The sequence below is a fragment of the Bombina bombina genome, chromosome 2 (genome assembly GCF_027579735.1).
Source record: "Bombina bombina isolate aBomBom1 chromosome 2, aBomBom1.pri, whole genome shotgun sequence".
In the NCBI taxonomy this organism is placed as follows: Eukaryota; Metazoa; Chordata; class Amphibia; order Anura; family Bombinatoridae; genus Bombina; species Bombina bombina.
The window spans coordinates 1,219,172,062-1,219,244,150 of record NC_069500.1 but is presented as its reverse complement, the minus strand read 5'-3'; positions in this window follow the sequence as shown (position 1 = coordinate 1,219,244,150).

Genomic DNA, 72,089 nt, shown 5'->3' with positions numbered 1-72,089 from the left:
CCTAAAATTTCATCCCTACAACAAGAACGGTTAAATGCGGCAATCTCAATAGAAGAATTGAGAAAAACAATATCTGATTCAGAGGTAGGTAAAGGGTTGGGACCAGATGGGCTACCTATTAATTGGTATAACATTTTAGATTATTTGACTGAAATTCTGACAGAATTATTTAACACATATCTCTCAGGTGACATTCGACCCTCACAGGCTTTTTCGGCAGCTAATATCATAGTATTACCTAAAGCAGGCAAAGATCCAATAAAGATAGCATCATACAGGCCCATATCGCAAGATATTAACAAAATTTCTAGCTTATAGATTAAAGGAATATCTCCCAAGTCTAATTCACAAAGATCAAGCTGGATTTATTCAGGCAAGATCGCCAGTTAAAAATATGAGGAAAGTCTTACATATAGTTAACCATTTCTGGTATTTGAAAAATAATTCTAGATCAGAGGAGTTAAGGGAGAATGTGGCACTCCTAGCAATGGATGCCAAAAAGGCCTTTGATAGGGTCAAATGGTCTTTTCTATTTACATGTCTTGAGAAATATAATATTCAAGACTCTTTTTACTCTATAATAAAGAATATATATAGTAACCCAAATGCATATTTAACAATAAATGGTGATACATCGGCGTGGTTTAACTTGGAGAGAGGCACAAGACAAGGGTGTCCATTGTTGCCACTACTGTTCAACTTAATATTGAAACCCTTAGCTTTGAAATTAAAAGAGATTCCGTTTGAGATATGCATAAATGTGTCACGCTCGATCCGCTCATCGCCGTGTCACCGCGGCTCACGGATCTCTTCTGTGTATCACGTTACGTTGCCTAGCAACGTGACGCGGTTCTCTGTACACTCCTCCTTACATCGGCGTCTCTCTCTCTGCCTTCAAAAGACCGGCGGGAGATCTTCTTGGGGCCCGTTTGTCTTCCTGTCTCAGAAGCTATGTGAGTACTTTATCTAATCTGATTCCTGGATATTTGACCTTTGCCTGCCTGACCTTGTTATTTTCCTAAACCCTCAAACTGCCTACTGGATTTATTAATCCTTGTCTGCCTGACTATACAATTTCTTTATCAAACCTGCTGAAAGGATTATCTATCTGTTTGTTTGCTGACCTGCTTAAAGGGACATTTGCTTTGTCAAACCTGCTAAAAGGATTACCTCTCTGTTTGTTTGCTAACCTGCTTAAAGGGACATTTGCTTTGTCAAACCTGCTAAAAGGATTACCTCTCTGTTTGTTTGCTAACCTGCTTAAAGGGACATTTGCTTAATCAAACCTGCTAAAAGGATTACCTCTCTGTTTGTTTGCTAACCTGCTTAAAGAGACATTTGCTTTATTAAACCTGCTAAAAGGATTACCTCTCTGTTTGTTTGCTAACCTGCTTAAAGGGACATTTGCTTTATCAAACCTGCTAAAAGGATTACCTCTCTGTTTGTTTGCTAACCTGCTTAAAGGGACAATTGCTTATCCAAACCTGCTAAAAGGAATCCTCCCTGTTTGCTTTCTAACCTGCTTAAAGGGACATTTGCTTTAATCATTCCTGAGTGGGTCACGTCCTGGATATTTCTCAGTGTGCTAGCGTGTGTTTTACTTTTCACGCTAGCAGTTGGGTTGAATACTGGGCTGATCCTTTACGGCTGACAAAATGAAGTAAGACATAATTTGGCACTTTATGCAGATGATATGATGCTTTTTATACGTAAGCCTGAGTTTTATTTGGAGCCTATTAAGAATACCATTAACTCATTTGGCTAATTATCTTGATATAAGGTTAATAATAACAAGTCAGAGATACTGGGGGGTAGTTATCAACGTGTCAACTTTCCTGCCTTCGCCGGCCCAATAGCCAGCCTAAACTCGCCTCACATCGCCGCTGTGGACCTGAAAAATGTTGCCTAAGTTATCAAATAAAGCTGTCAAAAAGCCGCGCACCAAGTACGGGGCGATGAGCAGCGGACTGTGAGAGTTATCACTCATCCGATCTCGCTGCTCTTCGGCTTTTCTACAGCTTTATTGCTAGCCTGTCACTAAGCACCCACACTATCTACACTGTTCTACCCCCTATACCGGTGCCCCCGGAGCCCCCCGCAACTAAATAAAGTTATTAACCCCTAAACCGCCGCTCCTAGACCCAGCCGCAACTCTGATAAATGTATTAACCCCTAAACTGCCGCTCCTAGACCCTGCCGCAACTCTGATAAATGTATTAACCCCTAAACTGCCGCTCCTAGACCCTGCCGCAACTCTGATAAATGTATTAACCCCTATCCTGCCCCCCCTATACCGTCGCCCTCTATAATAACGTTATTAACCCCTATCCTGCTGATCCCGCACCTCGCCGCAAATAAATAAATAGTTTAACCCCTAAACCGCCGCTCCCTGAACCCGCCGCAACCTGTATTAAATTTATTAACCCCTAATCTGCCCCCCCTACACCGTCGCCACCTATAATAAATTTATTAACCCCTATCCTGCCCCCCACTACACCGCCGCCACTGTAATAGAATTATTAACCCCTAAACCTAAGTCTAACACTAACCCTAACACCCCCCTAACTTAAATATTAATTAAATAAATCTAAATAATATTTCTATTATGAACTAAATTAATCCTATTTAAAACTAAATACTTACCTTTAAAATAAACCCTAATATAGCTACAATATAAATAAAAATTATATTGTAGCTATCTTAGGATTTATTTTTATTTTACAGGTAACTTTCAATTTATTTTAACTAGGTACAATAGCTATTAAATAGTTATTAACTATTTAATAGCTTACCTAGCTAAAATAAAGAGAAATGTACCTGTAAACTAAAAACTAACCTAAGTTACAATTACACCTAACACTACACTATACTTAAATAAATTATTCATACTTAAAACTAAATACTTACCTGTAAAATAAACCCTAAGATAGCTGCAATGTAATTAATAATTACATTGTAGCTATCTTAGGATTTATATTTATTTTACAGGTAACTTTGTATTTATTTTAGCTAGTTAGAATAGTTATTAAATAGTTATTAACTATTTAATAACTACCTAGCTAAAAGAAATACAAAATTACCTGTAAAATAAATCCTAACCTAAGTTACAATTAAACATAACACTACACTATCATTACATTAATTAAATAAATTAACTACAAATAACTACAATTAAATACAATTACATAAACTAACTAAAGTACAAAAAATAAAAAAAGCTAAGTTAAAAAAAATAAGTTACAAACATTTTAAAAATATTACAACAATTTTAAGCTACTTACACCTAATCTAAGCCCCCTAATAAAATAACAAAGCACCCCAAAATAAAAAAATGCCCTACCCTATTCTAAATTAAAAAAGTTCAAAGCTCTTTTACCTTACCAGCCCTTAAAAGGACCTTTTGTGGGGCATGCCCCAAAGAATTCAGCTCTTTTGCCTGTAAAAGAAAAATACAACCCCCCCAACATTAAAACCCACCACCCACATACCCCTAATCTAACCCAAACCCCCCTTAAAATAACCTAACACTAATCCCCTGAAGATCATCCTACCTTGAGTCGTCTTCACTCAGCCGAGCAGCGATGGAACCCAAGAGGACATCCGGAGCGGCAGAAGTGATCATCCAAGGGGCGCTGAAGAAATCTTCCATCCGATGAAGTGATCCTCCAAGCGGCGCTGAAGAAGTCTTCCATCCGGGCGATGTCATCTTCCAAGAGGCGCTGAAGAAGTCTTCTATCCGGGCGATGTCATCTTCCAAGCCGGGTCTTCAATCTTCATCCCGCCGACGCGGAACATCCTTCTTTACCGACGGACTACCGAAGAATGAAGGCTCCTTTAAGGGACGTCATCCAAGATGGCGTCACTTCAATTCCGATTGGCTGATAGGATTCTATCAGCCAATCGGAATTAAGGTAGGAAAAATCTGATTGGCTGATTGAATCAGCCAATCAGATTCAAGTTCAATTCGATTGGCTAATCCAATCAGCCAATCAGATTGAGCTTGCATTCTATTGGCTGTTCCGATCAGCCAATAGAATGCGAGCTCAATCTGATTGGCTGATTGGATCAGCCAATCGGATTGAATTCGCATTCTATTGGCTGTTCGGAATTAAGGTAGGAAAAATCTGATTGGCTGATCGGAACAGCCAATAGAATGCGAATTCAATCCGATTGGCTGATCCAATCAGCCAATCAGATTGAGCTTGCATTCTATTGGCTGATCGGAACAGCCAATAGAATGCAAGCTCAATCTGATTGGCTGATTGGATCAGCCAATCGAATTGAACTTGAATCTGATTGGCTGATTCAATCAGCCAATCAGATTTTTCCTACCTTAATTCCGATTGGCTGATAGAATCCTATCAGCCAATCGGAATTGAAGGGACGCCATCTTGAATGACGTCCCTTAAAGGAGCCTTCATTCGTCGGTAGTCCGTCGGTAAAGAAGGATGTTCCGCGTCGGCGGGATGAAGATTGAAGACCCGGCTTGGAAGATGACATCGCCCGGATAGAAGACTTCTTCAGCGCCTCTTGGAAGATGACATCGCCCGGATGGAAGACTTCTTCAGCGCCGCTTGGAGGATCACTTCATCGGATGGAAGATTTCTTCAGCGCCCCTTGGATGATCACTTCTGCCGCTCCGGATGTCCTCTTGGGTTCCATCGCTGCTCGGCTGAGTGAAGACGACTCAAGGTAGGATGATCTTCAGGGGATTAGTGTTAGGTTATTTTAAGGGGGGTTTGGGTTAGATTAGGGGTATGTGGGTGGTGGGTTTTAATGTTGGGGGGGTTGTATTTTTCTTTTACAGGCAAAAGAGCTGAATTCTTTGGGGCATTCCCCACAAAAGGTCCTTTTAAGGGCTGGTAAGGTAAAAGAGCTTTGAACTTTTTTAATTTAGAATAGGGTAGGGCATTTTTTTTGTTTTGGGGGGCTTTGTTATTTTATTAGGGGGCTTAGATTAGGTGTAAGTAGCTTAAAATCATTGTAATATTTTTAAAATGTTTGTAACTTTTTTTTTTATTTTTTGTAACTTAGCTTTTTTTATTTTTTGTACTTTAGTTAGTTTATGTAATTGTATTTAATTGTAGTTATTTGTAGTTAATTTATTTAATTAATGTAATGATAGTGTAGTGTTAGGTTTAATTGTAACTTAGGTTAGGATTTATTTTACAGGTAATTTTGTATTTCTTTTAGCTAGGTAGTTATTAAATAGTTAATAACTATTTAATAACTATTCTAACTAGCTAAAATAAATACAAAGTTACCTGTAAAATAAATATAAATCCTAAGATAGCTGCAATGTAATTATTATATTTATTGTAGCTATATTAGGGTTTATTTTAAAGGTAAGTATTTAGTTTTAAATAGGAATAATTTATTTAAGTATAGTGTAGTGTTAGGTGTAATTGTAACTTAGGTTAGTTTTTTATTTTACAGGTAAATTACTCTTTATTTTAGCTAGGTAAGCTATTAAATCGTTAATAACTATTTAATAGCTATTGTACCTAGTTAAAATAAATTGAAATTTACCTGTAAAATAAAAATAAATCCTAAGATAGCTACAATATAATTATATATTGTAGCTATATTAGGGTTTATTTTAAAGGTAAGTATTTAGTTTTAAATAGGATTAACTTAGCTAATAAGAGAAATATTATTTAGATTTATTTAATTAATATTTAAGTTAGGGGGTGTTAGGGTTAGTGTTAGACTTAGGTTTAGAGGTTAATAAATTTATTACAGTGGCGGCGGTGTAGTGGGGGGCAGGATAGGGGTTAATAAATGTATTATAGGTGGCGATGGTGTAGGGGGGGCAGATTAGGGGTTAATAAATTTAATATAGGTTGCGGCAGGGTCCGGGAACGGCGGTTTAGGGGTTAAACTATTTATTTAGTTGCGGCGAGGTGCGGGATCGGCAGGATAGGGGTTAATAACTTTATTATAGGGGGGCAGGATAGGGGTTACTAGGTATAATGTAGGTGGCGGTGGGCTCCGGGAGCGGCGGTTTAGGGGTTAATACATATATTATAGTTGCGGTGGGCTCCAGGAGCGGCGGTTTAGGGGTTAATATGTATAGAGTAGCTTGCGGTGGGCTCCGGGAGTGGCGGTTTAGGGGGTAATAACTTTATTTAGTTGCGGCGGTGTAGGGGGGGCCAGATAAGTGGTGTTTAGACTCGGGGTACATGTTAGGGTGTTAGGTGTAGACATCTCCCATAGGAATCAATGGGATGTCTGGCAGCATCGAACTTTCGCTATGGTCAGACTCCCATTGATTCCTATGGGATCCGCCGCCTCCAGGGTGGCGGTTTGAAAACCAGGTACGCTGGGCCGTAAAAGTGCAGAGCGTACCTGCTAGTTTTTTGATAACTAGCAAAAGTAGTCAGATTGTGCCGTACTTGTGTGCGGAACATCTGGAGTGACGTAAGAATCGATCTGTGTCGGACTGAGTCCGGCGGATCGAAGTTTACGTCACAAAATTCTACTTTTGCCGGTCTCTAGCCTTTGATAACTAAGGCGAATCAGCCTCGCCACAAATACGCTGTGGAATTCCAGCGTATTTGAGGTTGACGGCTTGATAACTAGGCCCCACTGTGTCTTAATAGAAATAAGGAGCAAGGTCTAACTAACATACCATTTATTAAAGTTAAAAATTACCGAAATTACTTAGGAATCAAATTATCAAGTAATCCAAGGGACTGGTACAGAATTAACTTTTCACAAATGTTGGATTATATTGAACAAAACCTTAAACACTGGAAGTCTCTGCCCATTTCATTAATGGGAAAAGCCCATGTGATAAAAGTGATGATCTTCCCTAAACTTCTCTACCCCATGAGCATGCTTCCCCTCTTAATCCCTAAAAAAATTATATTGAAAGAATTTATAAATCATTTAATTCCTTTCTGTGGGGAGGAAGAAAGATCCATATTAGTCTAAAAAAGACTACAGATGACCCAGGGAAGGGAGGGTTGCGTGTCCCGATGGCCCCAGTGAAGGGAGGGTTGGGTGTCCCAGATATCCACAGCTATAACCTAGCAGCTCTTTCAAAGGTGGCTATTGATTGGCTATTAGACACAGAAATCTTTTAAGAAAATTCAGTGGAGAATCAGTCATTGGGAGGCTTCTCTAAAATATTTTTTACTTCATCAAGCTTGGAAGGACATTCCCCAGATAGTCAAGAATAATATTATGTTTATAGATACAGTTAGAACATGGATTAAGATGCATAAAATATTGGGGACATCACATCTGTTTACAATTTATCTACCTATTGGTGGAAATCCGGACTTTCTAAAGACCGCTGCTCCATAACTTGTCTGCCTGCTCTGAGGTGGCAGACAGAAATCAACCCGAACAAATACGATCGGGTTGATCGACACCCGATGCTAGCGGCCGATTGGCCACGAATCTGCAGGGGGTGGTATTGCACCAGCAGTTCACAAGAACTGCTGGTGCAATGATAAATGCCAACAGTGTATGCTGTTGGCATTTATCGATGTGCGGCGGACATGATACGCTACATCGTATCATGTCCATCCGCACTATAATAAATATACCCAATGATGTTTGGTTATGAAATTGTTTTGTATGTTTTTTCCTTTAATCTGTGTGGGGTTTTTTTGTATTTGTACATAGATTATGATTCAATAAAAAAATTATAAAAAAAAAAAAAAAAAAAAGAAGACTCAGACTATGGTAAGGAATAGATAAGGAGTTCTCGGCTGCTGATGGTCATGAAGAGGCTGAAGAAAAATGATTTTTCTGTTATTATTTGGATATACAGCCTAAATTCAAATCTTTTTTTTCTCCACAAATGAGTTTCCAATGCTGCTGAAACAAAGTCACTGAACACAATAGTACATTTGTAAGCAATATTTCTGAACATCATTGTTCTAAGAAATACATGACTATTAAAGCAATCCAGCAATATCATTAAAGGACTATAGTCAAGTCAAAATTAAACAATCATGATTTATATAGAGCACACAATTTTAAACAACAATTCATTTTTATTATATAAATGTGCACAGTTGTTTTATATGTACCCTTTCTGAGGCACCAGCGCCTACTGAGAATGTTAAAAAATCACAGGATATACATATATGCATTTTTGGTTGGCTGATGGCTGTCACATGACATATATGCATTTTGTGGTTGGCTGATGGCTGTCACATGATGCATTAGGATGGAAAATTTAACTAACTGACATAAAAAAATACTACTCGTGAAATTCAAACTAAGTGCTTCTGTGTTGTCTTTTTACTATGCATTTATTAATTATGCTTTTCTACTGTGTTTAGTGGTCATTTAACAACTGGTGAAGTTTATTCATCCTGTTAACTACAGCTTTGCCTCTCCCACTACTTATGATGGAATCTCCACATCACAACAATAGAAAAATCAAGGGTGGCCAAAAGCAGACCCAAAGATATACCAAGTCTTAGTTTTAGGATTTTATTACATGGACAGAGACTCCTATTTTGCATTTTCCTTTACTGCTCAACAGCCATTCAAAGTAACAATAAACACTTTAAATATTTAACATAGAAGACACAGAAATGAATATGGTAACCAATGAAAAACAACCCTGGATTGTGTGATCTAATTCAGACTAATCAGAAAAGTTCATTTTCTGATTGGTCTGATTGGTCTGAAACTGCCTCTTTTCACTTTGCTGCTCTCAAAGATAAGTATTTTGCAGTGTTTCAAAATATCTTTATTTAAATTTGTTTTGAATAAAAAAAAATATTCCCTTGAGTTTCATTTTATTTTATTATATTTATTGTACGTTTTATTCCTTATTTTATTTTAACTTCTTTTGGTTTTCATTTTACTTTTATTTTACTCTTATTATTTTTTTCTTTTATTTCTTTTTATGCAGTTTTCTTACCGTTATTGCTTTATTATAGTTTATTTTGAGATTGTTTTCTTGTTATAGTAATGCTTTGTATTTTGTTATCCTGGTTTTGTTTATTTTCTTTTTCCGCTTTATTATAACTTTTACTTTCGTTTTTATATAGTTATATACCTTCTTGTGTTTTCCGGTTTTTGTTCCTCTTCTTACTGTTAGGTTAGAGCTTTTATTACTCCTCCATATCTATCCTTTGCTCCTTGACAGCTCCACTGCTGTATTCCGGTCCAGGCATCCATTTTCTTTCCTGTTCCGTCTTAGACACTCCCCTCTTGTGATGCATCCATCTTCTCTCTGAACCGTCGTCTGTTTTCCCGCCTCTGACTGATGGTCCGTCCTTACCTCACTGAATTGTTGCGATATCTGGAGACTTTGCTATTAGTTTTCAGATATTTAGCAACTTTGAAATGCATACAGATGAGTCTAATTCCTTAGCTTATGTTTATTAAAGACTGTAGAAGTCATTTTAAGACAGAATCAAAATCTGACAATGAGAATGCTTATTCTCCTAGAAAGGTTAAGCAAAAAAGAAAGCAATTATCCAAAAGATATAAAAATATTTTATTGAAAAAGAAATTTAAGAAAGGATCTTTTAGTCTGACCTTCTAAGAGAGTTGCAAAATTTTTAGACCACTATTTAAGAAAATCACTTTCAGTAAAAGCCAGGTCTACTTTAAGAGATGAATGTCCTAGACCAGACTTTCCCCATAAAACTTCTGTCATGCCAGAAGTAGACGCAAATATTGTTAAATTTGTAAGTTCAAAGATTTTTAATATCAGAAGAGGACCTGATACATTTTTTAAAGCTTTTCAGGATAAATACCTGGACACATTATGTCCTATTACAAAAATGTTTGAGTTGACTGAAGAAGCTATAGTTAACAAATCTATGCTAGATCCTTATGTAATGAGACAGATTCAAAGATCTATTTATCTAATGGGTGACGCCAATCCGGCCTTGTCTACTCAATGTAGACTAATTATTTTGCATAAGATTGACCCTAAAATCTCCGACTTTGCTCCTACTAAGATGGGTCCCCATGCTGAGGGTCTCTTGTTTGGTGACCTAGGTTTAAAATAATTAAATTCTTATGTAAATAACTTCAACTCTTTAAATAAAGTTAAGACCACTTCTAAAAAGATTTTTTGCCCTACACCTAACCATGTTTTTGACTGTGCCGGGAAAGGAAGAGGCCGTTTTCCCGGTCATCCATACTTCTCCAATAGGCCTCAATATCAATCCTTTCCTCCACCAAGTCAGTTTCTCACAAACTTCTTCCCTTCAAGATCCTGTCCTTGGAATCCAAGATTTTCCAGAGCAAGATCTCGTCCAAGACCTTTCTCAGTAAGCTCTTTTTCTCCACTCAACACAAATTGTTTCTCTCACAGAGTTGGAGGAAGATTATTCCTTTTTATAAAAAATTGTCTCTTTTAGACCAGGAAATAAAAAATCTTCTTTTAAAACAAGCTATAGAAATAGCTTCAAACAACAACAACATTTTTCTCAGCAACATGTTTTTTGTGAGAAAGAAAAAAGGATCTCTACGTCCAGTGATAAATCTAAGGAATCTGAATACCTTCCTATCTTACAATCATTTCAAGATGGAGGGAATTTATTTTCTGAGAGATTGCCTTATGGACAAAGACTGGTTAGTAAGACCTGGATTTAACAGAAGCTTGTCTGACGGTTCATATTCATCCTTCCCATCGCAATTTTCTTCGTTTTATCTGGATAAATCAGACTTGGCAGTTTACTTGTCTCCCTTTTGGTCTTTCTTCAGCTCCTTGGGTTTTCACAAAATTCTAAAACCCGTAGTAGCTTGGTTAAGACTCAGAGGAATTCGCCTAATTATTTATTTGGACGACATTCTTCTTATGATTCAAGATCCTTCTCTTCTTATTTCTCATTTGGAATTAACTCTGAATATCTTAAAGAACCTAGTTTTTTTTATCAATTACAAAAAATTTATTATTCTTCCTTCCCAGAAACTGATTTTTCTAGGTTTTTTAATAGATACATCTTTATCTACATTGAATCTTCCCTTGGAAAAAGTAAAGAAAATAAAATTGGAAATTTCTCATTTACTAAAGAAAAAGTTTTTTCCAATCAGGTCTCTTGCAAGAATTGTAGGTCTTCTTTCGGCTTTAACAAAAGCAATTTTTCCAGCTCAATTACATTACAGAGCATTGAAGAGATTAAAAATATTTTATTTAAGGAGGGGTTTCTCTTATTCACACAGGATCACTTTGTCAGAAGAAGCCATGATTGAATTGATCTGGTGGCTTTCCAATATAGAATGCTTGGAATGGCAAAGCTATATTCGGAAAAGCTCCAGATGTTATCATAGAATCGGATGCAAGTAATTCAGGTTGGGGTGCCAGATGCGGTTCTAAAATAACAAGAGGCAAATGGTCAATATCGGAACGCAAATTGCATATAAATTATCTATCATCAATGTCTCCAAAACAACTTATCGATTTGAGCAGAATATGTTCTGGGTCTCTCCAATACAGCTGCAGATTGGGGTTCTCGGTATATATCAGACTCAAGTGATTGGCGATTGCATCCAGATATTTTTAAAACTTTACAATTTATCAGAGGTTCTTTCTCGATAGATTTATTTGCATCTCGTCTGAATTACCAGATTCTTCCTTTCTTCAGTTGGTGTCCGGATCCAGAAGCGTTAGCAGTAGATGCTTTTCTTCAAACATGGCCCCTTTAGGGAGCATATACATTTCCTCCGTTTTCAATGATTCCTCGAGTTTTGAATGTCATCAGGAGGAACAAAATTTTGCTTGTGCTGATTTCCCCATTTTGGCCAACCCAATCCTGGTACCCATCTTTTCTGGAAATGCCCTTTTACTTCCCAGTTTTTCTTCCTCTCGTTCCACATCTTCTGTTAGATCCAAACGGAGATTTTAATGACCTAGTACTTCAAGGTTCTCTTCAACTTATTGCTTGGACAATTTCAGGGGATCTTGGGCTTCCGAAGGACTTTCTTCTTCAACTAAATCATTATTACAAGACACTTGGGCCCCAGGAACTATAAAATGTTATTTATCATCTTGGTCCAAATGGTCTAGCTGGTGCAGTCAAAAACATTTGGATCCATTTTCAGCTCCTTTAAGTGAAATTCTAAACTTTTTAACTTCTTTATTTGATGCAGATTTAGCTTATAGATCTATTAATGTTTATAGATCAGCTATATCGGCGGGTCATGAACTTATTAATTTCATGCCTATTGGTCAACATATTTCAATTTCCAGACTTATGAAATCTATTAAAATTAAAAGACCTCCTTCGGCTAAATATTCTTCCTTTTGGGACATTAATTTACATTTTTCTCTGTTTCAATCTTGGCCTTCTAATGAGTCCCTTTCTCTTAAACAACTTTCTTGCAAACTCACAACTCTTCTCTCTTTTATCTTGTAGAAGAGTTTCTGACGTCAAAGCCATTGATTTTACTTCTAAGATGTTTTCTCCTCAAGGAGTCATCTTTAATATTTCTAGAAGAACTAAGTCCATGTCCTCTTCTATTTTTTATCCTTATTTATCAGAATGTCCTTTTTTGTGTGTTGTTCTTTGCCTCAAAGAATATGAGAAACATACCTTGTCCTTTAGAAATACTCTCTCTTCTAATCAACTTCTGATTTCATTTTCTCCTCCTCACTTTCCTGTTTCTTCTACTTCCATTAGTAGATGGATCAAATGGATAATGAGTGAAGCAGGTATTTCTTCCCATTCTATAAAGGGAACTGCTGCGGCCTCTAAAGCTTTTTCTAAATCAGCTTCTTTCCAGGAAATTTTAAATGCTGCTGACTGGTCCTCTGATTCAATTTTTAGACAGTTTTATTTTAAACCCATCAATTCTTTACCTCAATGTTTATTAGATTAAGTTTTATTTTGTTTAGCTTTAAACTTGCAAAATAGGAGTCTCTGTCCTTGTAATAAAATTCAGAAGAGGATCTTCAGATTCAAGTTTCATATGAAGAGTTTTCAACAAGTTCTACAAGATTTCATCCTCGTTGTCAAATTCCTTGGGATGAACTATGTTTCAAATTTTTTCTTATTTTTTTCTGGTTTTTACTTATGTTTTTTTGTATTAGTTTATGGACTTATTTGTGAAGACTTCAATAATATTTTCTCCTCAAGCATCAAAGTTCAAAGAGGCAGTTGGGATACTATTTGGACAGTTTATAGCAAAATAAACTTTTCTGATTGGTCTGAATTAGATCATACCATCCAGGGTTGTTTTTCATTGGTTACCATATTGATTTCTGTGTTTTCTATGTTAAATATTTAAAGTATTTATTGTTACTTTGCATGGCTGTTGAGCAGTAAAGGAAAAGGCAAAATACTCGTCTGTGTCTCTTTAATAAAATCTATATTATTCCTTCACAAAACTTATTAAATTATATCTGCCAAAAAAGAAGGAAGACAGACTCTGCATAATCTTGTGTTGAATATATTTGCTTTTTCTTCTCAGACTTAATGTCCCTATTAGTAATATTATGCTCCCCTGTATTATACTGTCTTGCCTGCCTATCTGTTTATTATACCACCTGCGTGTATTATACTGTCTTGCCTTCCTGTATTTATGTAATATTATGCTGCCTGTCTGAATTATACTGTCTTGCCTTCCTGTATTTATGTAATATTATGCTGCCTGTCTGTATTATACTGTCTTGCCTTCCAGTATTTATGTAATATTATACTGCCTGCCTGTATTATACTGTCTTGTCTGCCTATCTGTTTATTATACTGCCTGCTTGTATTATACTGTCTTGCCTGCCTATCTGTAATATTATATTGCCTGCTTGTATTATACTGTCTTGCCTGCCTATCTGTAATAATATACTGCCTGCTTGCATTATACTGTCCTGCCTGCCTATCTGTTTATTATAGCACGAGACTGCCTGCATTATACTTTCTTGCCTTCCTATCTGCGTTATTATACTCCCTGCCTGCATTATACTGTCTTGTCTGCCTGTCTGTAATATTACACTGCCTGTCTGCCTGCTTTATACTGCCTTGCCTGCCTATCTGTATTACTATAGCACCTGCCTGCATATTGTATTAAACTGCCTTCTTAACTACCTGCTTTATATTGTCTTGCCTGCCTATCTGTTTATTATACTGCCCGCTTGTATTATACTGTCTTGCCTATCTATCTGTAATATTATATTGCCTGCTTGTATTATACTGTCTTGCCTGCCTATCTGTAACAATATACTGCCTGCTTGTATTATACTGTCCTGCCTGCCTATCTGTTTATTATAGCACGTGACTGCCTGCATTATACTTTCTTGCCTTCCTATATGCATTATTATACTCCCTGTCTGCATTATACTGTCTTGTCTGTCTGTAATATTACACTGCCTGTCTGCCTGCTTTATACAGCCTTACCTGCCTATATGTATTATTATAGCACCTGCCTGCATATTGTATTATGCTGCCTTCTTACCTACCTGTTTTATATTGTCTTGCTTGCCTATCTGTTTATTATACTGCCTGCCTGCATTATACTGTCTTGCCTGCCTATATGTTTAGTATACTGTCTTGCCTGTCTGTCTGTAATAATATTACCGGCCTATCTGTTTATTATAGCATGTGACTGCCTGCTTTATACTTTCTTGCTTTCCTATCTGCATTATTATACTGACTTCTTGCATTATACTGTGTTGCCTGCCTGCCTGTCTGTAATATTACACTGCCTGTCTGCCTGCTTTATACTGCCTTACCTGCCTATATGTATTATTATAGCACCTGCCTGCATATTGTATTAAGCGGCCTTCTTGCCTACCTGCTTTATATTGTCTTGCCTGACTATCTGTATTATAGTGCCTTCCTGCCTAGCTATGTTATACTGCCTTGCCTACCTACCTGACTATCTGTATTATTATAGTGCCTGCCTGCCTGCCTGCCTACATACATATATATATACAGGGAGTGCAGAATTATTAGGCAAATGAGTATTTTGACCACATCATCCTCTTTATGCATGTTGTCTTACTCCAAGCTGTATAGGCTCGAAAGCCTACTACCAATTAAGCATATTAGGTGATGTGCATCTCTGTAATGAGAAGGGGTGTGGTCTAATGACATCAACACCCTATATCAGGTGTGCATAATTATTAGGCAACTTCCTTTCCTTTGGCAAAATGGGTCAAAAGAAGGACTTGACAGGCTCAGAAAAGTCAAAAATAGTGAGATATCTTGCAGAGGGATGCAGCACTCTTAAAATTGCAAAGCTTCTGAAGCGTGATCATCGAACAATCAAGCGTTTCATTCAAAATAGTCAACAGGGTCGCAAGAAGCGTGTGGAAAAACCAAGGCGCAAAATAACTGCCCATGAACTGAGAAAAGTCAAGCGTGCAGCTGCCAAGATGCCACTTGCCACCAGTTTGGCCATATTTCAGAGCTGCAACATCACTGGAGTGCCCAAAAGCACAAGGTGTGCAATACTCAGAGACATGGCCAAGGTAAGAAAGGCTGAAAGACGACCACCACTGAACAAGACACACAAGCTGAAACGTCAAGACTGGGCCAAGAAATATCTCAAGACTGATTTTTCTAAGGTTTTATGGACTGATGAAATGAGAGTGAGTCTTGATGGGCCAGATGGATGGGCCCGTGGCTGGATTGGTAAAGGGCAGAGAGCTCCAGTCCGACTCAGACGCCAGCAAGGTGGAGGTGGAGTACTGGTTTGGGCTGGTATCATCAAAGATGAGCTTGTGAGGCCTTTTCGGGTTGAGGATGGAGTCAAGCTCAACTCCCAGTCCTACTGCCAGTTTCTGGAAGACACCTTCTTCAAGCAGTGGTACAGGAAGAAGTCTGCATCCTTCAAGAAAAACATGATTTTCATGCAGGACAATGCTCCATCACACGCGTCCAAGTACTCCACAGCGTGGCTGGCAAGAAAGGGTATAAAAGAAGAAAATCTAATGACATGGCCTCCTTGTTCACCTGATCTGAACCCCATTGAGAACCTGTGGTCCATCATCAAATGTGAGATTTACAAGGAGGGAAAACAGTACACCTCTCTGAACAGTGTCTGGGAGGCTGTGGTTGCTGCTGCACGCAATGTTGATGGTGAACAGATCAAAACACTGACAGAATCCATGGATGGCAGGCTTTTGAGTGTCCTTGCAAAGAAAGGTGGCTATATTGGTCACTGATTTGTTTTTGTTTTGTTTTTGAATGTCAGAAATGTATATTTGTGAATGTTGAGATGTTATATTGGTTTCACTGGTAAAAATAAATAATTGAAATGGGTATATATTTGTTTTTTGTTAAGTTGCCTAATAATTATGCACAGTAATAGTCACCTGCATACACAGATATCCTACTAAAATAGCTAAAACTAAAAACAAACTAAAAACTACTTCCAAAAATATTCAGCTTTGATATTAATGAGTTTTTTGGGTTCATTGAGAACATAGTTGTTGTTCAATAATAAAATTAATCCTCAAAAATACAACTTGCCTAATAATTCTGCACTCCCTGTATATATATATATATATATATCTTAACAAAATCAGCCAGATAACAGAATTGCCAGAGGATACTATACTTGTGACAATGGATGTTGAATCCCTGTACAGCAATATTCCACATAAAGATGGTATTGATGCCTGCTTAAACTTTCTTTCCTCCAACAGCCCTAACCAGACATATAGTGCTTCTACAGTCAGTAAACTTACAGAATTTATACTTTCTCACAATTATTTCATCTTCAACCACTCCATCTACTTACAAACCATGGAAACAGCCATGGGCACCAAAATGGCACCACAGTACGCAAACCTCTTCATGGCTGACTTAGAGCAGAGATTTCTAGCCACTGACCCTCACAAACCCTTCAAATACTTTCGCTACATCGATGATATTTTCATCATATGGACAGAAGGAGAAAAAAACCTTGAACATTTTCATAAATCATTTAATCTATTTCATGCATCAATCAAGCTTAACATGAACTTTTCTAGAGACTGTGTCAGCTTCCTGGATACAACAATATCCATCACAAATGGCAAACTGCACTCATCTGTATACAGGAAACCAACAGATAGATGCAGCTACCTCCACAGCTCCAGCTCCCACCCCAATCACATAAAAAAATCCATAATCTACAGTCAGGCTACAAGATACCACAGAATTTGCTCAGATACCAAGGACCGTGACAAACACCTCATCACACTGTCCCAATCATTCAGAGAAAAAGGTTACAAAACAAGGATTATAAATAAAAAAATTAACTCTGCCCTCAATACTCCACGTGAACACTTACTACAATACAGGGAGAAGAAAAACATATCACGTATCCCACTAGTAGTCAAATACAACCCTGCTGTGGAAGGGATACGAAAAATCATAAAAGACTTACAGCCACTACTCTTAGAGGATCCCACACTCAAAAAAATCTTTCCAAAACCCCCAATCCTGGCATACAGACAACCACCTAACCTAAAACAGAAATTGGTACATAGGAAGCTACCCCTTGAGAAAAAGAACACTCAGAATGGAACCAAGTGCTGCTATAAAGCACTCTGCAAACTGTGTCAACACGTTTGTGAAAGCAGCACAGCAAACCACAATAATACATCTTATAACATTAAAGGGGCATATTCATGTATATCTGCAAATGTGGTATACATGATACATTGCACTGCATGTGAAATGGGATGCTATATTGGAGAAACAAGCCAAAAACTGCACCTTCGGATGAACTTATACAGACACTCAATCAAAAACCACTGTGAAACAAAATACTGCACCCCTGTTGGTCACCATTTCACCCAACCTGACCACTCCATCCAAAACCTCAAAATCAAAATTCTCAGAGGCAACTTCAAAAACACCATGGAAAGAAAAACCTTTGAAATGAAAATGATAATGCACTTCAACCTGTTTAATTCTGGACTAAATGTGGACTCTGGATTCTTAACAGATTATCAAAATTATTTGTAATATACTTTCATTTAGTCAGTTACATTGTATATTCCACATTCTTTATACATAGGTACACAGGTAAGCCTATGTCCACACTTTTGTCTTTTTTTTAACTTTTGTACTCCCCCTGTATATACAATTTCACATCTTTATAGATATTGATTCAATGTTGATATATAACTTTATGTCAGTATATGCTCTATGTATAGCTATATATTTCCCCTGTCTGTTCTCCTACACTGGACACTGTCTGCCTGTTACCTAAGCCCCCCTCATGATTTTTACGACACCTCCTCCTCTCCCTGCACTTTCTATCTCCTTAGCTATTCTGTGTTTTAAGATATAATCTGTAAATTCCATTGAATTGGTCAGTATTGCTTCAGACTTGATAAAGGAAGGAACTCTTCCAAAAGCTTGTCAACTTATAAATGTATAGTTAGTCCAATAAAAAAAGTATCATTGCTCAATGAAATACTCTTGTTATTTTGATATATATATATATATATATATATATATATATATATATATATATATATATATATATATATATATATATATATATATATATATATATATGTCTTTTTCCATTGTATACCTATAGTATACTGCCCTGCCTGCCTACCTGCTTTATACTGCCTTTTTTGCCTATTGGCCCGATGATCTAAAGGTCTCTGGGCCAGTGAGTGCTTGCCAGTACTTCTATTTCCGTAGTGGAAATATTTTTACCCTGAAAACATGGTGTCTCGCTAAGAGGTGTATACAGGATTTTTTAGTATGAGGAGGAGATGCATACACTGCTTTGCCATGTCCCTTTTCTTTGAAAATCTCAACAGGCAGTTTCTCGTTGATCTGTCAATGTTTTGAACATAGTGTGTTACCATTAGCTTCTTTGAAAATAGGTGCATAAGATAGTGAGCGTTGAAAGAGAACAATTTTTTTTGTAAATTTCAATAAAGTTGTGTTATGCACACAAACCCTTGCTCTTTAAAAAGTACATGAAGAAAACATTAAATGATAAAAAAAATATATTCCCTTAAAAAGGGGCATAGCATGACATAAATATGCTCTCCAAAATATAGGCATAAGATAGTGACCATTGAAATTGTATGAAGCTGAACTATTTTATTGGAATTTTAAATTCAGTTGCAGTATGTGCACATGACTAATGGACATTATTATTATTATCGGTTATTTGTAGAGCGCCAACAGATTCCGCAGCGCTAATCGACATCACAAATTATTTTGGGAAATAAATATGCTACAATAGTTGTGCTCTATAAAGGGGCATAATTTGTCAATCTATATTTATAAAGATCTATTGTCTAGATTATGAGTTTTGCGGTATGAGGGATGCGCTACTAAATTGCACGTTATTGTCACCGCTCACTTCCCTACAGCGCTGGTATTACAGGTTTTCATAAACCTTTTAACAGGCAAGAAGTGAGTGTAGAGCAAAATTGAGCTCCATACCGCACTCCAATACAGCGCTGCTAAAAGTTGCGGTAAGCTGGTTTTACGTGCTCGTGCACAATTTCCCCATAGACATCAATGGGGAGAGCCGGCTGAAAAAAGTCTAACACCTGCAAAAAAGCAGTGTAAAGCTCCGTAACGCAGCCCCATTGATTCCTATGGGGAAACTAAATTTATGTTTACACCTAACACCCTAACATAAACCCAGAGTCTAAACACCCCTAATCTTACACTTACTAACCCCTAATCTGCCGCCTCCGACTTCGCAGACACCTACATAATGTTATTAACCCCTAATCTGCCACTCCGGATATCACCTTCACTATAATAAACATATTAACCCATAAACTGCCGCACTCCCGCATCGCAAACACTAGTTAAATATAATTAACCCCTAATCTGCTGCCCCTAACATCGCCGACGACCTACCTACATTTATTAACCGCTTATCTGCTGCCCCCGTCGCCGCCACTATACTAAAGTTATAAACCCCTAAACCTTAGTCTAACCCTAACACCCCCTAACTTAAATATAATTAAAATAAATCTAAATAAAAATTACTATAATTACCTAAATAATTCCTATTTAAAACTAAATACTTACCTGTAAAATAAACGCTAAGCTAGCTACAATATAACTAATAGTTACATATAAATACAAATTTACCTGTAAAATAAAACCTAACCTTTCTTACACTAACACCTAACCTTACACTACAATTAAATAAATTACCTAAATTAAATACAATTACCTAAATTACAAAAACAAACACTAAATTACACAAAATAAAAAAAAGAAATTATCAGATATTTAAACTAATTACACCTAATCTAATAGCCCTATCAAAATAAAAAAGCCCCCCCAAAATAAAAAAACCCTAGCCTACAATAAACTACCAATAGTCCTTAAAAGGGCCTTTTGCTGGGCATTGCCCCAAAGAAATCAGCTCTTTTACCTGTAAAAAAATACAAACACCCCCAACAGTAAAACCCACCACCCACACAACCAACTCCCCAAATAAAATCCTAACTAAAAAAACCTAAGCTCCCCATTGCCCTAAAAAGGGCATTTGGATGGGCATTGCCCTTAAAAGGGCATTTAGCTATTTTTCTATTGCCCAAACCCTAATCTAAAACTAAAACCCACCCAATAAACCCTTAAAAAACCTAACACTAACCCCCGAAGATCCACTTACAGTTTTGAAGACCGGACATCCCTCCTCAGCGAAGCGGCAAGAAATCCTCAACGAAGCCGGGAGAATCTTCTATCTTCATCCATCCAGCGCAAAGCGGGTCCATCTTCAAGATATCCGGCACGGAGCATCCTCTTCAATCGAAGTCTTCTTCCTGAATGAAGATGGCGTCCCTTGAATTTCAATTGGCTGAGGACTTCTCCCGGCTTCGTTGAATATGGATGTCTGGTCTTCAGAACTGTAAGTGGATCTTCAGGGGTTAGTGTTTATTGGGTGGGTTTTAGTTTTAGATTAGGGTTTGGGCCATAGAAAAAGAGCTAAATGCCCATTTAAGGGCAATACCCATCCACATGCACTTTTCAGGGCAATGGGGTGATTAGGTTTTTAAAGTTAGGATTTTATTTGGGGGGTTGATTGTGTGGGTGGTGGGTTTTACTGTTGGGGGGGTGTTTGCATTTTTTTTTACAGGTAAAAGAGCTGATTTCTTTGGGGCAATGCCCCACAAAAGGCCCTTTTAAGGGCTATTGGTAGTTTAGGAATAGGAATTATTTAGGTAATGATAGTCATTTTTATTTAGATTTATTTGAATTATATTTAAGTTAGGGGTTGTTAGGGTTAGGGTCAGACTTAGGTTTATGGGTTAATAACTTTAGTATAGTGGCGGCGATGTTGGGGACGGCAGATTAGGGGTTAATAACTGTAATATAGGTTGCGGCAATGTTAGGGACAGCAGATTAGGGGTTAATAATATTTAACTAGTGTTTGCGAGGCGGGAGTGTGGAGGTTTAGGGGTTAATATGTTTATTATAGTGGCGGCGATGTCCGGAGCGGCAGATTAGGGGTTAATAATTTTATTTTAGTGTTTGCAATGCCGGAGGGCCTAGGATTAGGGGTTAATAGGGAGTTTATGGGTGTTAGTGTACTTTTTAACATTTTAGTTATGAGTTTTATGGTACAGCTTTGTAGCGCAAAACTCATAACTACTGACTTTAGATTGCATTACGAATCTTGCGGGATAGGCTGACCAGCTCACTTTTTGGCCTCCCAGAAAAAACTTGTAATATCGGCGCTATGGAAGTCCCATTGAAAAAAGACTTTACGCAAATTGCGTAAGTTAATTTGCATTAAGGCCAAAAAAGTGTGCAGTGCCCCTAAACCTGCAAGACTCGTAATACCAGCGGTAGTGAAAAAGCAGCGTTATGAGACTTAACACTGCTTTATCACTCATACCACAAAACACGTAATCTAGCCGTTGATTTTTTAATGTTATTAAGGAAATATTTACAATTCTTCTTTCTCTTCCACCTATTTTACCTGTATCCAGCAAATCTGGAAAGGAGTTATCCTGCATTTATCTCATAATTAACTGTAACTTTCAATAGGTTAAATAATATGCCCCTATTAAGTCACACAATTTATCATATTTTCCAGTTTGGCCTTTGTCAACTTTTTTGGCACAGCTAAAAAAAAATCTGTTTTCTTTTTAATAAATATTAGCGTACTTGTGCACTTTCATATTGATTATATGTGGTGTATTAGCTGCCCCTTTTTTGGCATATTCATTCACACCATTGATAAATGTACTTCCCAACATTTCAGTTTTCAAACCTTAGACCAGGCATAAGAAGGCAGGAATAAAAAGAGAGAAGCGCTCAACCTGGGAATGAACAATAGCTTGTTCTTTGGCTAGTTATCACCCAAGAAGCAGCCTATTTTTGCTCAACATGTGCCTTTCACAGAGAAGAACTTTCCCGAAGCATATCAGTCTGATCCTGACTTCACAGTACAGTCCAGCCCTGAAATACCAGGCAATCCCTCTGTGAACGAGAGAAACAGCAAAACCCCAGATGTACGTTTCGGCCTATTGTGGGCCTCGCCAGTGAGGTGCAGCCATATCCCTCTAGGCACACTGAGCAACGGGTCCACATCTGGATTCCCACATCACACTTAGGGAGACTTCTCTGAGTGTCATAACTTGCATAAATAAAAAGAGAGAAGAACTCAACCTGGGAACGAACAATAGCATAATAGCTTGTTTTATGACTAGTTACCACCCAAGAAGCAGCCTCTTTTTGCTCAACATGTGCCTTTCGCAGAGAAGAACTTTCCTGCAGCATGTCATACTGATTCTGACTTCACAGTACAGTCCAGCCCCGAAATACCAGGCAATCCCTCTCTGAACGAGAGAAACAGCAAAACCCCAGACGTACGTTTCGGCCTATTGTGGGCCTCGTCAGTGAGGTGCAGCCGTATCCCTCTAGGCGCACTGAGCAATGGGTCCACATCTGGATTCCCGCATCACACTTAGGGAGACTTCCCTAAGTGTCATAGCTTGCATAAATAAAAAGAGAGAAGCGCTCAACCTGGATACGAACAATAGCATAATAGCTTGTTCTATGGCTAGTTACCACCAAAGAAGCAGCCTCTTTTTGCTCAACATGTGCTTTTAAAAGAGAATTACTTTCCCGAAGCATATCAGTCTGATCCTGACTTCACAGTACAGTCCAGTCCGAAATACCAGGCAATCCCTCTCTGAACGAGAGAAACAGCAAAACCTCAGACGTATGTTTCGGCCTATTGTAGGCCTCGTCAGTGAGGTGCAGCCATATCCCTTTAGGGAAATAGAGGCCTATTTATCAAATGTCTGTCGGACCTGATCCGACAGTGCGGATTGGGTCTTCGCTGAATGCGTAGAGCAATACGCTCTCCGTATTCAGCATTGCACCAGCAGCTCTTGTGAGCTGCTGGTGCAACGCCGCCCCTGCAGACTCGCGGCCAATTGGCAGCCAGCAGTGGGGTGTAAATCAACCCGATCATACTCGATCGGGTTGAATTGTGGCGATCTCTGTCTGCCTGCTCTGGCCAGAAACATGGGCCCACAAGCTCTATTCGGAGCTTGATAAATGGGCCTCATAGTGTGCTAAAAGAATGCGCATCCTGAGTTGTAATAAAAATGAACAGGCATGGAAGTTATTCTAGCTTTTGTTCTATCTCAGGAGTGCTGTTCTCTCTCTTCTGATATTTATGCAAATTACTCTTGGGTCTCCCTAAGAGTAATGGGGAAACCAGACGTGGACTCCTTGCACATATGCCCTTAGAGAGATACAACTGCACCTCACTGAGGAGGCCCACAGAAGTCCGAAACAATCGTCTAGGGTTGTTGTTTCTCTTGTTCAGAGAAGAATTGCCTGGTATTTCGGTGCTGGACTGTCATTGGGCAGGGTCAGACTGATATGCTACAGGATATTTTTTCTCTGTGAAGGGGCATAGTGTGCTAAAAGAACACGCACCCTGAGTTGTAAATATAAATGAACAGGCATGGAAGTTACTCTAGCTTTTGTTCTTTCTCTGGAGTGCTGTTCTCTCTCTTCTGATATATAAGAAGGCAGGAACATGGACACTAGTATAATTTAGGATAAAATCAATATTTATTTATGAAATATGTTTTTTAAACTTTATTGCAGACTAGAACCTTATAAACTTATGCAATCGCCACTTTGTTTTCCTTTTGATAATGTGATATGTAACAGCAAAGAAAATCTTCTGCACTAGAGATTTCTTGGTATCTATTAAATAACAAAAATATCTAACACAATAGAGCCAGTGATTAAAGGGACAGTCTAGTATAAATTAAACTTTAATTATTCAGATAGGACTTGTATTTTTTTTTTTTTTTAAATCTTTTATTTATAATCAATGAAATAAGTATCATAAAAAAACAGAAGAAAAAACAATAAATATAACCCCTATCTGGGGTAAGGAAAAAAAAGAAAAAGATACAAATTATATATATACAGATTTTCACATGAAATCTAGAATACAAGGCTTTGTCATTTTTACTTTCCTTTTCTCAAAAGCACAAGATAATCAACCACATTATGTAACTTCACGTTATAAGTGCCTATCAGAGAAAGCATAAATTTATATCCCAGGTGGGCCACAAGAAGACAAAAGAAAACTATACTGTCTGTATATAATATGTTAATCTAATTATATGAAGGAAAAATGTGAACCATGTATCTTTACATAGTTTAATTATAGATCATCAATTTCCCTTTTCTTGTTTTACCCTCTCTTCCTCCTCCCCCTCCCCACCCACTCCCCACCTCTTACTATTGGTCCTACCTCTTTATGCGGAGGAGAGGAAAAAAAAAAAAGGGGGGGAGATCATACATTTACCATATCCCCAGCAGAACCATTTCGGTATTCCTTAGTGAATGTAGTAGATATTCACTTTCAGTTAAAGGGAGTGCTTTTATAAACAGTGACCATTTAGTAAAGAACCTAGCGATATCTTCATCATTATCTATATTCATATTAAATTGTTCAAGGATACATTATTTTTTTAAGCAATTTTTAATTTCCGGAATACTGGGGACTGTGCGCATTTTCCACTTTTTAAAGATAAGGTATCTAACTGCCAATATAGTTATATTAATGATTTTAGCATGAAGCCGCTCGTCTTCTGGGCCAAAATAAAAAAAAACTATATTCATCACAGACAGATTTAGATTTAGAGGGGAGATCTTCAACATTTTACAGAGCCAGAATTGAACTCTGAGCCAGACATTCCTGATTTTCGGGCAACTCCAGATCATATGCAAGAGGTCTGCAGAAGGAAATGAACATTTAGGACAAACACCAAAATTGGTGTTTCCACATTTAGTTCCTTTTTCTGGAGTAAAATAGGTCATATATAATAACTTCAGATGAGATTCCCTCCATGTAGAGGAAAGAGTTAATCGAGCAGCCTCTTGAATTGAAAGATGAGGTAACATAGAGTCCGGTTCTCGGTTCAAAAGTGTGGCCCACTTAACAGAGATTTTATCCAAGTTAATTGTACCTCTATCGGATACTAAGATCATGTACAGAGGAGAGATTGACATAAATCCGTTCTTGGCCAGAGTGAGCCATTTTTCTATGTGTCCTAAAGACCAATTCCATCCATAGTCATTCGCAAGTTTCAAAGCATAATGTCTCGCCTGAAGATATGCAAGGAAATTTTTATGCGAGAGATTAAACTCCATTCCGAGGGCCTCAAATGTTCTAATGCAGTTTTTCTCTATATCAAGAATCTGAAGAACCGTGGAGAGTCCCTCAGCCTTTCATTTTAAAAACAATGTTGATGGTATTCCTGCCTGAAAATGAGGGTTTCCAATAAATGGAATATATCTTGATATACAATATTCTATACCTAACATGTTACACATCTTTCTCCAAGCTAGGATTACGCTATATATGGACCTGAGCTTTTTTATTTGAGGTGGGATATACGCGAGGTCTGAATGAATAAGAGCTATAAGAGAGAGAGGATTCGTAATACTGTTTTCCAATTCGTTATTCGTAACATAGTTACGTGAGAATAAGCAGTCTGCCACTATTCGAGCATGGAAAGCATAATTATATACCCGAAGGTCAGGTAAAGCCAGTCCTCCATATCTAATCGGCAGGGAGAGTTTTGGGAGTGAAATCCTAGACCTCCTATCCTGCCATAAAAAAGACCGGAGTTGCGAATTGAAAAAAGTAAGATCCTTTTTTTTTAAGAGCAAGGGAATATTCTGAAGAACATAGAGTATTTTAGGTAAGAGAATCATCTTATATGCTGCTATGCGACCGGACAATGAGAGGGGTAGATTCTGCCAATTTTTAAGCATAACCCGAGTTTTATTTAAGATCGGATTTATAGTAAGAGAGTACCAAGCGTCAGGGTTACTAGAGACATTTATGCCTAAATATTTGAAAGAATCATGTACTATGGCGAAGGGTATATTTGTACATGAGCTGTCTGTCTGCCTAATCCAGAGAAGTTCTGATTTGGTTATATTTACTTTATACCCTGAAAAGGAGCCAAACTGTTGTATTATTGAAAGCAGTATGGGTACATTTGTAGCTGTATTGGAGGATATCATCAGCATAAAGTGCTATCTTTAATTCCTGCGTTCCGATTTTAATTCCTTCGAGTTGTTGTCTAATTGATATGGCAAGAGCTTCAATAGCAATGTTGAATAAAAGCGGCGATAAAGGACAGCCTTGCCGGGTTCCCCTAAGTAATTTTATATCTTGAGAGAGATGGCCGTTGACTATCATTCGTGTAGAGGCCGTATGGTATAGCCTTGCAATAAATTTAATAAAATTACCTTTCAGGCCAAATTGCTCTAAGGTGAATAGAAGATGATCATGATAGACTGAGTCAAATGCTTTTTCAGCGTCTATGGCTAGGATTGCCAGGTCTGCAGTAGACCTTTCAGCTATCTGGGCAGAGGCTGGGGTATTTGAAAAATAATCTAGCGTTAATAAGAGTTCCCTTATTTTAGCCGCAGAGTTCCTAGCCTTCATAAAACCCGCCTGATCTGAATTGATAATGAAGGGAAGGAGAGATTGAAGCCGTTGAGCAAGAATTGTAGCTTATAGTTTGTAATCCGTGTTCATAAGGGCAATAGGTCTATAGGATTCCATCAATGTTGGATTTTTTCCTTTTTTTAGAATCAAGGTCGTATAAGAGGCTGTGAAAATAATTGTAGGTTCGTTCCCTTCTATATATATAGAGTTGAATAAAGAAGTAAGATAAGGTACAATATTAAAGGATAGTAGTTTATAAAATTCATTAGGAAGCGCATCCGGGCCAGGTGCTTTGTTGTGGGCCAACTTTTTGATTGCAGCAGCTACTTCTATCTCAGTAATAGGGGAGTCAGGTGCCTCAAGTGAGGTAGATGGTAGCGACGAAAAAGAGATCTTTCTCCAAAAATCCTCACATTCCTTAATATTAGATGATCTAACCGAATATATATCTTTATAATAATTAAAAAAAGATTGAACTAAATCTTGTGGTGAGCTAAAGATTTGCCCTTCTGAATTTATATTATCTATGAGCTTAGAGCCCATATCTTGTTTAACTAAGTTAGCTAAAAGTTTCCCAGTTTTGTTCCCATGTCTATATAATTTTGCAGAAAACCGAATCTCCTTTTGGGTAGTTTTATATAATAGTAGAGAATCTCTTGCTTCTAGTGCAGAGATATACTTAGCCCACTTTTGCGGGTTTTTTTCCAGTAGGTATGCATTATAAGCATTTGTAACCGCTCGCAGGAGTTCACTCTCACGCTTTTTAAATTTCTTAGTACGCATAATAGAATATGCTAATATTTCCCCCCTTAGTACTGCTTTAGCAGTTTCCCAAAAAAGAGCGGGACGGCTTTTAGCTTCGGAATTAAGAGAAGCAAATTCCACAGTCCTAGTTTCCAGCCAATTTTTAAATTTAGGATCAGAGAGCAGGAACTTGGGAAAAAAGAAACGATTATTTGAAAATGGAGGAATACTTGCCTGAAACTCGACACAGATAGGAGCATGGTCAGAGACCACAATAGGTAGTATTTGGGCCAGAACTTTATATTTACAAAGTATTTCATCGATCAAGAATAAATCTATACGTGACAAGGACTTATGTGCTTTTGAAAGGCATGTGAAATCACGCAAGTCCGGATTTTGTACTCTCCATATATCTTTTACTCTAAGGTTGGAAAAAATTCTAGAAAACATTTTGGACTCAAGATTATCCCTTTTAGACTTTTTAGAAGAAGTAGACTGCCTCAACCTGTCGATGGGATATTGAGGCGCCATATTAAAATCACCGCCCATTATTAGGAACCCTTCTATACAGGTCATAAGCTTAGCTTGTAGTGTATCCCAAAATAATGCATTAAAAATATTCGGAGCATATATATTACATAGAGTATATGTCAAATTAGCGATCTTAATTTTCATTATGATGTATCTCCCCTCTTCATCTGCTTCAGTGTATAATATTTCATAACTAAGCTTTTTGCCCAGAAGAATAGCGACTCCACCTTTGCGACTCACACTAGGGGAAGAGAATACCTCTTTAACCCAAAGAGATTTGAGCTTAAGAACCTCTTGAGTCTTCAAATGGGTTTCTTGTAGGAAAGCAATGGAAGTGCCAAGTTTCCCCAGATAAGATATTATTGTTTTCCTTTTAATAGGAGATGTAAGACCTCCTATATTCCAGGAGGTAAATTTAATTCCTGTGGACATAAGAATTATCTATACATAAAAAAAAGGGGAGAAAAAAAAAAAAAACGAGGGGAGGGAAGAGTGGAGGGGGGGTGGAAGAGACCCAAATATCTACCGCTAAGCAGACGACTAGACCACCTATGCCATCTGGCCCCATACTGAAAAAGCCCAAGCATAATTGTACACAAAAAAAAAAGAAAAAAAAAAAGAAATGTCTGTATTATTACCCCTATTCATTGATATCACATTAGTCAGGGGAGCAGTTTTTAGTAAAAAAAGATTCTGCCGCTGAGGCAGTGTCAAAAAAATGTGTGGTGTTATCGTACATTAACCTAAGCCTAGCCGGGTGCAAAATAGTTGCACGCAGTCCTTGTTGTATAAACTTTGTGCATGCAGGAGCTAATTCCCTCCTTTTCAATGCTGTCTCTGCTGAATAGTCCTGAAATAATAGAATTTTAGTTTCCCCCAAATATATGGGTTGGTGTTTACGAAAGGCTTGTAAAAAAGTGACTTTATCTTGGTAGTTCAGGAATTTGGCTATAATTGGTCTTGGCCTTAAATTATTTTTAGGAGAAAGAGATGTTAGTCATATCCTATGTGCCCGTTCTATGATAATATTAGGGTAGGTCTCAGGAAGTTTTAATAAACCTGGAAGTATATTTGTCATCAATTTATTTAGATCTTCAAATTGTTTTTCCTCAGGGACCCCAATTACTCTTAAATTATTTCGCCTTGAGCGATTCTCCAGATCTTCTACCTTATTCTGTAGTTTAAGCAAAGTCATAGACGTAGCTTCCAGTTTGGTATTGTGCCTTAGGGTGAGATCCTCAAGATCTGATACTCTTTGTTCTACTTCAGAGAACCTTTCAGAAAATTGCTTAATTTCTGAAGCTAGTTGGGCAATATCTTGTTTGATCTCTGCTTTAAGAGAGTCAAACTTAGGTGTAAGGGCCGTAGAAATATTAAGGACCAAAGACTGCACGTCATAGGGTTCGTGAGGATTGGGAACGCCACATATAGGCGTCTGTACCTCTGCAGGAGCCTCTGCAACTGTTTTATGTTTTTTATCCGTTTGTCTAACCGACATGACTGAAGGTGAAGTTTTAGAATATGGATGTAAAAATGTATCCATATACTTGAAAAATATGTGAACGTGATAGTAGGGAACTAGGAATCAGTTCCAATGAGTGTTAAAGGAAGAGAGGACCCCAGATGAGGAGAGAAAAAAAAAAAAAAGGGGGGGGGGAGGGGAAGGCTGAAGGAGTCAAAAGTTGTGGTGTCGTGAAGTGAACCAGTGTTAGTTAAAAAGAAAAGAAAAAGAAAAAAAAAAAAAAGTGAAATACGTGAATCAAGGACAGTCATGCAGGCGACAATGGGACCTATATGTAATTTATTTGTGAAACCAATGTTGCAAAGAACCTTTTACGTCTTACAGTTGGCCCTTTACAAAAGGGAAGGGAAAAGAAAGAGAACTTTTCTTTCTTTCGCTTTTCTTACTTTAATATATTGAGTACAATACCAAAGTAATGCCTTAGAGGAAGCAATAAGGTGATGTATAAATAAATATGTGTTCAGGAGGAGATTAATCTAGGATTGGGAATATTTTGCAGACTATAGAGTCTAAACCTTAGCATTTAAAACTCCATAAATCCCATTTAAAGAAATACAAATATACAGAATACACTGGCTATATCAGTCAAAATATTAACCCTACCTACAGCTTGTTACCAGATATTACTATTACTCATAGCGGTTGATATGCAGCTGCAGATATATATTGTGTCTATCTTATATAATTAGATGGGTTTTATATGTCTGAGAATTTTATAACCAGTGTTGCTAGTTTTTCAACTGGAGAAGATTTATAGGGATACTACGTTTAGTAGTAGAGTTTTAGAATATAGTAACCCAGAATAACGCTCTAGGGAAAGAAATACATTTATACATATATACTTATATGTCTAGGAAACATAGGTTTAAGATTGGACAAATTTAAACGTTGGAAGACCTATATTTTCGCATATAAAGCCTCTAAGCCATATTAAAAGAGCCTAGGTGTATAGTATACACATATAGTATACGCATAGCTGTCTCAATCAGAGATATTAACCCAGAGTAAGACTCTTATTTGATTCAATGCAGACTTATTTCTAGTACTATTAGGGCCGCCTAAGAACAAGAACCAGCAGCTATAATAGTCTTATACTCTAATAAGGCTTTTATGTTAATACACACACTTATAATGAGAGAAAATTGCTAAATATCTTTCCCTTCCCACAGCTGGAATGGGGAGCATTTCAAAAATTGACATTTAAGGAACACAACATAACCCAGGCTAAGTTACGTTATAAAAAAAAAAGATAATATGGTATTTTAACAGAAATATTGTTGCAGTTCTTAGGGCAGGGTCTTTTATAGCCCCAGCATCTAGCAGTTCTATTCTTGGCTTGTGGTTCTGTGATGATTTGTCTTATCAGAAGATTTAAATAAATCAAGTATATGTCCAGCGAAATTTTAACAGGTATCTGAGCGCATCAGGCACATCAGAAAAGAGAGAGGACAGTCATTGACTCCGTAAACCAGTGATTTTTTAGAGAGGGGAACCCCCTCAAAGTTACCTGTGTTATCCTAAGAATTCCAGTGATCGCCTCGACTTGCAGTAATCCCCCCTCACGCAGCACCGGTGGGAGGGGGGGGACGTCTTTCAAGGAGGCAGAACTGAGGAGCACGACTTAGCCTCTGCGGGAAGGAATCTTGCCGTGGAGCAGTATAGCAAGACAGGAGGGGAGCCAAGGGAGCGCACCAGGGCGCAGCAGCCAACCTTACCCCGAATCACTGCAAGAGAACGCCCAGCCGTAAGGATGTGAGACAGGACAAGCAGGGAGACCACAAAAGCGCACCAAGGCGCAACATCGTCATTCACCCCTCTCGCAGCACCGGTGGGAGGGGGCAGCAGGAGAGCAAGAAATGGGGTCTCCCGGTGTCTCTGGGTAGGTTGATTGTGCTCACACTTGAAGCTGAAGTAAGCAGTGCAGGGCCGAGAATGTTCAAGGTAGAAGCAGTTCCGTGTCAGTAAAGGAAGACTGGAGAGCAGGTAATCCACACAGGTGCACGCTAAACATAAGTCAGCTCAAAATGGACTCACCCAGCACCACAGAGCCAACCTGAATTATTTATCAAACAGGATATTTGTGTCAATAACGGTAGGATTTCAACCACTTAGACAAGGTACTTAGCATTAATTCTTAGAGCCACAGCGTACAGTCACTTAACTGGGGTCCACATCAGGGCTCCGTCCCAGGAGTGCTTCCCATAATGCAGGAATAGTATGATGAAATGTCGGCTAATAGCAGGCTCTATCAATAGCTACAGCACGCAGCTTCTAGTGCGGTGTTGAGGCACTATGTAGGTTCCAGTAGCAGTACTTGCTTGCTAACCCAGCCGCCCAGGGTCAGAGGGTTTAGGCGCGAGACTCGCCAACAGCTTGTAGGGAAGGTAACTCAGAGCAGGTGCATCACCTGACCACACACCTGAACTCCTCCTCCGGAACCTCTAGGACTTGTAATTTTAATCAACTTTCCAATTTACTTTTATCATCAAATTTGTTTTTTTTTCTCCTGGCATTCTTAGTTTAAACTAAACCTAGGTAGGCTCATATGCTAATTTCCAAGCCTTTAGAGTGCTGCCTCTTATCACATGCTTTTGAAATCTCTTTTCAACACAAAGAGACAGAAAGTACACGTGGGCCATATAGATAACACTGTGTTCAGGCACAGGGGGTTATTTAAGATTTAGCACAAAACAATACTAAATGCAAGTCAATAGATAATAAACAGTCACAGTCATGTGATCAGGGGGCTGGAAGAAGGTTCCTAGATACAAGGTAATCACAGAGGTAAAAAGTATATTAATATAACTGTGTTGGTTATGCAAAACTGGGGAATGGGTAATAAAGGGATTATCTATCTTTTAAAACAATAACAATTCTATGGTAGACTGTCCCTTTAAACAATGCATTTTGTAACAAATATGTTAAACAGGATGGGCTCTAGATACAGTTTTAAAGTGATGGTAAATCCTAGTGTTTCTGAAATGCTAGGATTTGCCATTGGAACAATTATAGGGGACTTTCAGTCATAAAGTATAAAATACTTCATGCTGAAAGCTCCTTTATTTGTTTGCAGTGTTCGCCTCACTCAGCTGCTAAGGTAGCCCACGGCAAAACGCTATTTGCCTGAAAGGTGATGTTTCCACCTCTTAGCCAATAGCCATGCGGGAAATCCAGCTTGGCGCCGACTTGCACAGAATTTCCTGCATGTCTATTGGCTAAGAGGTGGAATCGTCACCTCTCAGCCAAATAGCATTCTGTCATGGGCTGCCTGAGCAGCTCAGTGCGGTGAACACTGCAAACAAATAAAGGTGCTTTTAGTATGAAGTATTTTATACTTCATGACTGAAAGTCCTCTTTAGTTGTTCCAATAGCAAATCCTAGAGTTTCAGAAACACTAGGATTTACCATCACTTCAAGGTCTTTTTTCCAATTATATTTTGATATTATTTAAATAAATGAATTGCATAGACACTGACAGCGCATTATAATGTACGCTGGTGGCACAAAACTCCCATAATCTAACAGAAATAATAAAAGAAAACAAAAACAACAACAAAAAAGGGAACTTTTTTTTTTTTTTTTAACAAATCATTAAAGTTTAACCAAAATATATACTGTATTTATATTCTCGTTTTGCTCACATAATCTATTTTAGTGTGAGTTGCTGTCTGCACTTGATTTAAACATTGTAGGGTTGCCAAAAAAATTACAACTTAATTATGTTCATTATGACTTGGCTTAAGGAGAATTATAATAAAAATTATAATAATAATAGCACATCAATATTTTTTGTGTGTTTTAATATATTGTTTATCTACTGATGTTAAATCTGTCAATGTCAATGCTAGCAATAGATTTTTAATTTACTCTGAACATATCTGAGCAAATATAAGGTTAAAATACTGTACTTACTTCTGAACACTGCTGCATTTAGATGCAGCTTTCAAAAGGTTAATATAAAAAAGGTTAATCTAAAGAAAAGCGTGGCCGGACTTTTAGCCGACGGACACTTGGCCGACGGACACTTGGCCGACGGACATTTGGCCGACGGACATTTGGCCGAAACACAAGTGGCTGTCACATAACAGTCCGGCCACGAGATAGATAGATTTGATAGATAGATAGATACATAGATTAGATAGATAGATCAATAGATGCAATAGATACATTTGATAGATACGATAGATAGATAGATTTGATAGATAAATAGATAGATTTGATAGATAGATAGATAGTTTCCCAGACAGAGAATTACAAAACGTGCGGCCTAGGACCCATGGTAAGGTTCCCAGAGGCAGTTGCGGCGCCCGAGGCTCTGATTAGAACAGAGCACTCTGGAACGTATCTGCCCTCGGCCGAAATCGGAACATTCTTTAGCTTTCTGTCTGTCAGCCAAATGTCTGTCGGCCAAATGTCCGTCTGCCAAATGTCCTTCTGCCAAATGTCTTTCTGCATTTTGTCAGAGCACCAAAGAAAAGATAACACAAATTTCAAGCTTGAGCACATGACATGTGTATGTGTGTATATAGGTATATAATATATATATAAAAGAAATTCTCAAATAGTTTCCAGTACTCAGGGCCCCTACTCACCCTCTCTGACTGAGGTAGTGCAATGCCAGCAGTAGTGAACTCTGTGCACAGTGTGTTCGGTTGGGGCCCAGCAACCCCCCTCACCCCTCAGCAAATGTATTGCTTTCCTCTGCCTCTGCTGCAGTTTACCACTGAGGTAGTTAGGGGCACCCAAGAACTCATCACTGTTTTCCGGTCCGCTACTCACCCTCTCTGAGTGAGCTAGGCTAGTGACGCTTGCCAATCACAGCAGCAGTACAGGGCACATTGTTTAGTTAGGGCCCGGTAACCCCTTAGAAGACTCTTTGCTCTTCCCTCCCTGCCTCCGCTCCCTCACTGAGGCAATTCTGGAAGTTGGACCCGGCCTATTAACCACACACCCCGTCCCTAGCAGAGCAGAGTGAAGCTTCTTGATCCCTCTGCCTGTGCATGCAGTCTCTACTCACCCTGTCTCTCTGAAGTCCCTGAGGCAGTGTCGGATTCTTCACCACCCTCCTCTGATCCCACTGATCCCAACAAAAATGCTGTTTAAGGCAATGTCAGCAGCTGCAGCAATTATCTGGCGGTCAGGCTGAGCGGGCCCCTTGAGAGCTTGGGGCTCCTGACTGCAGTCACCCCTGTCACCCCCTGATGGCGGCCCTGACCAGCACAGTTATATTAATATACTTTTTACCTCTGTGATTACCTTGTATCTAAGCATCTTCTGACAGCCCCCTGATCACATGACTTTTTATTTATTATCTATTGACATTTTAACCAATTAGTGCTGTGTTGTGCTGACTCTTAAATAACTCAACGGGCGTGAGCAAAATGTTATCTATATGGCTCACATGAACTAGCAGTATCCTGTTGTGAAAATAAAATTAAAACGCATGTGATAAGAGGTTGTCTGTAGTGGCTTAGAAACAAGTAGAAGCTGGGAAATGGGTAGTAAAGGCGTTATCTATCTTTTTAAACAATAACAGTTCTAGTGTTGACTGTCCCTTTAATTCCCTTGAATGCCAGTTGCACACATAGAGCAGTGATTTTGGCTGCAAGTTTCAACCTTTTATGTTTCCATTTTCCAATAGCACAATCTAGATCTACGAGTTTTGCGCTAAACAGGGTGCAAAACTAACGCCAAAAAATTGCGATATTGCACTCTCCATATCGCTGCCATTACAAGTTACTGAAAAGCCTCCTTGTGCTGTACGTTATGGTGCGTTAAGCTCCATACCGCACAAAAGTTAAGAGTTAACATGCTTGTGCACACTTTCCCCCATAGACATCAATGGGGAGAGAATGTTAGAAAAAAAACTAAAACCTGCGATCATAGAATGGAGATCACCGTAACGCAACCCCATTTATGTCTATGGAGAAAAGAAAGTTATGTTTAAACCTAACACCCTAACATAAACCCCTAGTTTAAACACCCCTAATCCTCCGCCCTCTACATCACCGACACATAAATAAACTGATTAACCCCTAATCCGCCGCTCCTCAACCTCGCCGACACTAAATAAAGTGATTAAACCCTAATCCGCCGCTCCTCGACATCGCCAACACTAATAAAAGTTATTAACCCCTAATCCACCACTTTCCGACATCGCCGACACTAAATATAATTATTAACCCCTACATTGCCGACACTAATAAAAGTTATTAACCCCTAAACCGCCGGCTCCCCACATAGCCAAAACTATAATAAAGTATTAACCCCTAAACCTCCAGCCCCCACACATCGTAACTTCTAAGATAAACCTATTAACCCCTAAACCGCTGGCCACCCCACATCGCAAAACACTAAATTAACCCCCCTAACTTTAAATTTAAATATAACTATCTTAAAATAAATAATAACTTACCTGTGAAATAAAAAAAGCAAGTTTAAACTATAAATTAACCTAACATAACTATTCTAATAAAATTAAAAAAACAACCAATTTAAAAATGTAAATGAAAAATAAAAAGACCCCCAAAATAAAAACACCCACTAACCTACAATAAACTAACAATAGCCCTTAAAGGGCCTTTTGTAGGGCATTGCCCTAAGTTAAACAGCTCTTTTACCCCGCCTAAAAAATAATGCCCCCACCCAACCAACCCCCCAAAATAAAAATCCTAACTTACCTAAGTTACCCATTGCCCCTAAAGAGGCATTTGTATGGGTATTGCCCTAGAAAAGGGAATTCACCTCTTTTACTGTCTTTAAAAGGGCATTCAGCTCTTTTAAAAGTGTCCAAAGCCCTAATCTAAAAAAAAAAACACCCCAAAAAATGAAAAAAGAAAACATCTAACCCCATAAAATCTACTCACGGTTCCTAAAGTCTGGACATCCATCTTCAGCCAGACAGTGAGAAGTCTTCATCCAGGCGGCGACACCTTCATCCATCTCAGGGACATCTTCTATCTTCATCCCGGCGGCGCAGAGCAGAGCTCTCCAGGACAATGAAGACATCCTGTGCAGAGTGTCCTCTTCATACGGTCACCGCTGTACACTGAAGTTGAATGCAAGGCGGATTAGGGGTTAATAAGTTTAATATAGTGTTTGTGATGCGGGAGGGTGGTAGTTTAGGGGTTAATAGGTAGTTTGTGGGTGTTAGTATTCTTTGTAACAGTTTAGTAATGAGTTTTGTGAAACATTTTTGTTTCGCAAAATCCATAACTACTGGTCTCAGATGACGGTATGAATCGTGTCGTATAGTCTTTAATGCAAGCATTTTAGCCGGACCGCACAACTTGTAATACGGCGCTATGGAAAATCCTGCACTCAAGAGTAGTGAGTTTGCCATGGGTGGCTAACAGTAACACACAGTGGATTGCTGACAATAACTCATAATGTAGGTATTTCTCACCTTCCTTTGTTATCAGCAACATACAGAGCAGTGGTTTAACCATTAATGGCAGAAACATATAAAAAAAACTGTATTTTACCCCTTGTGCCAATGCCACATAGAGTAGACAATGATGTGCCAGTATTAAATAGCAGTGCTTTTTTAACCCTTTAAAGCCAGTAATACAACTATCAGAAATGTTAATTGTTTATTTACAGCACTTGTTCAAAATTGTTTTTGGTGAAATGACTCTATACTTAAAGGGACATAAAACCCCAAATTTTTCTTTCATAATTCAGATAGAACATACAATTTTAAACAAATCAATTTTCTTCTATTATCAAAAATTATTTGTTTTTGTGTTATCCTTTGTTGAAAATGAAAGATGTAAGCTCAGGAGTTTGCATGTGTCTGCAGAAGCTTTTTGTGATTGTAATTACTGGATCAACACACTGACGGTACTGTCTAATATACAGAAATTCGTATCTACCAAAAACAAAAGATACCCCTATATCTTCATAGAAAATAATTCAAAATATTTTAAAATTGCATAATCTATCAGAACCATGCAAGTTTCATTGTGACTGTCAAGCTTCCTTTTTAATGGATAAACACAAGTTATTCTAAAGAAGAGTGCACTTTTATATAATTGTAATAAATTGCTGTGCCTAATTCATGCTTAAACATGTTTACACTTTTAACATACCAGAGATCCAAAGGGGCATTAAATACATTCATCAGAGTAGAAAACAGGGACCTCAGGTAATGATGGAAATTTGTGTCAGGAGCCAAAAGTCTATGACAAAATCTAGCGAACAAGATTACCAATACCTGGCAGTATTACAGCTAACAGGTGTTATCTGCTTATAACTGGTCGTATACAGAAGAGAAAGACACACACCTGTTGTTCTGTATATCTTTCTGATGCATTAAACAGATGTTATGTAATGACATTTATTCCTCACAGCAATTTTGAATGCAAATAATAAAACACGAGGGTGTGGAATGCATACAACGTCCTAAGCATCAATAAGCAATGCTTAAACGTGGCAGCATTTGGATTTTATTTTTTCATATTTATGTTTTTTTACCGATATGGTTAAACCAGATGACAAATACAAATGACAAACACTACAATGTTGATAAGCACTGTTTTTAACAGATAGGAAGGTAAACAAAGATATCTGGGATATTTAAATTGTATTGATCTGAGCATAAGCTACTATGTTTACTAAGATAATACATAGAGGGCTAGATTACAAGTGGTGCGCTAATGATAGGGTGGGACATGATAATCAGTATCACAAGTCCGTGTTAAATCACATTTACCAGAGAAGGATTAGCGCGGCTGATATCGCTCTAGCGCAACATATACTTTCAATGGATATCGCAACCATGCTAAATAGTACCGATATTACAAGTTAAAAGTTGTAGGTTGCACTCGAACAAAAGCCAAAATTTTGCTAGAATATTTAGGGCGACTTAAGACCTAGGGGCATATTTATCAAGCTCCGTATGGAGCTTGAGGCACTTTGTTTCCAGCGAGCCTCGCCGGAAACAGAAGTTATGAAGCAGCGTTCTAAAGACCACTGCTCCATAACTTGTCCGCCTGCTCTGAGGCGGCGGACAGAAATCAACCAGATCGAATACTATTGGGCTAATTGACACCCCCTGCTAGCAGCAGGGGGCTGCATTGCACCAGCAGTTTACAACTTCACAAGTTCACAAGATGTGCAGCGATGTGCAGCGGACATGATACGCTATTTCGTATCATGTACACTTGCACATTGATAAATATACCCCCTAAAGTAAAGTGTAAGGGTTAAACAAAAATCCTTAAAAAACATATTGATATAAAGTATTACACTCATATATATACACTTTTTAATTAAAAATGTATATATATATATATATACACACACACACACATATTTAGACACATATATACACATCAAAAACATTAAAATAAAGTATTACACTCATATACCATTTTTTATAAAAAAAATATAATTTTGATAAAAAGGTTTTAAAAAGGTTAAAAGGGGATAGAGTATATGGCAAGGTGTTTGACTGGAAAGTGCTCCATTGTGTGTGTGTGTGTAGATAGATAGATAGATAGATAGATAGATAGATAGATAGATAGATAGAGATAGATATGCATATGTGCTAAAGTATACATGTCTATAAATGTCTATATATGTGTATACATATGTATTTGTGCACACATGCATACACATAGAAACATAAAAGCATATATATATACATACACACACACATATACACTTTAGAGCCCATCCCAGTCAAATACCCTGAAACATGCAATATAAATTTTATTCAAATGTAATATCTTTTAATGTGTTATAATAGAAATACTTTAAATTCCTCTTTTCTTCACTTAGAAATATCGAAAAACAGGATCGGTTGTTATTATTTATTTTTTTAAAAAGCCATTCACAATCACAGTGAAACAGAACCAATCTTGATAACTCCCACGATATTCAATCTCCATTTCCCCCAACAAGACAGTTAATGACTGATAATGGCTGACAATCACAGAAAACCAAATGGATACAAGAAAAAATAGAATGGCTTTCCAGGCTGCCCAACTACCCTCACCAACTAACTAGGCCTCTCATTCTGCTGTTCTAGCATTCTCTTCTCTCCTGATAGTCTCAAAGTTGCACCCATTATCCTAAAGACAGCATACAACACACCCTCACATGAAAGAGGGGATTGCCCATAATTAAATGAGTGGCCCTTTAAATAGCAGATGATTACCAGAGAAATAGCAAAGACCTGTATACTTTGTGCCTTTTACAGTGCTCTGGGCTATAAAATGGGCAAATGACCCCTTATTTTAAAGAGGCAAGGCCGATCTTTAAAAACGAGAGGTCACATGCCCAGTTGGCTATCCAAGGATCACTGTGTTAACATTACCTGCCAGAACCATAAGCATATGGAACAATATCGTAGGGGGATATCTTATGTTGCCCACCACAATACATACATAAAATTGAGCCCCCTTATTTAAAAGCGGCAATAATTCCCTTTAAAATGAGCAGTCCTGTGTTCTCAGAACAATGACAAAAAAACTATTAACTATTTTTGGGGTTCTGGTACTTTTTAAGAGTCCTTTATTACCTCATCCAATAATATATCATGATACCCTGCATTTGAAAGATGGAGATTTCATGATTCAAATAAGGGGTTTTATGTCCTTATAGCTATGAAGTGATCGCCATTGTATGAATGATAACCGGAAGTGCAACCTGATTTTACTAAACCAAAAAAAAATATGTAAGAATAATATTAAAGAATGTAAAATGGGTGACACTTTGTGAAAATCTATATAGAATGGCTTGGTAAAGTTATTTATATTTTTTATTTTTAATATATATGTTTTGCTATACCGAGTGATTTAAGATGAGGCTAGGAACATGCACACATTTTCAAAATGGCTGAGCCACCTCTCTGGGAATTTTATTAAGGTTAAATATTTTATACCTACTCATTTTCTGCATACATTGCAAGTTGGTGCATAATAACAAAATAATAGTTGTTTTCTTTTCTTTTTTTTATATATTAATTTTAATTGAACCATATATGTTTTTTTTATAAGGTGGATCTAAATGTGGAAAAATAGTGTTTGAAGGTGACCGGCTGTTTTTTTAATCTTATTGCTATGTGCCTTTACTTATTAGTACAGTAAACTAAAGTTGAGCCCTTTAAGTATATCCATATGCCTCCCTCCTATGTTATTTTATTATTTAGATCTAATCCAAAATGTATTTTTTACAGGTAAAAGAGCTGTTTAACTTAGGGCAATGCCCTACAAAAGGCCCTTTTAAGGGCTATTGGTAGTTTATTGTAGGCTAGGGTTTTTTTTTATTTTGAGGGGGCTTTTTTTATTTTTATAGGGCTATTAGATTAGGTGTAATTGTTTTTATTTTGGATAATTTCATTTGTTATTTTTCGTAATTTAGTGTTTGATATTTTTGGTACTTTAGAATTTTTATTTTTTGTAATTTTAGTATTTTTTAATTTTTGTAATTGTAGATTTAATTTTAGGGTTAGGTTTTTTTTAATTTGTAATTTAGTTTATTTAATTTGTAATTTAGTTTATTTAATTTGTAGTTAGTTTAATTTTAGTCTAATATTTATGTTAGTTTAATTTATAGTTTAAATTTAGTTTTTTTTAATTTCACAGGTAGATTTTTATTTATTTTAAGATAGGAATCTTGTAATTTTAATATAAAGTTAGGGGGGATGTTAGGTTAAGGGGTTAATAGTTTAATTTACTTTTTGGCTCTGCCATTACGAGTTTTAGAAAAGTCAGTTTGTGCGTGCGATATGGTTGCGTTGAGCTCCATAACGCACAAAATACAAGCACTGATTTGACATGTTCATGCACACTTTCCCCATAGACATCAATGGGAAGAGAGGGTTAGAAAAAAAACTAACACCTGCAATTGCGGAATGAAAAGCTCTGTAACGCAACCCCATTGATGTCTATGGGGGAAAAAAAGTTACATTTAAACCTAACACCCTAATATAAACCCCACGTCTAAACACCCCTAATCTGCTGTCCCCGACATCGCCGACACCTACATAATGTTATTAACCCCTAATCTGCCGCTTCCAATATCGCCGTCACCAAAATAAATCTAACCCCTAAACCTCTGGCCTCCCACATCACTACCACTAAATAAACCTATTAACCCCTAAACCGCCAGCCCCCCACATTGCAACAACCTAAATTAAACTATAATAACCCCTAAACCTAACCGTAACCCTAAACCTAACCCTAACTGTAACCCTAAACCTAACCCTAACACCCCCTAACTTTAACATAATTAAAATAGAGCTAAATTAAAGTTACAATTATTAACTAAATAATACCTATTTAATACTAAATAAAACTTACCTGTGAAATAAAACCTAAGCTAGCTACAATATAACTAATAGTTATATTGTAGCTAGCTTAGGTTTTATTTTTATTTCACAGGTAAGTTTGTATTTATTTTAGCAAGGTAGACTAGTTAGTAAATAGTTATTAACTATTTACTAACTACATAGGTAAAATAAATACAAACTTACCTTTGAAATAAAACCTAAGCTGCCTTACACCAAAAAAAATAAAAAACACTAAAATTACAAAAAATAAAAAAAACCTACCATTACAAAAATAACAAACGAAATTATCCAAAACAATAAAAATTATTCCTATTCTAATACCCTGTTAAAAAAAAAAAACACCCCAAAATAAAAAACCCTAATCTATAATAAACTACCAAGGGCCCTTAAAATGGCCTTTTGTAGGTCATTACCCTAAAGTAATCAGCTCTTTTTCTACAAAAGAAAAACAAACCCCCCTAATAGTATACAAAAATAAAGTAAAACCTAATCTACCCATTGCCCTGAAAAGGGCATTTGTATGGACATTGCCCTTAAAAGGGCATTCCGTTCTTTTGCTGCCCATTAAAAATAAAAAATGGCTATTCTAAAAAAAAACACCCTTAAACGAAAAAAAAAAAAACATTACACAAAATAACAAACGAATTATCCAAAAAAATAACAACTATTCATATTCTAATAATACAACACACTAAAAAGCGCCCCACATAAAAAAGGATATATGATGTATGATTTACATCCAAAGAGTGATTACAAAGATTCTATTCACAGAGTAGGGGTTGCTGCCACCACAAATACACGGTTCTGGAACCGGATAAACTACAAGATAAAGAAAAGAACAAAGGCAGGGTGCATCCCCTCTAAGTGTAATATGTTTGTTACAGACAAAATTTTATTAAAAAATACAATTTCAAACTCACACAATCAAACCTCAAACATGTGAGGTATGTAAAAGCACTGGGAGAACAACTTTCTGGGTCTCTCAAGGCAAGTCTGCTGCAGTGTCTTAAATACAGCTCACTCGGTCTGGAGGTTTAGATGTTAATTCCTCACTAGTGATTTCCAGTATCAGTTCCCAGAGACTCCTCCGGTCCCAATATTGTCCCCAAAAGGATTAAAATGTTCCAAAACAAACAGTTAATGGTTCTGTTAAAGTATGTATAAATATAGCTACCACCATACTCAGTATTCCAAACAGCTGGAGCGCAAATATAAAGCCGGCTAGCTTGCGGTTGCTGAAACGGCTGACGTGGTGACGTGATGCGGTGAGCGTGGCCTTACGCGTTTCGTAGGGGATCTCCCTACTTCGTCAGAGGCTGCCCACTGTAACCACCAATGCATCTTAAATAGCAATACCTGAGGCCATCCTATTTTCCGGAACTGCCCTCAGGTACATCTGAGACCATATTTGTTAAGGGCAACATGTGCACACATAGTATATATTTAGCACATAAAGATTATTTATTTATTTATTTAATCACCCATACTTTTATAATATATAAAAAAGATTAAGCGAATTTATGTCTGGAGTACTAAAAAACAACATACATGTTAAAAACATCATCACCAATAATCACGATATTAATCTAAAAGAGTGCATTATTTGAAAAATACTTTTTTTAAAACCGCATTTCATTACACTTCATAAATGTTTATTTGTAGAACATATAAATAACCTAAAAAAACCTATAAAAAAACAGTAATGATGATAACAATTATGAACCACTATTAGTGCTAATTTTAAAATATATATTTTATATTATAAATTATATATATTATAAAATGATTCATATTCCGTTCATTCTAAAGTTAAAACACTCATTACTTTCCTATGAATTAAAAGGTCAACCCAGTATTGATTATGTTGATATTCCTCATCTCAAATCTACATGTTGAAATAATTTATAAATTATAAAAGCTATACCATATTACATGCAATTCATACATAATATAATCAATATAAAGTATTAAATATTAAATATTAAATATTAAAAATTCTGTGTGTATATCAAATCACTAAATTCCACCTACTCCAAACTAATGTGAATACATATGTAAGTGTAAGTGGTGTAAATTTAGGATTAGATATTTATAACTAGGGGGTATGAAAAGGAGGGGGGCACAATAAAATGACATCCATCCTCAAAGGAACAACTCATAATTCGCCACTAATGGATTATTTAAAGATGATGATAAAATTCATATTCAATCATCTACTAAAAAGGCCGCTAGATCTATTTCTCGGTTCATCCCACTGGGCTCCAGTGTTCCTAGAGTCCTAATCCAGTAGGTTTCTCTTCTTCTTAGGGCTATTAGTCTGTTCCCTCCTCTATTTAATATTTAATACTTTATATTGATTATATTATGTATGAATTGCATGTAATATGGTATAGCTTTTATAAATTATTTCAACATGTAGATTTGAGATGAGGAATATCAACATAATCAATACTGGGTTGACCTTTTAATTCATAGGAAAGTAATGAGTGTTTTAACTTTAGAATGAACGGAATATGAATCATTTTATAATATATATAATTTATAATATAATATATATATTTTAAAATTAGCACTAATAGTGGTTCATAATTGTTATCATCATTACTGTTTTTTTATAGGTTTTTTTTAGGTTATTTATATGTTCTACAAATAAACATTTATGAAGTGTAATGAAATCCGGTTTTAAAAAAAGTATTTTTCAAATAATGCACTCTTTTAGATTAATATCGTGATTATTGGTGATGATGTTTTTAACATGTATGTTGTTTTTTAGTACTCCAGACATAAATTCGCTTAATCTTTTTTATATATTTTAAAAGTATGGGTGATTAAATAAATAAATAAATAATCTTTATGTGCTAAATATATACTATGTGTGCACATGTTGCCCTTAACAAATATGGTCTCAGATGTACCTGAGGGCAGTTCCAGAAAATAGGATAGCCTCAGGTATTGCTATTTAAGATGCATTGGTGGTTACAGTGGGCAGCCTCTGACGAAGTAGGGAGATCCCCTACGAAACGCGTAAGGCCACGCCCACCGCATCACGTCACCACGTCAGCCGTTTCAGCAACCGCAAGCAAGCCGGCTTTATACTTGCGCTCCAGCTGTTTGGAATACTGAGCGTGGTGGTATATTTATACATACTTTAACAGAACCATTAACTGTTTGTTTTGGAACATTTTAATCCTTTTGGGGACAATATTGGGACCGGAGGAGTCTCTGGGAACTGATACTGGAAATCACTAGTGAGGAATTAACATCTAAACCTCCAGACCGAGTGAGCTGTATTTAAGACACTGCAGCAGACTTGCCTTGAGAGACCCAGAAAGTTGTTCTCCCAGTGCTTTTACATACCTCACATGTTTGAGGTTTGATTGTGTGAGTTTGAAATTGTATTTTTTAATAAAATTTTGTCTGTAACAAACATATTACACTTAGAGGGGATGCGCCCTGCCTTTGTTCTTTTCTTTATTCATATTCTAATACCCATTTTTTTTTAAAACACCCCAAAATAAAAGAAACCTAATTTATAATAAACTACCAATAGCCCTTAAAAGGGCCTTTTGTAGGGCATTGCCCTAAAGAAATCAGGGGCCCGATCCGATATGCAGCGTCGCCAATCGGATTGAACTTGAATAATGGCTAGTTACCACCCTAGAAGCAGCCTCTTTTTGCTCAATATGTGCCTTTCACAGAAAAGAACTTTCCTGCTATTGTTCGTTCCCAGGTTGAGCGCTTCTCTCTTTTTATTTATGCAAGTTATGACACTTGGGGAAGTCTCCCTAAGTGTGATGCGGGAATCCAGACGTGGACCCGTTGCTCAGTGTGCCTAGAGGGATATGGCTGCACCTCACTGACGAGGCCCACAATAGGCCGAAACGTACGTCTGGGGTTTTGCTGTTTCTCTTGTTCAGAGAGGGATTGCCTGGTATTTCGGGGCTGGACTGTACTGTGAAGTCAGGATCAGACTGATATGCTACAGGAAAGTTCTTCTCTGTGAATGGCACATTTTGAGCAAAAAGAGGCTGCTTCTAGGGTGGTAACTAGCCATAGAACAAGCTATTATGCTATTGTTCGTTCCCAGGTTGAGCGCTTCTCTATTTTTATTTATGCAAGTTATGACACTTGGGGAAGTCTCCCTAAGTGTGATGCGGGAATCCAGACGTGGACCCGTTGCTCAGTATGCCTAGAGGGATATGGCTGCACCTCACTGACGAGGCCCACAATAGGCCGAAACGTACGTCTGGGGTTTTGCTGTTTCTCTTGTTCAGAGAGGGATTGCCTGGTATTTCGGGGCTGGACTGTACTGTGAAGTCAGGATCAGACTGATATGCTACAGGAAAGTTCTTCTCTGTGAATGGCACATTTTGAGCAAAAAGAGGCTGCTTCTAGGGTGGTAACTAGCCATAGAACAAGCTATTATGCTATTGTTCGTTCCCAGGTTGAGCGCTTCTCTCTTTTTATTTATGCAAGTTATGACACTTGGGGAAGTCTCCCTAAGTGTGATGCGGGAATCCAGACGTGGACCCGTTGCTCAGTGTGCCTAGAGGGATATGGCTGCACCTCACTGACGAGGCCCACAATAGGCCGAAACGTACGTCTGGGGTTTTGCTGTTTCTCTTGTTCAGAGAGGGATTGCCTGGTATTTCGGGGCTGGACTGTACTGTGAAGTCAGGATCAGACTGATATGCTACAGGAAAGTTCTTCTCTGTGAATGGCACATTTTGAGCAAAAAGAGGCTGCTTCTAGGGTGGTAACTAGCCATAGAACAAGCTATTATGCTATTGTTCGTTCCCAGGTTGAGCGCTTCTCTCTTTTTATTTATGCAAGTTATGACACTTGGGGAAGTCTCCCTAAGTGTGATGCGGGAATCCAGACGTGGACCCGTTGCTCAGTGTGCCTAGAGGGATATGGCTGCACCTCACTGACGAGGCCCACAATAGGCCGAAACGTACGTCTGGGGTTTTGCTGTTTCTCTTGTTCAGAGAGGGATTGCCTGGTATTTCGGGGCTGGACTGTACTGTGAAGTCAGGATCAGACTGATATGCTACAGGAAAGTTCTTCTCTGTGAATGGCACATTTTGAGCAAAAAGAGGCTGCTTCTAGGGTGGTAACTAGCCATAGAACAAGCTATTATGCTATTGTTCGTTCCCAGGTTGAGCGCTTCTCTCTTTTTATTTATGCAAGTTATGACACTTGGGGAAGTCTCCCTAAGTGTGATGCGGGAATCCAGACGTGGACCCGTTGCTCAGTGTGCCTAGAGGGATATGGCTGCACCTCACTGACGAGGCCCACAATAGGCCGAAACGTACGTCTGGGGTTTTGCTGTTTCTCTTGTTCAGAGAGGGATTGCCTGGTATTTCGGGGCTGGACTGTACTGTGAAGTGAGGATCAGACTGATATGCTACAGGAAAGTTCTTCTCTGTGAATGGCACATTTTGAGCAAAATGAGGCTGCTTCTAGGGTGGTAACTAGCCATAGAACAAGCTATTATGCTATTGTTCGTTCCCAGGTTGAGCGCTTCTCTCTTTTTATTTATGCAAGTTATGACACTTGGGGAAGTCTCCCTAAGTGTGATGCGGGAATCCAGACGTGGACCCGTTGCTCAGTGTGCCTAGAGGGATATGGCTGCACCTCACTGACGAGGCCCACAATAGGCCGAAACGTACGTCTGGGGTTTTGCTGTTTCTCTTGTTCAGAGAGGGATTGCCTGGTATTTCGGGGCTGGACTGTACTGTGAAGTCAGGATCAGACTGATATTCTACAGGAAAGTTCTTCTCTGTGAATGGCACATTTTGAGCAAAAAGAGGCTGCTTCTAGGGTGGTAACTAGCCATAGAACAAGCTATTATGCTATTGTTCGTTCCCAGGTTGAGCGCTTCTCTCTTTTTATTTATGTATTTGTAACTTAGCTTAGGATTTATTTTACAGGTAAATTGGTAATTATTTTAACTAGGTAGCTATTAAATAGTTATTAACTATTTAATAGCTATTGTACCTAGTTAAAATAAATACCAAGTTACCTGTAAAATAAATATAAACCCTAAAATAGCTACAATGTAATTATTAATTACATTGAAGCTATCTTAGGGTTTATTTTATAGGTAAGAATTTAGATTTAAATAGGAATATTTTAATTAATAATATTAATATTAATTAGATTTATTTTAATAAGAATTTAGTTAGGGATGTTAGAGTTAGATAGGGTTATTATACTTAATATATATATAATATAATAACAATATTAACTATATTAACCCTAATATAATTAGGGTTAATATAGTTAATATAGCTGGCGGCAGTGTAGGGGGATTAAATTAGGGGTTAATATTTTTAAAATAAATCCTAAGCGGTGTAAGGGGCTCACTTTAGGGGGTAGGTAAGATATATGGCGGCGGGGTAGGGGGCTCACTTTAGGGGGTAGGTAAGATAGATGGCGGCGGGGTAGGGGGCTCACTTTAGGGGGTAGGTAAGGTAGATGGCGGCGGGGTAGGGGGCTCACTTTAGGGGGTAGGTAAGGTAGATGGCGGCAGGGTAGGGGGCTCACTTTAGGGGGTAGGTAAGGTAGATGGTGGCGGGGTAGGGGCTCACTTTAGGGGGTAGGTAAGATAGATGGCGGCGGGGTAGGGGGCTCACTTTAGGGGGTAGGTAAGATAGATGGTGGCGGGGTAGGGGGCTCACTTTAGGGGGTAGGTAAGATAGATGGCGGCGGGGTAGGGGCTCACATTAGGGGGTTATAGATTTAATATAGCTGGCGGCGGGGTCCGGGAGCAGCAGTTTAGGGGTTAATACATATTTTATTGTTAGGATAGTGAGGGGGGATAGCGGATAGAGGGTTAGACGTGTCGGGCTATGTTTGGGAGGTGTGTTAGACAGTACGGGTGATTTAATAACATACGGCTAGATTTAGAGTTTTGTCGGTAACGACCCGAAAAGCTAACGCCGGCTTTTTTCTGGCCGCACCATAAAAATAACTCTGGTATTGAGAGTCCACATAAAGGCTGCGTTAGGCTCCAAAAAAGGAGCGTAGAGCATATTTAACGCAGCTTCAACTCTCGATACCAGAGTTGCTTACGCAAGCGGCCAGCCTCAAAAACGTGCTATAGCTATTTTAGGATTAATATTTATTTTACAGGCAACTTTGTATTTATTTTAACCAGGTACAATAGCTATTAAATAGTTAAAAACTATTTAATAGCTAAAATAGTTAAAATAATTACAAAATTACCTGTAAAATAAATCCTAACCTAAGTTACAATTAAACCTAACACTAAACTATCAATAAATTAATTAAATAAAATACCTACAATTACCTACAATTAAACCTAACACTACACTAGTAATAAATTAATTAAATACAATACCTACAAATAACTACAATGAAATAAACTAACTAAAGTACAAAAAATAAAAAAGAACTAAGTTACAAAAAATAAAAAAATATTTACAAACATAAGAAAAATATTACAACAATTTTAAACTAATTACACCTACTCTAAGTACCCTAATAAAATAACAAAGCCCCCCAAAATAAAAAAATGCCCTACCCTATTCTAGATTACTAAAGTACCAGCCCTGAACAGGGCCCTTTGCGGAGCATGCCCCAAGAAGTTCAGCTCTTTTGCCTGTAAAAAAAAAACATACAATACCCCCCCAACATTACAACCCACCACCCACATACCCCTAATCTAACCCAAACCCCCCTTAAATAAACCTAACACTAAGCCCCTGAAGATCTCCCTACCTTGTCTTCACCTCACCGGGTTCAGCGATCGGTCCAGAAGAGGGTCCGAAGTCTTGATCCAATCCAACGACGAATGACGGTTCCTTTAAATGACGTCATCCAAGATGGCGTCCCTCGAATTCTGATTGGCTGATAGGATTCTATCAGCCAATCGGAATTAAGGTAGGAATAATCTGATTGGCTGATGGAATCAGCCAATCAGAATCAAGTTCAATCCGATTGGATGATTGTATCAGCCAATCGTATTGAACTTGATTCTGATTGGCTGATTCCATCAGCCAATTAGAATATTCCTACCTTAATTCTGATTGGCTGATAGAATCCTATCAGCCAATCGGAATTCGAGGGACGCCATCTTGGATGACGTCATTTAAAGGAACCGTCATTCGTCGTTCAGTCGTCGGCCAGGATGGATGTTCCGCGTCGGATGTCTTCAGGATGCTGCCGCTCCGCTCCGGATGGATGACTATAGAAAATCCCGCTTGGATGAAGACTTCAATCGGATGGAAGACCTCTTCTGCCCCGCTTGGATGAAGACTTCTACCGGATGGAGGACCTCTTCTTGCTCCGCTTGGATCAAGACTTCGGACCCTCTTCTGGACCGATTGCTGAACCCGGTGAGGTGAAGACAAGGTAGGCAGATCTTCAGGGGCTTAGTGTTAGGTTTATTTAAGGGGGGTTTGGGTTAGATTAGGGGTATGTGGGTGGTGGGTTGTAATGTTGGGGGGGGTATTGTATGTTTTTTTATATAGGCAAAAGAGCTGAACTTCTTGGGGCAGGCCCCGCAAAGGGCCCTGTTCAGGGCTGGTAAGGTAAAAGAGCTTTGAACTTTAGTAATCTAGAATAGGGTAGGGTATTTTTTTATTTTGGGGGGCTTTGTTATTTTATTAGGGGGCTTAGAGTAGGTGTAATTAGTTTAAAATTGTTGTAATATTTTTCTTATGTTTGTAAATATTTTTTTATTTATTGTAACTTAGTTCTTATTTATTTTTTGTACTTTAGTTAGTTTATTTCATTGTAGTTATTTGTAGGTATTGTATTTAATTAATTTATTGATAGTGTAGTGTTAGGTTTAATTGTAGGTAATTGTAGGTATTTTATTTAATTAATTTATTGATAGTGTAGTGTTAGGTTTAATTGTAACTTAGGTTAGGATTTATTTTACAGGTAAATTTGTAATTATTTTAACTATTTTAGCTATTAAATAGTTCTTAACTATTTAATAGCTATTGTACCTGGTTAAAATAAATACAAAGTTGCCTGTAAAATAAATATTAATCCTAAAATAGCTATAATATAATTATAATTTATACTGTAGCTATATTAGGATTTATTTTACAGGTAAGTATTTAGCTTTAAATAGGAATAATTTATTTAATAAGAGTGAATTAATTTCGTTAGATTAAAATTATATTTAATTTAGGGGGGTGTTAGTGTTAGGGTTAGACTTAGCTTTAGGGGTTAATACATTTATTAGAATAGCGGTGAGCTCCAGTCGTCAGATTAGGGGTTAATAATTGAAGTTAGGTGTCGGCGATGTTAGGGAGGGCAGATTAGGGGTTAATACTATTTATTATAGGGTTAGTGAGGCGGATTAGGGGTTAATAACTTTATAATAATAGCGGTGCGGTCCGGTCGGCAGATTAGGGGTTAATAAGTGTAGGCAGGTGGAGGCGACATTGTGGGGGGCAGATTAGGGGTTAATAAATATAATATAGGGGTCGGCGATGTTAGTGCAGCAGATTAGGGGTACATAGGGATAATGTAGCTGGCGGCGGCGTGCGGACGGCAGATTAGGGGTTAATAAGTGTAGGTAGCTGGCGGCGACATTGTGGGGGGCAGATTAGGGGTTAATAAATATAATATAGGGGTCGGCGGTGTTAGGGGCAGCAGATTAGGGGTACATAAGTATAACATAGGTGGCGGTTGGCAGATTAGGGGTTAAAAAAATGTAATCGAGTTGCGGCGATGTGGGGGGACCTCGGTTTAGGGGTACATAGGTAGTTTATGGGTGTTAGTGTACTTTAGAGTACAGTAGTTAAGAGCTTTATAAACCGGCGTTAGCCCAGAAAGCTCTTAACTACTTACTTTTTTTCTTGCGGCTGGAGTTTTGTCGTTAGATTTCTAACGCTCACTTCAGACACGACTCTAAATACCGGAGTTAGAAAAATCCCATTGAAAAGATAGGATACGCAATTTACGTAAGGGGATCTGCGGTATGGAAAAGTCGCGGCTGAAAAGTGAGCGTTAGACCCTTTTTTGAGTGACTCCAAATACCGGAGGTAGCCTAAAACCAGCGTTAGGAGCCTCTAACGCTGGTTTTCACGGCTAACGCCAAACTCTAAATCTAGGCCTTAGTAAGGTTTTGTAGGCGCCGGCAGTTTCTAAAGTGCCGTAAGTCACTGGCGACTCCAGAAATTTGTACTTACGCAGATTTCTGGACATCGCTGGTTTGTCAGACTTACGGCACTTTAGCCTCTGACGGCGCCGTATATGGGATAGCTCGAGTTGCGAGCTGAAACTGCGGGTGGCGGGGGTTCCCTCGATTGCGCCGCAAACTACGATTTTTAATGGATCGCGCCCCAGCTCTTTTTCTAAACCAAAATACCCACTAACATTACAAACCTCCACCCCCCAAACCCACAAAATAAAAAAAACTATCTAAAAAAACCTAATCTACCCATTGCCCTGAAAAGGGCATTTGCATGGGCATTGCCCTTAAAAGGGAATTCAGCTCTTTTAAGAAATGCCCAAACCCTAATGTAAAAAAAAAAACACCCCAAAAAACCTTAAAAAAAACCTCACACTAACCCCTCTTTAGGTACTCACAGTTGCTGAAGTCCCGCTCGAACGATCTTCATCCCGGCACTCCATCTTCATCCAGACGGCTCCATCTTCATCCATCGCAGGGCCAGCATCTTCTTCACCTCTGTGGAGGCGGAGCAGTCAATGCGTAGAGGCGGGGGTCCAGGCGGAGGTCCATTGATCCGAGGTGGAGGTACTCTTCATGCGATCGTCTGCCGCACACTGAGGATTCAAATGCAAGGTACCTTTTATACAGTGGGCACCATTGCATTCCTATTAGCTGAAAAATTTAAATTAGCCAATAGGAATTAGAGCTGCTAAAATCCTATTGACTGTTCAAATCAGCCAATAGGATGAGAGCTACTGAAATTCTATTGGCTGATTTTTTAAGTTTTTATTTATTTTAAGATAGGGATCTTGTAACTTTAATTTAAAGTTAGGGTGTTGTTAGGTTTAGGGGTTAATAGTTTAATTTAGTTTTTGGAGATGTGGGGGGCTGGCGGTTTAGGGGTTAATAGGTTTATTTAGTGGCAGTGATGTGGGAGGTCAGAAGTTTAGGGGCTAATAACTTTATTTAGTGGCGGCGATGTCGGGGAGCGGCAGAATAGGGGTAATATCTTTATTATAATGTGGGTGATGTTGGGGTGTGGGGGAATAGGGGTTAATAACTTTAGTAGAGTGTGGGCAATGTCGGGCAGTGGCGGAATAGGGGTTACTAAATGTTATTAGTGGCGGCGATGTCAGGTGCGGCAGATTAGGGGTTAATAACTTTAATATAGTATTTGCGATGCGGAAGGGCCTCGGTTTAGGGGTTAATAGGTAGTTTATGGGAGTTAAGTGTACTTTGTAACAGTTTAGTTAGTAGTTTTATGTAACAGTTTTGTTGCGTAAATCTAATAACTGCTTTCAGATGGGGGTACGGATCTTGTCGTTATAGGGTGTAACGCAAGCTTTTTAGCCTCACCGCAAAACTCGTAATGGCAGCACTATGGGAATCCCATGAAAAACGTAATTTTTTGCGTTACAGGTAAAAGGCTTGCGGTACAGCTATACCGACAAGACTCGTAACGGCTGCGTTGCTGTTTTAAAGCTGAAATGGCCATTTTTTCAGCGTTAAAACACAAACGCAAAACTTGTAATCTACCTGATAGTTATGCTTCAGGAGCTTCATGAATTGCGGCCGATCATGTCCGCTTCTTAGCCACGCCAATAATACTTTATAAACAGAAAAAATATTTCAGCAGTCATAGGGGCCAAAAGAAGAAGAGGATCAAGAGCCTACTCTTTAGAAAATGTAAGCAAAAAACAAGAAGAAAATGTAAGAAAGATCCCACTTCACTTGCAACAAAATTGCCAAGCACACCAGCTTCTCATTCCAGAAGTTGCTTAACCCTTAAGGTGCTTTAGGCTCAATTGTGCCATACACTATTACAATTGTTTTTATATATTGGCCGTATTGCTACACACATTGCCTCTCATGATAATGGGCTCTGGATACGTTCATGTGGCTGATAGGTAAAACTCCCCCTGAAAAATTGTATTCAGTACCGGAACTTCCATTTAAAAAATCACTCTAAAAACATATCTACAAAGTCTTGTCAGTACTGTAGGGTCCCTCAAATAATTTTAGACAGGGACATTTTATCTTAAGAGTTGTTTTTTTTTTACTATGCAGGGCTCGAGATGTGACGGAGATCTCAAACATTCTGGGGCAGATTAAGAGTGGAGCGCAATATACTTACATATATATATAAGTGCACTGGAGCCCTTTACAGTCAAGTAGATGGAAACATGTAAAAACACATTTATGCAATATTCATATTTATATATATAGCTATAGCTATACAGTATATATGTATAGCTATAGCTATATATTGTATCAAGATACCATCAGATATATGTAGAAATATTTGCTCTTAGGTCTCCCTAAGAGTAATGGGGGAAACTAGACGTGGACTTCTTGCACACATGCCCTAAGAGAGCTGCAACTGCAACTCACTAACGAGGCCCACAGAAGACCGAAATGATCGTCTGGGGTTGTTGTTTCTCTTGTTTAGAGAATTATCTGGTATTTCGGCGCTGGACTGTCTTTGGGCATGGTCAGACTGATATGCTACAAGATATTTTTTCTCTGTGAAAAGGCATCAACGTGTGTTAAAAGAGTATGCACACTGAGTGGCAATGAAAATGAACAGTCATGGAAGCTATTCTAGCTTTTGTCCTGTCTCAACTGAGTGCGTCTCTCTCTCTCTAGAAAGAAAAAGGTTAAGTGGTGTGCAAGTCGTACCCCTGCACATATACTAATCTGCTCCCATAAAACAGAAAAAATCGAGATAAGAATACACAAACATAGAGTGTATACGTGCGCTAAACAGCTAAGGGGTTGTTATTGTAATAGTAGGTTAATCTACATTCAATTTAAAACCTATTATATTATTCATAAATGGTATGAACAAAGAATATATAGTACAACATGTGTAATTATTTATTACTTGCTAAAAAGAAATATCCCATATAAATAACCGTATAGTGTGGCAGACTTTTGGGACAATTTTCTTCTTATAAATAATCCACATTTCCAATATAATACAACTGGACAAGAGCTGCTGGTGCAACACCGCCCCCTGCAGACTCGCGGCCGCCAGCAGGGGTGGAGCAGCGATCTTTAGACCGCTGCTTCATAACTGCTGTTTCTGGCGAGTCTGAAGACTCTCCAGAAACACGGGCCCACAAGCTCCAAACGGAGCTTGATAAATGGGCCTCTATATGTCCGTCTACATAACTGCTTGAACTATTACTTGGAAATGACATTTCAAACAAGGATAATTCAAGTGTATCCCCATGAAAGGACTCTAAAAAGTGTAAATAAAAAGTGTTTTTATATCAAGGATTCTTCAAACAACTTATGACAAATAAGGACGTTTAAGAACACACATAAGGACACAATTTGCTCTAGCATTAAACACAAATAGAGCAAAGCGCCATTAAAGTGCTACAAAAGTTCTATTTAAGTGCTACAATTGTGATGTATAAGGTGGATACTGTTTAACATTGTTTTAATATTGTTATAATTCAGGGTTTTATCCAAGATGACCGGTCATATGTGAGAATAATTTTTATTTTATTTTTGGTGTATTTGTATACTACTTTTATGATATTTCTTTTCAGCAAGTAATAAATAATTACACATTTTGCACTATATATCCTTCTGATCGTTCATACCATTTATTAATAATATAATAGGTTTTAAATTGAATGTAGATTAACCTACTATTACAATAACAACCCCTTAGCTGTTTAGCGCACGTATACACTCTATTTTTGTGTATTCTCATCTCTCTCTCTCTCTCTCTCTCTCTCTCTTCATATGTAGAAATATCTATTTATAAATAAATAGGTTTGTGGCAACCCTGTGTTGAGCAATTCAACCAGCACCATTTTTCTAACATATTTTCACAGTTCTAGTTAACTGCTTGTGCAATGTTGCCCCCTGCAGATTTGCGGCCAATCAGCCGCTAGCAGGTGGTGTCAATCAACCCGATCGTATGAGATCTGGAGGATTGATGTCCGCAGCCTCAGAGCCTCAGAGCAGGCTGGCCAGTTAAGGAGCAGCGGTCTTAAGACCTGAAGGCTTGTGCGGAAACATGGGGATCAGGGGCCATTTGGCCGTTTATAATTTGGCCTCATAGGGTGTGCGTTTACGTATTCTGAAGGTTCAGATTATGGTTATAATTTTTTAGCAAGTATTTTTTAATTAATGTATGTCCATTTTTAGATATAATGCTATTGCAGACTTAATACATTACAGTATAGTGTAAATATAACTTATATTGACAGTGAAACAAAAAAAACATAATTTATGCTTAAAGGGACACTGAACCCAAATTTTTTCTTTTGTGATTCAGATAGAGCATGCAATTTTAATCAACTTTCTAATTTACTCCTATTATCAATTTTTCTTCGTTCTATTGCTATCTTTACTTGAAAAAGAAGGCATCTAAGTTTTTTGTGGTTCAGTACTCTGGACAGCACTTTTTTTTATTGGTGGATGAATTTATCCACCGATCAGCAAGGACAACCCAGCTTGTTCACCAAAAATGGGCCGGCATCTAAACTTACATTCTTGCATTTCAAATAAAGATACCAAGAGAATGAAGAAAATTATTTGATAATAGGCGTAAATTAGAAAGTTGCTTAAAATGTCATGCTCTATTTAAATCATGAAATAAAAAATTTGGGTTCAGTGTCCCTTTAATGAATTTATCTGGTAAGCATAAATTGTGTTTTCCTTCCATAAGGTAGGGTATACCCATGCTCCAGAGGACATTGAATGAATAATGGAAGGGGGGGGGGAAAGAGTTGGACCCTATTCTGAGGGCACCACAGCCTGCAAAACTCCTGAAATCTGCTTCAGCCGAAGCAAACACATCAAACTTGTAAAATTTAGAAAAAGTGTGTAAGGAGGATCAGGTAGCCTTACAAATCTGATTCATAGAGGCTTTGTTCTTAAAAGCCCAGGAGGAAGCCACTGCTCTAGTGGAATGAGCCGTTATCCTCTCAGGAGGCTGTTGCCCCGCTGTCTGATAAGCTTAGCGGATGACACTCCTCAACCAGAAAGATAGGGAAGTTGTAGTAGCCTTCTGCCTCTTACGCTTCCCCATATAGATGACAAAGAGGAAGATTGACTGAATTCCTTATTAGCCTAAAGATAAAACTTCAAGGCACAAACCACATCCAGATTGTGAAGCAAGCGTTCCTTTGCTGAAGAAGGATTAGGACACAAGAAAGGAACAACAATCTCTTGATTAATTTTACGGTCCGACACCACCTTAGGGAGGAACCCTAATTTAGTATGTAAAACCACCTTATTAGCATGGAAAACAAGGTAAGGGGACTCACATTGTAAAGCAGAGGCAATTGCCAGCAAAATAAGAAAATTCCAAGATAACAAATTAATGTCAACAGTATGCATAGGCTCAAACAGAGCCTGCTGCAAAACATTAAGAACAAGATTTAGGCTCCAAGGCAGAGCCCCAGATCTAAACACACAAGTCTCATCCTAATCAGAGCCTTAACAAAAGACTGCACATCCGGAAGCTCAGCCAATCTCTTGTGCCATAACACCATCAGGGCCAATATCTATCACTTCAGGGAACTAGCAGATAGACCCTTCTCCAGTCGATCCTGGAGAAAAGATACAATTCTGGCAACCTTAACCTTATGCCAGGAAAACCCACGCTTTTCACACCAGTACAAGTAAGTCCTCCACACTACTAGTAACTGGCTTACGGGCTTGAACCAGAGTGTCGATAACACTCTCAGACAACCCTCTCTTGGCTAGGACTAAGCGTTCAATCTACACGCATTCAGCCTCAGAGAATCTAGATTTTGATGACCGAATTGACCCTGTATCAGCAGATCTTTGCGACAAGGTAACCTCCACTGAGGAGATGAGGACATCCCCACCAGATCCGCAAACCACGTCCTTAGCGGCCAAGATGGAGCAATCAGAATCACTGATGCTTGCTCCTGCTTGATGCGAGCCACCACACGAGGGAGAAGCGGTAATGGAGGAAAAAGATATATGAGTCTGAACCTCCATGGTACTAATAGGGCATCTATCAATTCCGCCTGAGGATACCTCAAACTCGACCCATACCTGGGTAGCTTGGTATTAAGGCAGGATGCCATGAGATCTATCTCCGGCATCCCCCACTCACTGCATAACTCTGCAAACACCTCAGGGTGGAGAAACCATTCCCCTGGGTGAAAGGATTGCCTGCTGAGGAAGTCCATTTCCCAGTTGTCCACACCCGGAATGTGGATTGCTGACAGCATTCATCTGTGAGTCTCTGCCCACTCTAGTATCTGAGATACTTCTCTCATCACCAAAGAACTTCTCATTCCCCCCTGATGGTTGATGTAGGCAACCGAGGTTATATTGTCTGATTGAAATCTGATAAACTGGGACAAACACAGAAGGGGTCAAGCCTTCAAAGCATTGAAGATTGCCTGGAGTTCCAATATATTGATCGGAAGGGAGGACTCCTCCTGAGTCCACATGCCTTGTGCCTTCTTGGCACTGAAACAGCTCCCCAGCTGGAAAGGCTTGCGTCCGTAGTCACAATCTCCAAGGACGGACTTAAGAAGCACATGCCTTGGGACAGATGATCTGGACAGATCCACCAAGAGAGTGAGTCTCTTGACAGGTTGTCCAACACAATCTGTTAAGACAGATCTGAATGGTCGTCGTTCCATTGTCTCAGCATGCATAGTTGTAAGGGTCTGAGATGGAATCTGGCAAAAGGAATGATGTCCATACAGGACACCATGAGTCGGATCACCTCCATACACTGAGCCACTATGGGTCTCAAGGAGGCCTGGAAGGCAAGACATGCAGTAGTTAGCTTGCAACAGCTCTGATCTGTGAGGAATATTCTCATGGATATGGAGTCTATTATTGTCCCCAGGAAATTCACCCTTGTACTTGAAGTAAGATAACTCTTTTCCAAGTTAATCTTCCATCCATGTGATCAAAGAAGATTGAGAAGGGACTCCGAATGTTCTTCTGCTAGATGAAAAGATGGTGCCTGCACCAAGATATCATCCAGGTAACGGCTAGAAGAGCCCCCAGAACCTTCGTAAATATCCTTGGAGCATTAGCTAGGCCAGTGTTTTTCAACCAGTGTGCCGTGGCACACTAGTGTGCCGTGAGAGATCCTCAGGTGTGCCACGGCAGACTGACAACAGTGTGACATATTTTTTAAACTTTGCTTGTTTTTTACTCCCAGTGCAGGGGTAGTTTGTAGGAGGCATGGCATCACAGCACAATACATACAGTATGTGTGTGTTTGTGTGTATGTGTATTTATATATGCTGTATTAGACTACAATGTGTGATTTTTTTAAAATTTTGGGATGGTGGTGTGCCACAGGATTTTTTAATGTAAAAAAGTGTGCCACAGAAAAAAAAATCACTGAGCTAGGCCAAATGGAAGAGCTATGAACTAGAAGTGCTGGTCCAGAAAGGCAAACCTCAGGAACTGAAAATGTTGCTTGTGTATCAGAATATGATAGTATACATCCTTCAGGTCTATAGGTCTAAACCAGAGGAAGGATTGATCGTATTGTCTTCATCTTGAAAGAGGGAATACTCAGAAACTTGTTTAGGCACTTTAGTCCAGAATTGGACGAAAAATTCCCTCCTTTGGAACCACGAAAAGGTTTGAATAGAACCCCAAACCTCTTTCTGCTGTAGGAACCGGGACAATTACTCCTAGAGAGGAGAGATCCTGTATGCAACCTAAGAAGGCAGCCCTCTTTTCTAATCTTGTAGACAGACTAGATAGTAGGAATCTGCCCCTGGGCGGATGAGATTTGAATTCTATCCTATATCCTTGAGATACAACCTCCAGGACCCAAGGATGCTGTACATCCTGGAACCAAGCATCTGAAAAAAGAGACAGTCTGCCCTCCACTAGATCAGATCCTGGATCGGGGGCCGCCCCTTCATGACGATTTGTTTCAGCGGGCTTCTTAGTCTGTTTGGACTTATTCCAGGACTGAGCCGGATTCCAAGTACTCTTGGGCTGCTCGGACTTGTATGAGGATTACTGTCATTGTGATTTGTCAGAAAGAAAGGAACGAAAATTAGACAACTACCGTCCCTTAGGCCTATTTTTCTGATCCTGCGGTAGGAAGGCACCTTTCCCTCCGGTAACCGTAGAAATAATGGAGTCCAGACCAAATAAAATCTTCCCTTTGAAAGGAAGAGAAAGGAGTCTGGATTTAAGAGTCATATCCGCAGACCAAGATTTCAACCAGAGGAGCCGGCGGGCTAGGATTGCAAAGCCAGAAGCCTTTGCATTTAGGCGAATAATCTGCATATTTGCATCACAGATGAAGGAATTAGCAATTCTCAGAGCCTTAATTCTCTCTTGAATATCCTCGAGGGGAGTCTCCACCTCAATGAGCTCCGACAGAGTGTCGCACCAGTAGGATGCTGCTCCAGGATGATTTCAATCCGCCACCTAAAAGGACCACTGCTTCATAATTTCTGTTTCAGCCAGTAGGGTCCTCTGATCTTCTTTGTTCGTGCCTCCAGCCACAGTGAATCCCAACCATGAACCCACTGTATGAACAATAAGCTGCTAACACTAAAATTATACAGTAACCCCTAAACCCCCACAAAAACTATTTACCATTGCAAGTTTTTGTTAATTTAAAAATGTATATTTTTACAGCAGTAATAACATGTGTTACAAATATCTGACATCCAAAGCACAAAATTAGACCAGAAATGTATGGATTTTTCCTGGACCATACTAATCATACATCTGTGGGTAGAGATCAGAAGTAGTTATACCAACATGCACCAGCTTATAAGGAACAATTCGTGTCTGGTCCAAATGTTTCACGTATTTGCTGGTGGAACACAAACTTGCACAGCAAAATCATGGGATGAGTTGTAGTAAGTTTATGCCTAACCTATATTATTGTAAGGCAGTTGTGTTGTTAGGGAACACCTGTAGTGTTAGTAAAAGGTTCCTGTAGGAAGAAGGAACATAGTAGCTTTTCCCATGAGCATTTTCTTAGGATGCTTTTTATTCTGTTTAATATTCCCTAATAGAAGGAAGCTTCTTATTTTCCCGCTTCTTATTTGATGGCTCACACTAACACCACATTGTACCAATTTTGTGTTTTCTGTGTAACATTTTGCTTGCCTCAGGCTATATTTCTGTGTATCATATAGAGAGGGAGCTAATAGCTAATGTATACAAACCATGGTTGGTAATCAAAAGCCAAGAAAAACTTGGCTACTTACTCAGTTTGAAATGCATTGAGCCAGAAGTGTAGATTTGGCACCAATTTCTCAGATTAATTGGGGTGTGCATTAAGATAAATACCCCTGAGTCATATTAAGGAATATCTAGATTATATGAAGCAAGAAAATAAAATTGTGGAATACAGGATGCCTCAAATAAAACGCTGGCTGAATATGAAACTAACTTCTATCAGTAAATACAGAGTTATCTGAATGAAAGGCTACTGAATGTGAGTAGGGTAAAATAGGGAGCTCACTTCAGCATCATGATTTTGTCTTTTATTAAATGAGAACTCCTTAAAGGGACAGTATACTGTAAAATGAATTTCCCCGTAATGTGTTCTTATTGAATTGTTATGCCAGCTGCAGAGTTTAACTGTAAAACTTATGTCTCACTTATTACAAAGGGAGACCAATACTTAAAGTGTATAATGGAAAATAAACATTTTGGTATCTCTCTGCCCCCCCCCCCCCCCCCACTAAGAATGTGATTCCTTCAAAACCTTTTTATTTACATAGATTTTCAATAACCAGCACTTAAGTATTGAAATGTTGAGTATAGGTGGAGATACAGTGGCAAGAAAAAGTATGTGAACCCCTTGGAATTAGTTGGTTTTCTGAATGAATAGGTCATAAAATTTAATTTCATCATCATTAAAGTCACAAGTATAGACAAACACAATGTACTTAAGCTAAAAACACACAAACAATCATAATATTTCATGTCTTTATTTAGCACATACCATTAAACATAGGCTGACCATATTGCCGCTTCAAGAAGGAACACATATGAAAAATACATATGTGAGGGTTCTTATACAAAACCATTTCTTTAAACAGCCCTGAAAACAGCCCTGACATATGTATTTTTCATATGTGTCCCTTTTTAAAGCGGCAATATGGTACGCCTAATTAAACATTAATAGTGCTGTGGAAACTATCCTTCTTTGGCAGCAATAACCTCAACCAAGCATTTCTGGTAGTTGCGGATTAGACCTGCACAACTTTCAGGAGGAATTTTGGACCACTCTACCTTACAGAACTGAGCCCAGCCCTAATCTTAGGGAGTCTGGTGTGAACAGCTCTCTTGAGGTCATTCCCTAGCATCTCTATGGGGTTACGGTCTGGGCTCTGACTGGGCGGATTTTCTTTTTTTTTTTTTAAGGCATTCTGTAGTGTATTCACTTTGATGTTTGGGATCATTGTCCTGCCCTGCTGCATCACCCAACTTCAGCTTCAGCTGGTTCACTGCCACCCTGATATTTTGATAAACTTGGGAATCTATTTTTCACATGATGATGGCAAGTGGTTCAGGCCCCGAAACAGCAAAGCAGCCCCAAATCATGTGGACTCCTCCACCGTACTTAACCATTGGAATTATGTTTATTTTGTGGTTTCCTGCCAAGGACTCCATGCCTGTTCAATGCTTTCCATATAGTTGACCCATGAACAGAGATGTTACTCGGTTCCAATGATTTCTTCAAGTTTTTAGCTGTCACTCTAGGGTTCTTTTTTACCTCATTTAGAGTTGTGTGGTGTGCCTTTTGACTCATCTTAGCTGGACGGCCACTTCTATGGAGAGTTGCCACAGTACTAAATCGTCTCCATTTATAGACAATTTGTCTAACACTGGACAGATAAATAGCTAAGCTCTTTGCAACAACTTTCCAGCTTTATGCAATGCAAACATTTTTGATTGTAAGTCTTCTGAGAACTCTTTTTTTGTGAGGCATGGTTCACATAAACAGATGCATTTTGTGAATAGCAAACTCAAAATGTTTTAGTGCTTTTTATAAGTCAAAGTAGCTCTAACCCTCCAATATCATTTCATTAATTGGACATCAGGATTGCCAATTTCCAAATCTAATTAGCTTTTGTTGAATTTATTAGCCTAGGGTTTCACATACTTTTTCCAACCTACACTGTGAATATTTGAATTTTATATTCAATATTTACAAGAACAATACAATCATTTGTGTGTTATTAGTTAAAACATTAGTTTATTACTGTAACTTAGATGAACATCAAACCAGATTTTAAGATAAATTTATACATAAATGCAGTCATTCCTAAAAGGTTCACATACTGTAACTTAGATGAACATCAAACCAGATTTTAAGATAAATTTATACATAAATGCAGTCATTCCTAAAAGGGTTCACATTCTTTTTTTTTCTTGCCACTGTACATCAAGCAAAACACCTATTTCAAATGATCAAATTAAACTTAAAAGAGCCATTTGTAAACAATTACACTGTCCCTTTAAGTCAGGGTCATGAAACATGTATCATTAAGAGTTGGTGACACACAAGATTTCTTTGATATCCCCACAACTTGGTACCTGAGATACTAATTGAGGTACTTGTGCTGATAGAGGGATGTTTAAAAAAAACTGTCTACAGCCATTGTGGATTACCTTCACACAAACCTGCACTATGTGCAGTTTGAATAATATGTTGCGATTCCAGTGTTTCCCGGCCATTCAAAGGACCATTAAAAACAAAATTGCATAATCAAGAAAAACACAATGCAATAAAATCTACTTTATATTTCAAACGAGTATTAGAATTTTTTTTACTAATTTCAAAGTTTTCTTTGATTTCCTTATCTCCTGTATCATGTGACTGCAGTCAGATAGTCACAATCAACTGCTTGCCTGAATAAGTAGTCCCTTTAAAGGACCAGTAAATACAGTATTGTACTGTATTTCCTTAACCCTTTGGTTGCTAAGCCATTTTCCACCTGTGTGATAAGCTGATTTTGAGCTTTTTTTATTTTTTTTTACTTTTTTAAATCTATTTATTTTTTTACTTTTTTACTTTTTTTTTCTAGATCCCCAAGACTTATACCGTTGGAAAGGTTAGGCTTCTAAGCAGCATTCCCCCATCTCCCTATATTGTCCATTGTTCATTTTAAATAAAGTTGCGCAATGACGTCATCACGTCATTGCGCGTGACGACACTGCGCGAAACGTGAATCCCCAGCACCTGACTGGGACAATTTGTGACAGCTCAAAGCCATCGTTAGCACTCAAGGGCTTAATTAACAAAGGCATGATAAAAAGACAATGCAATAGCTCTTAATCTCAACTTCAAGTAAGTAGTAGATTTTTTTTCTGACAAATTTTAAATTTAGGTCTATTTCCACTCTCCCTGTATCATGTGATAGCCATCAGCCAATCACAAATGCATATACATATATTCTGTGCATTATTGGACATGCTCAGTAGGAGCTGGTGACTGAAAAATGTAAATATATAAAGACTGTGCACATTTTGTTAATGTAAGTAAATTGGAAAGTTGTTGCATGTTCTATCTGGATCATGAAAGTTTCATTTTGACTTGAGTGTCCCTCAAGCAGCTGGACTGGGCTGATTCACCTCTGCTTGAGGACTGAAATTAAATAGATACTAAAGTCAAAATTCCATTTTTATTATTCAGATTTATTATTCAGATAAAGGGGGAGATTTAATAAGCAGCGGATGCTGCTTACTCTGCCTGAAATTTCCGGCTCGCCGGAAACATAAGTAAAGAGGCTTCTCCGAAACTTGTACTCCACCTTTTAGGTGATTGACTCCCCCCTGCCGGCCGATTGGCTGTGAACGTGCAGGGGGCGACATTGCACACGCATTTCACAAGAAATGCTTGTGTAATGTTAAATGCCGACGGCGTATTAATTAATTAATTAATACATTGACCCCAAAGCATGCAGTTTTGAGATACTTTCCAATTTACATCCAGTATCAAATTGTGCACAGTCTTTTATATATGCACATTTTTTGAGGCACCAGCTACTACTGAACATGTGCAAGAATTCCCAGAGTATATATACATGAGTCTGTGATTGGCTGTCACATGATACAGGGAGCCATTCCAATTGAAGTAAATTTTTAAATTTGCTTATTTAAAACTCAGTGTTATTGTGTTGTCTTTTCATTATGCACTTGTTGATTATACAATTTTGTTCTATGACATGACTTATTTTTCCCCACTGACAAAGCCATTACTAAATTAGTAATACTGGCTCCATGCATATGATAAGTGTAATTGCATCTCTATTGAAGTGGCACTCTCTGAGGACAAAAAAGTTTGCTAATATGTTTTGCAACAATAGCTCCTATATCTTATGTAACCAAGCCTTTGAAATTTGAGAGAAAAGCACCTCATCTGCAGATGATCAAACAGAAAGGAAATCCCTAAAAATGATTGGATTTCTCTGCTTTTGAAGTGATTTGAGTTTGTAAAACGTGGCTATATATATATGTGTGTGTGTGTGTGTGTGTGGTGTGTGTGTGTGTGTGTATATATATATATATATATATATATATACAGTATATGTGTGTGTATGTGCAAGTGTATAAAGAGGTGCAGGCTCTATGGAGAGAGTATATATAAGTGTGTGTGAATATGTGTGTGTGTGTGTATATATATATATATATATATATATATACACAAGCAATAACTAATAGGTATTTTTGTAGCGCTCCCCATACAAATCTATGGGGAGAAGAATTAAGCATGGTCACAATATTTGTATATATATATATATAAAGTATATGTGTGTGTATGTGCAAGTGTATAAAGAGGTGCAGGCTCTATGGAGAGAGTATATATAAGTGTGTGTGAATATGTGTGTGTGTATATATATATATATATATATATATATATACACAAGCAATAACTAATAGGTATTTTTGTAGCGCTCCCCATACAAATCTATGGGGAGAAGAATTAAGCATGGTCACAATATTTGAGGACCTGAAGTTAGGATGCCTTAATCTTTAATCTTTCGCTCTTATGCTAACTTTTTACCTTTAACTTGTAATATGCGCACAAATCCGAGTTAGCACAAGAGCGGGGGGTGGGGGGGGAATTAGCATGCCACGTGAAATCTGGCCCATTAAGGGGAAAACAATTTTGCCATACACTGTCCCTTTGAAACTTATAAAAAATATTCGGCAAGATTACAAGTTGTGCGGTACGGCTATACCACTGAAAAAATGGCCATTGCGCATGGAATATGCAAGTCTCCCATGTTACAAGTCACGGCGGAACGGCTAGCATTTTAGCCTTTACGCAACTCTCCATTCTGCACTCAAAAAATTACTTTTAAGTGTGGAATTTTGAGGTCTCACGTATTACAGGTTGTGCAGTCCGGCTATTACGCTAGGGTTATAGCTAATACCGCCACAATCCATTCCGCAATCTAACTAACACTCATAAACTACCTATTAACCCCTAAACCGCCCCCCACATCGCAAATACTATAATAAACCTATTAACCCCTAAACCGCCACCCACCCACATCACCAACACTAAATAAACCTTTTAACCCCTAAACCACTGGCCCCCATATTGCTACTACTATAATAAACCTATTAACCCCTAATAAACCTATTAACCCCCAAACCGTCGGCCCCCCACATCATTAGTGGGGGACTTTAATATGCCTGATGTAGATTGGGAAGTACCTGTTGCCAAATCAACTAGAAGTAAATATATTCTGGAATCTTTACAAGGTGAATCTCTTGAGCAACTAGTAAAAAAAACAGTACGTAAAGGAACTATATTAGATTTAGTACTTACAAACAGTGATATAGTATCTGAGGTGTCTGTGGGTGAGAACTTAGGTTCTAGTGATCATCAGTCTGTAAGGTTTAATATTCAGACAAAGGTACTGTGCAACCATAGTAAAACAAAAGTCTTAGACTTTAGAACAACTGATTTTTCTTACATGGGCAGATACCTAGATGAATCTCTAAAAGGGATGGCACAGATTACAGGAGTACAAGAACAGTGGGAATATTTTAAAAATGCTATTCTAGATACAATTAAACACTGTATTAGGCTTGTTTGTAAAAGAAAAAGAAAACCAATATGGTTTTCAAGAGAAGTAGCACATGCAGTTAAGACAAAAAAGACAGTCTATAAAAAAAATTCAAACTCACTTGCTCAGAAGAGGATAAGGAAAAATGGAGAACCCATTCAATATCCATGTCAAAACCTTCTTTAGATATATCAGTGAAAAGAGAAAAACTAACAGAGCGATAGTTAGACTCAAGAATGATGATAGAGTATTGAAGAAGATAAACAAATAGCAAACTGTTTAAATGATTACTTTTGTTCAGTCTTTACAACAGATGGTAAAGATAGTGAGATTCTATTAAGGGATGTTACTGTAAATAATAATGTGAGTAGTACTTTTCTTTTTACAGAGGAAGAGTTTTCAAGGGCTTTATCAAAAATAAAAGTAAATCTGTGGGTCCAGATTATATTCATCCAAGGGTTCTAAGAGAACTTTGATCCGTAATAGCTACTCCATTAGCTGATTTATTTAATCAGTCACTTCTAACAGGAGTTGTTCCAAAAGACTGGAAAATTGCCAATGTAGTCCCTCTTCATAAAAAGGGTAGTAGGGAAGATTCTACTAACTATTGACCTCAATTGCAGGGAAATTAATGGAAACTCTTTTAAAGAAAAGACTTATATCTTTCCTTCAGACAAACAACTTAGAAACCAAAAGACAGCATGGTTTCACTGCTGGAAGATCATGTCAGACTAATCTAATTGATTTCTTTGACCATGTAACTAAAATAATAGACCAGGGAGGAGCCGTAGATGTTGCATATCTAGACTTTAGCAAAGCATTTGACACCGTCCCACACAACAAACTTATTCACAAAATTTATTGCCTCAGAATAGATGCTAAGATTGTTAAGTGGGTAGAATGGTGGCTTAAAGATAGACGACAGAGGGTTTCAATTAATGGAGTACATTCAAATGAGGCATCAGTTACATGTGGTGTTCCCCAAGGGTCAGTTCTTGGGCCTGTTTTGTTTAACATGTTCATAAGTGATATTGGAAGTGGGCTTAAGGGGAAGGTTAGCTTGTTTGCTGATGATACAAAAATTTGTAACAGGGTAGATGTTCTAGGAGGGGTTGATCAAATGAACTGTGATATTAAAAAACTAGAGGACTGGTCAAATAAATGGGATCTGAAATTTTATATTACCAAGAGCAAAATTATGCATATAGGATCCAAAAACTCAAAGGCCAATTATAGTCTCAATGGTACATTACTGACTGTAACTAAAAAAGAAAGGGACTTGGGAATTATTATTTCAGATGATTTAAAATTTGTTACACAATGCAGCAGTGCAGCCAGTAAGGCCAGTCGAATACTTGGTTGCATTGCAAGTGGTATTAGTATCAGAAATAGCAAGGTTCTTATGCCACTTTACAGATCATTAGTTGACCAAATCTGGAATACTGTGCACAGTTCTGGAGACCATATCTTCGGAAAGATATAAATAAACTAGAAGCTGTCCAAAGGAGCGCTACTAAAATGGTACATGGTCTAAAATCTAAAATGTACAAAGAAAGACTCTATGATCTAAATATGTATAGTTTAGAGGATAGAAGGGAAAGAGGTGACATGATAGAAACCTTCAAATATATGAAGGGACTTAATAAAATAGAATAAATAGGGGCATGTCCGGGTTATGGCCCAAGATGGCAGCTAATCTGGAAGCTCTGTAGAGGTGATATACATTCCACCGTGTATCTCAAATTGTGAAAGCCATCCGGTAGGATACCCTATTTTAGGTGATAGCTAAAGGATTACTGGAGAGGAAAATATAACTGTCTGTATGATACTGAACTCCACAGATTGGACCGTTGCAGGCTTTGGCGGCCCAGTGCAGGAAAGCCTCCAACACCCCCCCGCCCCTGGGGAACCAGGGTTTTAGTGAATAACAGCACACTTCACTCTCTTCAATTGAATATACATTTTAGGAAATCAGAGTAAGCCAAGACTGTCTGCACAAAACTTTCTTTGACCATGTAGGATGAACTATATGCCAAAATATAAGCCCTATTTGCAGAGTGAGCAGCAAATAAACAGATTTGATCACCTTATGGCAATAGTAGGAGCCGAGCATACTGAAGGGGTCTATCCTAGGCCTGATATGGCGAAAGAAATGAAAGGCATGGCCCTATTGAGTGCTGGGGACGTTTTCAGTAAATATGTCTAATCTGAAACGAGGCAGCTAGAAGTTGGCGCCCCTGAGACAAATTTAGAAGATGCGTGGGGATCAATGGTCCTGAGGGACCAGGAAGTGCTGATACTCAAGAAGCATACAAGCGTGGATGGAGGGCCCTTCATCAGCGTATGGGATATGGCAGAAACGGCTGATATCTACTTGGTAAAGATTTCCGGGCTGGTGTTGCTTGTGGGGTCGCAGTGGGGAGAGCAGCCGGGTCCCGAATGTGTGGCCCTGCCGGTAAGCATAGGGTGGCCTGCTGTTTACACGGACTCAGCCACAGACTTGGATCTACAGGGAATTGTCAGGTTCTCAGAAGGCTCTCAGAACCTCAGTACCCTTGCCAAAGTCGGTGTTGGGTGACGTTTTAAGTATAGTGGGAATCCTGGACCTGTAGGCCCGGTATAGTACAATAGTAACCTGCTTTTGAACTGTACACCTCCTTGAGTTTAAGACTTGGGCACTTTAATGAAAATCCTGAGGTTTGAAGATGAGGCCCTTGATGCTATAATTTATATAGCTGGACTCCTACACCTTGCACCAGTTTGGCTGTAGTTATCCTTTTGACTGATGTATCATGTTTAATTTACATGCCTTTGGGAAGTGTACTATATGATTGTATATATAGATATATGAGCTCTTATTTAGCTGCTGAGAACAAAAGAGATAAAAAAGCACTTACTGGACAAGAGGAGAGCGGGATAACAGGCTATTCAATGCCTGAAATACAATGACAGAGCATTACTTCCTCCGGTACTCGATGTAAGCAAACAATTCTCACAAGGCAAGGCAAAGAAAGTGAGACAGCGTCGCTCCGGACAGGGGAGGATTTAACTGTAACCTCTTACCCTATTCGAAGCCTGCAATTCTGTCAACTTGGCTCCAATCCAAATAGGCAGAAGACGCCTCGATAGGTCTCACCAACACCGGATGCCGAACACACCTGGAAGCTTGCCACACTACTATTCGCAGCCAAGAGAACGTCACAAGAAAGAGGAGGAGAAAGTCCGCAGTCCAATGCAATTCCGTGGGGATGATCCTTTTGACGTAGATCGGGTAAAGCTGACAGTAGAACAAAAAGCCGCCAAGGATGAAAATGTATATAAAGTATAACTTTTATTACATTGAGCAAGATAAAAATGATAATAAGTACAAGGGGGACAATCACAAGGAGAGAGGAGTAAGCAACAGGCTTACGCGTTTCGGCCGTAGATGGCCGTAATCATAGCCTAACAGTTACTGATCTGAAAGTCCTTTTAAAAGCAGTAAAAAGTTCTAATTGGCTAATACAGATACACACCTCTCTCTCTTAAAGAACCATACAATACAAAACATAATGGCATAATAGATAAACGTAGCAGTGATTATGATAACATCATAGTACAATAAATAGGTATAAATTCATAAAATGCATATTTGAAAAAACATGTGATGAATATATAAGCATGTGTATGTGGTATGTGTACAGCGCTTAAACTTAAAACACTTATGCCTCCTCTATATTAACCTCCTCCTGGTCAAAATTTAAAAAGTGTAAAATGTATTCAGAGGAAGTGCTAACAAAAGCTCTAAGTGTTAAAAACCAAGAGATTAGGGAGATTTAGACACACGCTAAAAAATATATATGCTAAATAGAAAATGAACTGGATATAATATAAAAGGCAGGTGTCGTAGTATATACAACCTTATAATCAATCTTAAATTCCACCAAAGCCTATTATAAAAAGGAGCTAGAGAAAGGATTTAATAAAAAAGGTTTACTGATCAGATATCATATAAAACATAGACATACCTAAACAAATAAAATTGAAAAATATATATAGTTAAAAAAAACAATTTTCAGTGTATATATTTGAAGGGAAAAAAAACAATGTATATGGGTACAATCAAAACATGGTGTAAACAATTTTAGCGTAACACACTCCTATGCAAGGGTATGAGAAGAGAGAGCCCAGATTTATAACTTATAGTTAATATAAGGATCGCAATTAATGCATGTAATGTAGTCCTTTGCAGGAATATAGATGATCAAAAATTAATAAGATGACATCTTTTCATTGGAATAATGATTTCGTAGAATGACAGTCTTTCTTTAAAAAGATAGCAGTCTTTTCATATTATGGTCAAGGTATCCCTTTTGATGCGGCAATATAGTAGGTAAAATAGTAGTGGCCTGCCACTATTAGACTCTAAGCAATTCCACGCTGGGGAGAGTGTTCAAGCACAGTATAACAATGGAAAGTCTTATGAAACAAATCTGTACCTTTAGGTGAGCATATAGTATGCCTGCTATGCAGGTTATCTCACCCTTCTTCGTATGCGGCTGGTTTCTGAATGGCTTCCGTTGTAAGTGCTTCTGCTGATAGCGGTAGCTAATACCGGTTTCTTCAAACTTGCGCAAGTTACCGTAGGGGACCGGTTAACTCCTCCTGCACTTAGTACTTAGATGAGGTAAAGTTCATAGTGGTTGCTCCTTACACAGCTTCAACGCGTTTCACCCTGATTGCGGGCTTTTTAAAAAAAATACCCCTCACCACATCCAAAATTCATTTTAACAAATAGCCAAGTAGTGGGGTGATAAAGAAAGGAGAAAAAAGCATCAACAAAGGAATTTGGAAATAATTGTGCTTTATACAAAAAATCATAACCACCATAAAAAGGGTGGGTCTCATGGACTCTTGCCAATATGAAATAAATGAATTTATCAGGTAAGT